Source organism: Semicossyphus pulcher, unplaced genomic scaffold (genome assembly GCF_022749685.1).
Source record: "Semicossyphus pulcher isolate SPU_LCO1_2020_fin unplaced genomic scaffold, fSemPul1.0.p SCAF_2, whole genome shotgun sequence".
Lineage (NCBI taxonomy): Eukaryota > Metazoa > Chordata > Actinopteri > Labriformes > Labridae > Semicossyphus > Semicossyphus pulcher.
In genome coordinates this window covers 17,215,527-17,284,953 of record NW_027211693.1, presented here as the reverse complement: position 1 = coordinate 17,284,953, position 69,427 = coordinate 17,215,527, and the positions used below count along the sequence as shown (strand labels likewise).

Below are 69,427 nucleotides of genomic sequence, written 5' to 3'. Positions count from 1 at the left end.
GAGCGAAGCGCATGTCTCTTAACCACGACTGTCCGGCTGTTGTATTTGCTACTTGGTTGTTTACTAAGCATGCATGTTGTCACTTGTTAAATGTTTAAAAAAAAAAGGGCCAGAAATCAAATAATCATTAGCTTAATAAATTAAACAAGTAATACAACAAAAGAATAATTATTTTTCCAGATATATTTCAACATATTAGGCTGTTTTTAAACGGACTGCATTTTACTTGCACATATTTGATATTTCAATTTTTAAATTCTTCCTTCAATTTAATCTTTTTGTAGAGATACTGCGTTCTTATATTATATGATTTCCTTTGTCTGTGGCGGCCAGCATGCATAAACAAAACGAACACACCAGCGGAGAGCATGATGGGAATATGTGTTTGTGTTGTATTTGCATAAACCTACAAAACCCTGGTAATGATACGAACTAGTAGAAAGATTTAATGTTGCTGCATTAGTGTTGCTGTAGCCTATAATTGCGTAAGCACGAAGATTATAAATAAATCCGTTGGTTAGACCACATATTTTAACAGCTATACCTTTTTTGTTTGTTTGTTTTTATTGTATCACATTGTACAATACACAATGAATATATCCTTTGTAATGCTATAATTTCAATTTCAAATACGTGCTATTAATTATTAGGCTACACCAATGGCGTGAGGAGAGATTAATAAGTAATGCAGTAAGTCCGCTGTTTTCACCGACATTCAGCAACCAGCCAGGCGCAAAGCGGTTTTCAGGATGGGAGGAAATTCTCCGCCATCTCTGCCCTCTCTCCCCATGTCTCTCCCCTCCCCTCCGTGCGGTTTTTGTTGGACTCACTTCCAAATATGGAAGCGAACGGTGAGCGGCGGCGGTCAGTGCGCGCGCCTCGCTCTCAGCACGAGGAGGGTCGGGCCGCGACGCTGATCACCATATAAGGAAACAAGGGACACCAAATTCGCTGTAGCAGATTTTTGTACACGGCATCTCGCGAAGCGGAGAGAGAGAGGCTCACACAGAGAGGGGTCAGTGTGAGGATGAGAGGCAGTGGGAGACGAGCAGAAGCGGAAGATGAGGGACAAGAATGACACATCATGCAGGGAGCTGAATCCACACAATTATCCGGAGAATAATATGATGCTGCCGGTATAATATAGGTCAATCATACGGAGGCAGTGCTGTTTTTTTTATTGTGGTGCGTGTGGGTGATGATACGTAACGGCGCTGTGGTTGTAAACACAAAGCCTGTAAACTGTGACCTACATTCATTATGTGGACGAACAAGAAAACCACACTAAGTTAGATCAGAAACACATGATCTCATACGTGTCATCAAATGTGGCTTTCAGTAGCCTCTACATTCAGAAAACGATTCTCAAACTTGACTGAAAGGGATTTTAAATGTTAGCATAGCTTATTTTCACAATGCTAGCTCTTTGTTTTTACTGCATATAACATACAGTAGTTTCACTCACCCTTTTGTAAATGCTCTTTATTGTTACTGCTCATACTGTTGTAGTGTATAATAGTTCATTGTTTACATTATACATATAGCTTATTTGCTACATTAATAATGTAGCATACAAATTGAGTCTGTATGTTTAAATCATAGGCTACATGTGACAGCTATATCCCATCATACTATACATATAGCATAATGGTTTATTATTCGATACTGTACAATTATTCATTTTTCATATATGCATTTTCCACTGCCTACACTATCTGTTAATTGTTAATCTGTATTTTGTTGTGCTGCTTTTTATTCTGTACAATTACTTTGAAGTATGAAGTAATCTGAGTCAAAGGAAATATTGCTGCTATAAAACATGAAAATTAAATCTTCAAATGTGTGAAACAGGAAGTAAAGTTATATTAATTTTGTCACAGACTTACCACAAAGCACGTGTTTGTAATGATGGTGGATCTGTGTTGCAAGAGACGTCAACAGTTAATACAACTTATTTTCAGTTTTGTGCAGTATATAGCAGATAATGTCCAGAGTCATTTTTCAAATTGTGTTTTCTCAAGATTAAAACAAATCTTTATCACCAGAAAACAAGCTTTGTTGCCTCCTGATAACGACTTAGTAAAGCCGTTAGCATAAGGACACAAAAAGTTGTTTCAGATTATAACTGAAACAACTGATATTTAGAAGAGAGCAGGTTTCCATGCCAGCATACACAGACCGAGTCTTAAAACAAGAAAATGATTTAAACTGAAATGTCACATAAAGGAATACCCATAATTGATCAGTCAGACTATACTTAAGTAAATGTTTAGTAATCCATCCTTCACAACAGTCCTGGCAAAGAACAGTTTTTACTTTTGTGGTTTTGCAAAGCCTTTCAATATAAAGAAATCAAACTGTAAGTACTTCTAAGACTAAAAGATTAAAACAATTGTAGGAACACGAACAAACAGTTTCAAGCTCTGTTTATTCTTTATAAAACAGCATTTCTCAAGTCAAGGCCCCCATAGCCCTGCAGGACATGAGTACATTAGCTGTTATTACAATATTGCATGCATTTATCCTCTTTAGGAACGAGCTTTGTGCAAAAAGCACCGAAGAGGAGGGGAAGTGCAATAGAAAATGCTTGTACAACATCTTGAAGTTTCCTCCTCTCGTGGAAACAGACAGACATGGAATGTGTAACACGACGGTCCAGAATCATGGAAATCAAGAAAGTCTCTCATCCTCCACATTTGTGGTTTGGCCCTGTTTTCTTATGACTAATACCTACAGTATGATGGAATCACTGAGATTAAAGCACTGTTAAGACGCTTTTTGTGTCTACACTCTGCATCAAAGCACAGAGAATATATATTTAGCTTTTCACAATCTAAAATTATTACAGACTTCAGGATCCTGCTTCAACTCTGGTCAGACAATCTTTTGGCATTTTAAAAGCCCGGTTTCACAAAACTATATGCGTGCTATTCCACTTCTCCTATCGAGCGTTTTTTAAAGAACCTGCATTTCATCATAATCAGAGATGTAGGGCATGGTTGAATGTAATCAGAGTCCTTTAATTCAATGCCTGATTCATTCTGAGTTAGCCCCAGAAGCCCTGCTTGGCCCCACAATGGAAAGTAAGACCTAATAAATCCACTGTGTAGTCCAGCTTTTTAATTCCCTATGTGACTGATTTGGGGAAAAAACGCTTGATTTGTTAAATTGCTGCAGGTAAACAAGGGTTTAGGAAACAGGTCAAGCCAAAATGTATTACTTTACCTTTCTGTAAATGGTTTTATTTAATGTCATGTAACCATTACGTGAAAGACATTTAAAGCACAGCTCTGACCCAAACACGCAACTGTTTCAAGCTGGCCTGAAGCCCTGTATAGAGACTATTTCACCAAAAGGAAAAAGTTTGTTGTATGCAAAAATTATTTTTTTTAGACTATTACCTTGGAGTCTGAGTTAAACATTTGGGGAGATGATTACATGTGAAAAAGGCAACATATGATTGCACAGGCTTTGAATGGTCAGTAACAGCATAACATCAGGGAATAACTTTGGAGGTACAAACATTAACAAATTTCAAGTTTAGTTTCATTAACAAGTTTCTTCTGCATATTACTTGTTTTCTATCTATCCTGCTTGTTACTTGTGCATTGTATGCATCTATCTAAGCTATATCTTTTAGCTTAAATGTACTGAGGTTTGAAGTGATAAGAGAACTAGGTCAAACTATAATTCAGATATTTAAAGCTAACCCTTTGGCTGACTTGGCGCTAGTATTATTTTGGTGGTCATTCAACACCTTTGAGTTTTCTCATCACGTCTCATCTTTGGAGTTTTGCAAAACTTTGCGCAACACAAGGTTTTAGCTTTGATTTCTCTAGAAGAGTCTAATATTTAGTATTATAAAAAGTGTAACACATTTCCATCAAGAATAAACAGCAAAGTACTTGAAATAAATGAGATTCAACTGAACTCTCATTAAATGCAGCTACCAAAACCTACTATGCTAAGTAGAAAGTGCGTTTCCTCGCCTCCTTAAAAAGTAGTGACAGGTCACTCTTTTAGAAATGCTAGTTTATATCAAATATAAAGCAAGTCAGCAAACTGAATGGAATGTTTTTAAGGCCACAAAGTAAAAAAATAGAGCCACAAAGAATAGAAATGTTCAAGCTTTAAAGCCAGCATTTTTTAAAAGGCAGTTGTGTAAAGATATACTGCAAAGCTTTGTTTGAAAAGCACCCTGACTTCCCCTGTCTCAACAATGTAAAGCTAAGTTAAGATGCATTCGGCTGGAATAGAAAATATTAATGTAAGTTTAAAGGTAAACATCGACTTGTCTTTAAAGACCAGTTGTAAACTTGTAAAGTAATGGCAGTGTCGATTGAAGACATGCAGTATGAGTCAGAGGGATGTGGATGGTTTGAATCCAGTCACCTTTATAAGAGCCTGGGCTTTACCAGGCACAGTAACGTGCATAATAAAGATGCTGGTGAATTGGCATCATATGTTTACCTTGTACGGATGTACTTTAGCTGCATGTGTGTTCCAATGGGAGGCATGGTAAGGCTTTAGTGCTGAATGTGTGCTTGTGTTGTGTGCTGGTTGCATTGCATCAAGATTATGAAGGTTCAGAGGTCCTCTAACTGGATTTCTTCTGGACACCGGTGCTCACACCTCTCGACTTGTTCATCGCAACAGTGGCCTGAAAGCAGAGGAGAAAAAGGAACACAAGTCATTTGACTGAAGGCTCGCCAACTTCCGTTTTTGATGTTGTGGTTTATTCAGTGAATTCTCTGAGCCATCCTTCATATACTTCACCCTGACAGGCAGAGTGGTTTCGATGTGACAAACCACTTCTGCTCAAGTAATAGAGTGAACTCTGAACGGCCTCTGAGGGCTGTTAGTGGGGCTTTCAGACTCTCGCATTTGTTATGTTTAATTTTCTATTGTGCTACGTTGATGTTGGATGCACTTCTATGTCTTCTTAGGCTCTACATAACAATTCTTACTATCAACACAGACTGTTAGAGTTGGGGAAGTTAAAGCGTCTTTGGCTTTAGCAATGTGACGCATTTCCAGGTTCAGGGATTTAAATCAAACACTGAACAGGTGATTGGACAGTTTAAACTGGGCATACAGCGAATTGATACATGTCCAAAGAGGGACAAGACACACCTCCCTCACCTGTGCAGGAAGGTTAAGAGAACAGACTAGAACTACGACTTTGCTCTGTGGGCTGCGCATTTTTTTTAATGATGGGTGGGGTTAGTTAGTAACACTAAATCCCTTCTGATAGGATACATTTACGTTACAGACCGTGAGTTGAATATGGGTCATTTGATACAAAAATACAAACATTAAATGTATAATGAGAGATATTTGGAACTTGAAAATCTCCCTATGTGTATCAATATCCAACTCTGCAGCCTTTTGTTGCCTTTATAAGCTCATTGCTTTGATTTTATTGCTCTCATATTCACTGTGAGTCAGTCTCACTGCTTTTATCAGCGTCAAATCAAGTAAGTATCAATTAAGTATTTTCCGGACTCGAACACTCATAAACCTGCTCTACGCAACCTATACAGCACCAAACACTGACAAACAAAGTAAGCAAATAGCTGGTGAACATTTTCAGGCATCTAGCAGGAGTAAACATCTAACTTTAATACAGATAACAAGCAAAATGTAAGAGACGGGGTGCTAGAAAAATCCACGTGTGCCACCAGTTTTTGTAACTTTAAAATAACAGATGATCTGATGTTTGCACCCCTTTCATGCCAGGTGAATGGTGGTAAAAATTCTTCTCTTTTTCATTCTTCACACAGCTACCTCCTTAGTTCAACATTATCAAAGTCTTCCAGGATGGACTGCGAGAGTGTGGGGTTATATCAATATTTACACTACATCTTCATTATCACATTACCTGGAATACTTTCCCCCTTGTGGCTGAAAATCGAGTAATGAATCTTTAAAGCATTTTTAAAATGCAATGAAGAAGAAGGAGCCTTGGAGGATTGTTTGAGCCCGAAGGCACCATGAAAGGAACACAGCTTGTGGACACAGCAGTTGGCCAGCAGCCACATGTCTGACCTGTGATATTAAGCAGCTACATGAGCACTGGCCTTCATCTCAAAGGCAGATAAGACCTGATCTTATTGAGGAAAGTGTCTCAATACCATAACAGCCTTTGCTTGTGTTTGAACACTCTCTCATACAGTTAGCAAATGAGATAACACAAAAACAAGGCGACAGGAAACCAGTCAGTTACTTTAATTGCCTAACATTTCATTAGCAAGAAAATCCAGTTGAGTGCTTAGTCTCGCCGTGTTTTTCTCGAGTTGTTTCAGGATTAAAAGCGATTTGTACAAAGCAGGTAGCATTTTAAATTCAAACTGTGTTTGGCTCATATGTAGTTTGTGGATGCCTCACAGCACATGATGCTATAAACAAGAACTGAAGCCAAAAAGTTACTGCTGCCTTCTCTCACTGTGGGATTGCTGGGTGCCATTAGTGTTCTTCCCAACATGAATTGCTCCCTCTAGTGACATTTATGGGTATTGCATAAAAAAAAAAGACAAAACGGTTGCTCCTAATACAAGAGACACCGGGCCATAATAATTGACCGCTGCCATCTGCCTCGTTACTCTCACCTGCTCCAACACGACACCTGCTGCCTGGTCGATGGCTCCTCCCACATGCTGGTACCGGCCAGAGTAGCGAATGAAGGCCCATGTCAGCATGGACATCATGACCACACCCAGCGTACAGTCGCACACCAAGGCGAAGGTGGAGAGGCCAATGAAGAGCAACACACCTGACAGCACGTAGAGGAGGCACACCAGGACAAACAGCACGGCAGGGGTCCGGAAGGCGCTGAAGAGATTTTTGGACTTTCACAGCAAAGAGAAAAACGGTGATTAAAACACTTTTTAAATCATACTAATGACAAATGTCATTGCATGCAACAGTAATATATCACAATCAGAATCATTTTAAGTGGTAACAGTGTGTTTTTGTATGATATTCAGCATCCTGCTGCACTGGCTACATCTAAGTTCTCTCTCAAGCTAGGGTACAAAGTCCACAATGGACCCTTTTCTTTGAAACAAGTTTAATACTAAAGTTGTGTCAATGTTTGGTTGCACCAATAACATGTAAAGTTCCTAATTTAAGTCGTAGTTTATGCCTGTGTTGGAACTATTTCAGCTGGTGAAACCCTAAAAATGTAGTAGTGTGTAAACTCCTACCTCAGATAGAATAACGTTTAAAATAGGCCACGTTTACTTACACACGCCGATGCAAAGCAATGCCGATGTTTATTTTAAGTCAAAACTATAAATCAGACATCAAGGTTACAGATCATGATCATGGGACAGTCTCATACCTCATTGTGCTTGCTTAATGACACCCACGTTTCCTCCAGCTCCTTCTCCAACTGTGCCTGGTAGCGGTCACAAAACTCTTGTCCACCCATCTTCTTGGTGGAGGAGAAGGCGTGAAGAGCCTCTTTGAAGTTAAAGTGATGCTTCTCCTCCAGAATCTCAGGAGACACGTAGGGCAGGTCTCCCCCACACACCTTAGAGAGGAAATCATGGTCATCAGGATTTCAAGAACATTACATATTTTTGCATTAAAATATAACAGAATTTTCCTCTGTTAATAAAGAATAACAAAAGAGTGAAAACAGTAGAAAATGAAACACCTTCTCCATGTTCTTGTTATACTGATCTTTGGCTGCTGCCACGGCTACCAGGTTGTTTGCCTCAGCTGTAGCCTGGTGAGACAAACACGTATGTGTTAATGTGTAACAAAAAAAGTGAAAATTATCCATGCCCCTACTTGTCAGGAGAAATTGTGCCTGGTTCCCAAATTCATGTCATGTAGAGTTTCAGATTTGCCTGCACAGTCAGGCTCCCCAGGCGCTCAGTGACATTTTGGTTGGACCATGAATTTTAGTCCCAGTAAGACTTTGAGCATTTAATGGGATCCTAACGTGGACCAAAAGTGTGTTCTGCTCAGGAGATGAACATGTTTTCATTTGTCCTTTATTATCTTCTTCATCTTTAAAGGTTGTATGAGCAATTTTGTTTGCCTTTAAAGCTTTACATCATTTGTGTTGGCTAATATTCACGTGTGGGACTATAAACAACTTTGTCAGGGCTTCTCCAGGATCCCATCCCATTAAACTTAAACTACAATATGATGAAATAATAATTACACATAAAAGCCATCACAATGTGGAAAACCATTTAACAATTTATGTATGACTTCTTGCATCTTGGTTTGTTGTATATGTAGTAACTTGTATTGTTCATTGTTCTGTTCTAAATGTACATATTTATTGTTACACACCGTCCATGCTACATAATTCTCAATAAACACAATTCAGTAAATCTTTTTAAATACCATGAGCATAGTCTTTGGCTCTGGCAAGTCCTCTCCCTGGTAAATCTTGATGTAAGCCTGGTAAGACATAAAAACAATATTAGATTTGAGAAACGTGTGCGTGTTCAGCAGAAACACACAGAGGGAAAAGATTTCACCTTGAAGAACTCGAGCAGGCCCCGACAGGTGACTTTGTTTCCGTTTATTTCCTTCTCAGCCAGATGATCCGGATGCAGCAGTTTGGGGATCAGACTCTGCAGCTGCTCTCTGAACTCCTGGGCCACATCTGACGAAATAAATATATCAAAACTCGCACACAAGGCACTCAGTGTATCAGTCTGCTACACGCAAACCTTAAACGAGGTTAAACAGCCTGGAAAACGGTGGATCTTACCACTAAGTTGTCCCTGAAAGGAAGGGTTGGTGGCAACGTTCAGCCCAGGGTGAGGCAGCAAGAAGCAGGAGATTTTGGTGAAGCACGAATGGATGTGCTCTCTCACTGTTTGCAGCTCCTCATGTTGGGCCTCCTTAACCTTTGAATCAACACAATAATAAGGCGAAACTCGGTATTTAAGAGCGTCATTTTCTGTCAAATCCACAAGATGGATGTTGTACCTGTAACCGCTTATCCAGGAACTCATTGCCTCCTCGAAAGCCGTAGACATATTCATAGGGAAAGCTCCAGTCCCTGATCAGGAACATCAAAGACTGTGGAGGGAAAAGAAAGAGGTTTTACACATCAAACAAAGCAAAAAAACATATACAGGATTGGCAGCAGTGTTTCAAATCTTGTGGTTTTCTCGTACCTGAAAGGGCTTCAAAAAGATCTCATCCATGGCAAGACGGCCGTACTCCGTGAACAGCTGTGAGGAGGAGTTACACTATTGTGATAAACACTTCAGGCACACACAGAAAACCCAATCTAACACTAATTTAGACTAAATAAAATTATCTTAACCAGTGTTCTCTTCAGTGTAACTAAACATACTTTGCAGACAGTTTAGATTAAGGTCGTCAGGTTGACTCGTGTCATACCACCACAAACAGACCTGTAGCTGCTGCAGATCGTCCTCCTGTACGTTCTGTGACAGATTGTAGATCTATAAAGAGAAACTACGTAAGTAAACATCAGAATGAAGACAATGAGCATTTCTTAAATCAGTGATAAGATGAGATCAGTCACCTGTATGGAGCTGGTCATGGTGCTGAGGGCAAAGATGGTGGCACAGTCCTTCACGGTGGACTGGTTATCAAAGGCTCCCTGAGTGTCCATCAACACTACTGCCACCTACAGGCGCACAGAGACAAACACAGCAACTAACATGAACACAGGGTGTGACCAGAGAGGATACTCTATGTTCTTTCCTAAAATTCTAGCCCTATTTTATTATAATTAAATATGTTCTTCACATTATCAACAAATTAAAGCAAAAGTAGTATGAAATTTTAATCACACTTCATTAAGGTATGTTCCCTTAATTACAGGACACATTATACACTCAACTAATAGATAATATATTGCATCAGGGTAAAATGTCAAAACACTTGAGTGCATTTTACTTTTAATTTTAAATGTATTTATTTCTAGCTTTGAGTGTAAAACTCAGATTCCCAGTACCCAAAGTGACATCTTCAGGTTCCTTGTTCTTTAACACAACAATTCAAGCTCATTCACTAAAATAATCACTTGCATAAAACAGAGAAAGGAGGCAAATAATCAACATAAAACACTTGACTAATTACTTTAACAATTAAGCATTTTATCACAAAAAATGCTGATGAATCTTCAGTTAATCTATTCTGCACAACATACAAATAAAATAATAAAAGTGAAGGTTGGACAGGTCAGTAGAAGAAGAATATGAGGGGAAAGAAATCAAATAATGGCCCAACTGTAATAAAGCCCTTCCATTGAAATGATTTAATATAATTATGTACTAAAAAGTTTTAAATACTATAGTTTACAGTCCATGGAAACTCAGCAGCAGCACACAGGCCTACATACGGTGCATTAATAAATACTCCGTAGTACCTCTGTCCCATCGCTCTTTGTGACGGGGAAAACTTCGCTCCATAGCTGGATGCCTGTCGTCTCTGGTTCTGATCCGCCTCTCCATGAAAACCCAGTCAGCGGCTCTTCATCATGACCCAACCAGTTCTCATCACCCTGCAGACAAACATTTTATGCTTTCAAGATAAATCAGGGGCAGGCCGGGGCTTAGATGAGAAACTCAGTGCCTCTAAACCCTTGAGCTTATTTAAAATTAGAAACATGCCTTGTCATGTTCTTCCAATTACACTGAAGAATATAGAAGCAGCAGCCGCAGACATTTGACGCTGAATTATTAATAGAAACTCCAGCTGATATGAATTATTTACAAGAGAGAAAAGTAATAAGTGGACTGTAGAACTCAGTCAGGACATAATAATCTCCTCTGCTAGCTTTTCTTTTGACTGCTGCATGGATGGATGACTAGGAGATTAGATGATAGTGAATGTTTGGTCCGATGGTGAAACTACAGCAAATGTCATGGAGAAACAAAGGTCAATGGGATTTATCAATGAAGACATCAGATGCTGTACCAAGAGTAAGGTTAGCTTCTCATTGACTCCACTCCTTAATATTGTAGTTAACGCGCAAATGGATCCTGTTCAGTGAACTAGTTAGTTCACATGTTACAGAAGGGAAGGGCATTAATGTGCTATGACTGTTTTATACAAGGCAACAGACTATTCAACACGCATGGCAGAATCACCTGCTGTGACCTCCCTGCTATAAAGCCCTCATTAGTTAATATGACATGATGTCAGCATCACATAAGTCCTCTTTAGTTAGGGGATGTTGGCCTCTGAGTACTATAGACTGATACGGAGAGGGAACTTGCACTGTGCCGGTCCACTTTATTCTGTAAATCCGCTTCTCACAGAACTATGGATAGATTTTTTTGTTGTCCTTTTCCAATGAAATCTGTTGCCACAGTCTGTGCAGAGCCTCACATGAAAACAAAAATACATTATACACCACAAATAACCACATGTCAGATATAAAACCTCCATATAAGAACACAAATACCTGAACACACAGTGCATACACACATTTCACATACCACAATGTGTCTTATATGGGGGTCCTCTAGGGGCACTTAAGGTGACTGCAGGGGATACTTCTGATGTAAAAATATTTATTTAAAAAATATCAGTCATGCATTTGTCTTATAATAATTTTCCTACAATAAGTTTAATATTAAATGATAATGTAAGTTAGATTTGCCCCATTTTGTATTTATTGACACAACAAATGTAATCACATTCAGTTTTATGTTTGTTTGTTACGTTGTTGTTTTGATACAGAATGAAAAAAATCAAGGAAGTGGATTGGTGATTAGTATGTGCAAACCATACAGCTGAAAATGCTGAGAAAGAATAAAACAAACAAAAACAGAGACAACAAAATAAAGTCAGTATTTGGATTAACACATCTTAATGCTTGTTTCAAACCCTCCCCAGGATTTCTACGTTTTGTGGGAGAAATTTGCCATTAGCAGCAAGAAGTCAGCAAACTTTATGAAGCGTTTTTCAGTTACAAGATCGCTGTTAAGTAAATTATAGAGCATTTTTCCTCTTTTTATAAGCTTTTTTTTCCATACGGAAAATATTTTTCCCTGCTGTGGGGGGTACTTGGCTGTAAACATTTTTGAAAGGGGGTCCAAGTTTGGAAAATACTATTATTGCAGGAGGACAATACTCTAGTTTGAGCCTGTTTCCAGTTCAATGATCTTTCTCTTCAACTTGTGGGAGCAGTGTGAAGAATGGGTGAAGGGGTGTAATGTGCTTTGGTGTTTGCTTTGCATGCAACGGCTTTGGTGTTAACTCAAGATGTTGGGGGTGGGGAGGCCAATGGTCTTGGAGGAGGTTCCTTTTTCTATTCAAAACTTTTGGACTATGTTCACGTCTTAGATTCTGTGTTGCACTATTTTCTTTTAGACATTTTCAATGAGAATTGCTGGAGGACTATATTGCCAACGACAGTGTGCTTCAGAGTGATTGTTGTGCATATAAAAAATATAGAACATGACTTGGCTTGATATAATGTCAAACACTAAAGTTACAGGTCGACTCACCTTCCTGTACATGTAACGGAGCATGAAGTCAAGCAGGAAGCTCTTGCCCTTTCTGAAGGCTCCAGCCACTGACAGCACCACCACATGTTTGTCTCGGACCTCCGGAGCCAACAGAACCTTAGCCAAAGCCTCTGTGTCCAAAGCAAAGGAGTGATCCTCCTTGCACACCTTGACGATCTGAACTGGTCCTGGTTGACTCCTCATCCTGAATGGTTCCTGTGAACATCACAGAGAAAACACAAGGTTGGTATTATTAGGGCTTTAAAATATTAGACTTAGCTCCCCATTGTCACAAAAAGTGAAACATGTCTGAAGTGACAACTGACAGCCCAAACTCCCAAGTATATATTATTTACAATGACATGAAGCAGCAAATTATCACATTTTTTCATCTTTGACATTTCTTAATGATAGATGATTTTAAAAATCAACCAATTACTTAAAAAATGTTACCTATAAAACTTATGCTTGTAATGAAAAAATACATTCATAAGATCATCCATCAATAAAACAATAATCTTTAGTTGTATGTGAAGGACAAATTCCTCCAATTTCACTTTTCTTAGCGACTGATTTTCATTCAAGCGTGTCTAACATCTGAGAATTGCATTAACATGCTCAGAGCTCTTTACTCAGAAAATAGGATGTTGCCTTTGAGTCTGAAAGATGAGACATTCACTGTTTCTTCCATCTGACAATATTTAGCTCTGTGTACGCCGGCTGTGGGATGCTTTATGGGTGTCATGCTGCTTTGCCTCTAGCTAGTGGATTCAGCATGCTCTCTCCAGTATACAATGTTCAGTTTAGCTGCTTCAAAGAAACCCTTTGTTGTTCTTTCTGAGAGGATCTCCTCTCCCATGATGAGTAAGACAGGGAGGAGCTTTCATAACAGCTCATCTGTGGTAATAATACCCAAAGCTCGCTGTCTTTCCTTTCACCAAAAACTGTACACCTCAAAAGGTGTGGCACGCAGCAGCAGCATGCCTGGCATTTCTATGTAGTGAATGTGCTGGACCGAGCTGATGCAGGAAAGCAAATAATCCTGCAGCTATGACAAAGAAAATGTTTGTAATTTGCCTGCGAGTTATTGCGAACAAAAACCACAGGAGAGCAACTAGAGTGTAAACACCCTCTCCATAATCAACGTTGCTTTATTTTAGCAACTGCCACTTAACGTTGATAGCGAGGCTAGTGACGCTGGCAGTGCTTGGAGCAGCATAGCTAAGCTAAAACGAGTACTATAACAGAGATGATTCAAGAAGCCCAATAGCCATATAAAGCCAATAACAACAAACAGACTACCTTAGTAATAGATGTTAACGTGCATGTATTCTTGTACTCAAACAAAAACTTGAAAAGCTAACGCCTAGCAGTTGTAAGTCGTTAAAAGAAGCCAATGTTATGAAACTAATGCAATCTTTTAAGATGTAGCGTAACTCCGGAGTTAGCTTAACTTAATTTAGCTTCTCTCTGCTGTAGCTCCCATTTTACAGTGTAAAGTTAATATTACCTTTGGTGTCTTTAAACGGCTTCAGCAGAGTCGACAAGCGCCAGAAACGTGACTTTTTTACACTGGCATGAAAACAACTTATGAGAACTTTTTTCCACACGGAAACTCACGCACTTCCGTCTTCAACTTGCGTCACGCCTCAAGGGAAATGTAGTTTCTGTGGGTTTTCCTGTGTTAACGTTAGTTCGTCTACGAACTACGTTACCCAATAAGTCAACTGCTCATCATATCTACGGAAATATATTTTTTTAACGCAAAGTTACGAATACGGAACTACCTGGGAAGTTATGTAAAATAGAACGTAGAAGCTTTACGCATATTCATATCATTTTAGCAAACGGTTTTGTTTGAGGATACACCATGGATCTAGCTGCCTCTCTGGTCCTGTGGGTTGCGGTTGTAACGCCCTCTAACGATGTAATTCGTGTTAACAATGTGCATCATGAGGAACATTTACAAACCTGTTAAACAACAATTGACTATAAAAAAAACTGCAATGCAGCCAAATCTGATAAGATGTCTTAACACAAAACAGTCAATTTGACTTCACACCATCAGCATGACAGATTTTATTTGTTAGATTACAAAACCTAAAGCATTTGAAAATACATACAATTTACAAACAAAAATTCCATGTACCCTGCAATGCAAAGTGTTTAAAATGGCAGTGAGCTGGTCTAACATTTTAACTGATAATTCCAATCAAACTATTCTTGATTGACAAAAAATTTGTTTACAGGACCCTTAGTTTAGTTTACCCAGGTATTCAGAATTTACAAATATTTTAAAGAGATTCAGGGATTCAACAGGACATTTTGTACATAAAATCAACTGGATCGGAAGAGCAACACTGGGCATAGAGACATTATTCAGATATAAAATTGTAAGTACTTACATTATTGTTATTAATTAGTGCTTTCCACTTTTCGTATACATAGTACTGTTGCAACTACATTATAAATTAAACATTTTAATATCGAGTTGTACTAAACTATTTGTAAAGGAAGCATTTCAGAATAGGGCTATAGTGACGTGTTAAGGTGGAAGATACTGTACGTTAGCTTTTCCCTCATAAAGTAACCTTTATGAAAACCTCGTAGTGAAGAGACAGTCAGCACCTTGAATTGGTTGGAAGGACATATTCATATTGACATAATGTGGATGTGAGTCATTGTGCTACTCAGTATATTTTTCAAAAGAGCCTTTTTCAGTTCTTGTTTTTGCAGGTTGAAATGTTTTATAAATATTCCTCAACTGGGGAAACTTTACTTGAATTGGAAGCAGCGCTTGAACCCCTGAGAGTAAATTTTATGTTTAGAAAATCACAGTGCAAATCCTAAAAACCTGTTGAAGACACTCTATTAATACTTTAAATTCTCAGAGCACAATTTTATCCATATTTTTGATCAGTCATGACTATATGTCAGTCTTCTTGTGCATTGGAAGTGCCTGAATACATGAGCATTAATGTGATCCAGAGTCTTGTTAGTCCATCAATAAGTTGATATATATTTTTAGCTAACTACTAAACAGAACACAGGCTTAAGGCAGTGTCAGCGTCTGAGGAAGAAGCAGTCGATTTGACAAACATCATCAATACATCCATTATCACTTCAGACTCTAGAACATAAATCCCAGTGTCTGTCGGTTGTCTTAGTGGACTGAAGCGTTGCATCAGTTGTGATTTGTTAAATGAGATATAACATTAATATCCGCCTCCTGCAAGGTCCAGCAGCGAGCCAGCAGCCTCCTGCGCCTCTGCGTCCAGCTGAAGGATCTCCACGGTCTCCAGGTCGAGCTCGGTGTCCCCGGGCAGCACTAGGTACTGGTACTGTTGTGACTGGTAGTAGTGTAACTCGATGTAGCCACTGTCTGACAGGGGGTCCTTCTCCATCTCCTCACAGACCTCCTCCTGCTGGTAGTCCATCGACTCCATGGTGACTAGCTCCTCGTGATCCGGGGTCAAAGGGCATGTTGGGTTCTCAGAGAAAGAGAGGTTGTCATTGGTCAGGGGTTGGGGTGAGAGCGAGGAGAGGAGGAGGGAGTGAGACAGAGGATCTGCACGAGAGAAAAAAACAATAGAAGTGGGAGATGAGGGATCAAAAAGTGAAATAAATATTAATAACTTTATACAACGGTCACATACTTCAGTAAGCACATGTAGCTCATAGGCTCTGAAATAAAACAGGGGGACATAAAGGAGCCAAGCTAGGCTATTGCTGTGTTGCCAAGGTAATAGAAGGTTGTTGCCATGACAACAGCACACAAACACAGGAACGATGCTGCATGCTGAGAAAGCTGCAGAGCAGGATAAAAGCTGCAGGTGATAAAACCGTCACACAGAGCTGCTACTCCATTTATAAAATATTGACGAATAAAAATCATTTATAAAAGGTCAAATATGTTTGTTCTTGTGGTAATTAAGAGACACAAACATGCTGGGGGTCTCATTACCATCACTAACCTGAGATATCAAGAGAGTCACACACTGCAGGCAGACCGATTTCAGCTCCTGCCAACCTGCACACAACACGGAGAGACAGTTAGACAACTTTATTAATGTTGTTTAGAATACACCTCGGTGAGAGAGTGTCAGTCAAATGCAGAATTATTCTGGAGAATTATATTTTCTACTACTCAATTCAGTAAAATGTCTGCATTACCTGAAAACAAAATACTGCGTCAGCACAAAAACTTACTTACTGAAGTATGTTAGGGCTGCATTTAATGATTGTTTTCTGCTTATTTTACCATTAGTTCATCAAGTAGTTTATCTGTAAACAGATCTCTTTATACCAATAGTCCAAAATCCAAAGATATTTTTGAAAATTGAAAAGAAGACAATTCTAAATTTTCGGAGAAAGCTGAGTTTGGCACTTTTGTTGTAGTTGTTAAAGTAAACTTGACAGATCAAATATTCTTTAGTGTCAACTTTTAGCTCCCACGTGTAAGGAGCTCTGACAGCTGCTCAAAAGGTATTTTTAACTTTGAATTTAGTGGAACATATTAAAACTGTGTGATCGTACTCACAGTACAGGCTTCATTATCAGATTACTGTTGGTGCTGTGATAACTGTGGGTCTTCCTCAGCAACTCGAGGAGCGCCGGCCGATACTCTGGACACACAGACCACAGAGATCCCTTCCCCACTGACTGAGACACAAACACACACACCATTAATGCAACTTAAGCAACTCTGACACATTAGTCCATACAACAGCTTTAAAATACGTGGCCTTAATTGTAATTGTGTGGGGTTGTATAACTGCTGACTTGTGAGCAACACATCTGGAATCAGTTAGTCAGGGACATTTCAGTGAATGGATACTTTCAGATGTGAACACTTGAACTTCTGCACAGTAAAATAAACACAATCTCACTATGTGAATCTGTTGCTTTTGTGATAAACGTGAGTCATGTCCTTACCTGGCTCTTGTCCCTCTGAATGCGGCGGAAGCTCTTGTTCAGGGACAGGTTGTGTCTGACAGAGTTCCTCCAGCCGCCGGAGGCCGTCCTGTAGAAAGGGAAATTGTTGACAATCCACTCGTAGATGTCTTTCACTGGAAGCCTCTTGTCAGGCGAATCTTCTATTGCCATGAAAATCAGACTACTGAAGGAGTATGGGGGCTTGGACGAGGCCGGAGGAAGAGGTTGGGTGGGCTGCGAGGGCTCTAGCTGAGGCAGTGGTGTCACTTTGGGGAGAGGCTGCAGTGGCAGTAGGTCGCCCCTCTGATGGAGCCAGTTAAGGCAGGTCAGGTCGTCCTGGTCAGATATGTTTGAAGGGCTGAGGCTCTGAATGTTTTGTCCCTCATGACACAGAGACGCTGTGCAGTGTGAAAGAGGGGAGGAAGAGTGACTGGACTCTGCTGTAGCTGGAGACAGTGAGGAAGGGGACGGGGGGAATGAAATGGGTGAGAGTGGGAGCGACACATGGCCATTTGAGCAGGTCGGCTGCAGCGAGGAGGAGAAAGGCAGCGATCCTTCAAAAGTGGTCAGACATGGTGACGGGGGAGGCAGTGTGTGACAGCTATTCTCCATCTCTCTCCAAGGAGGGAACTTCCAGGGTCTCTAATTGGTGTCACTGCTGAAAGATACAACAGAAATCAGGATTAAAAAACAACTGAAGTCAAGTCAGTTTAATTTATGTTGCCCAAAATCACAAATCACAAATGCAAATCAGAAATCCCTCTTCTAGGTCGGACAGCACAATGCAATGTAGGGCTACATCTTCATATAGAGTAGACAGACACAATATAGAAATAACACAGAAACAGAAAACAATATTTCTGTTTCAGATTACACTCAGAATACTATTATCGTCCAAGTATGTGTACGTATACAAGTCAGATTCCTGTTTCGTTGTTCTCAATAAACTTACATAGACACAGTAGAAACAGAAACACAGCTAAGTAACAAGTAAAATAAAGGTAAACAAAAGTATTTATGTACATAAAAGGAGGTGGTAAATACAATTTGTAAAATACATATTAAAAGTATAAAGCCATACAATATATAGGGTGTTACATATTTACATTTTTGAAAGAACTGTACCATATATTTAAAAACAGACAAAATAGTTTCACAGTCTAACTTAAACTTAATGTAATGATGGAAAATGAGAAAAGAAAACCTCAGAGCTTGATCCAGTTAAATGTTAGCTCTGTGTTCCCCTCTGCTGAGCATCCACTAACTCAAACGATCAGAGTCCAGACTTACTACAGGCTTCAGGATTAATATATAGAGCGAGGACAGTGGACAGGTGCAGCTCTCTCAGCGAGTCATGGCTCGTACCTAGACTCAGTAAAGGTGTGCTTACATCGATGAAAGGCTTCCAATAAACTAATAATAAACCCATTGCGTGTAAAATCTAATACATACACAACGCTGTGAATGTTCGTAGCGTACCTGTGTGAAGCCACATGGCTCTACAATGCAGTTCAGTAGGCAAATGGCGGAACAATATAAAGTTTCATTTAGTCAAGAAAGCCGCCTTTTCCTCTCACAGGTAACCCACTCGCTGGTGTAAGCTAGTGCTTCAAATGCATAATATAAACCAGGTACTCACCAAATGAACAAGGAAATATTTCTGGCAGAATTCAGGGCTCTTTAAATGTCCATAACACGTTGTTCAAAAGTTTATGATGAATTTCAGAGGTTCAAAACTAGTTTCGGAGTCGGACACCTCTACCTCCGTGGTCTGTTGCCGTCTGAGGTTTCCATGGATACCAAAAGGACGCTTTGCCGTGCACGCGCTCCCAGGCGCGCGCCTACAGGGTTCGTAAAATAATTACTACAACGGCAGAACCAGCAGTACAATAGTGCTACCAAACTGCCAGCTATGAAATGGCCCATTTATTACTTTGTAATATAAAAGTATAATGACTGCAGTGTGAAAATACTTCAGTATACCAGTACTGGCCCATGACAATAGAGATATGGTACAACATAACTCTAAGTGATAGCCAAAAGTAGGATTTGGGGACATTGGGTAGACACAATGCGTTGTGTTTTGTGTGTTTACTATTATGCCTAGCCTACAAAAACTTAGTCTGAACTTGTGACTTTATACTTGCATGTAACTGTGGAAGACACTTACTGTAAAAACAGAAATGATTTCTCTCTGAAATGTAGTTGGAGTCAACATAAATTCTCATAAAATAATAATTCTCTCGCAAAATGCCAGTACCTCAAAATTGTTCATAATCACAGTAAATCTAAATCTCACTTACTTTCCAGCTATGGGAACAACTGTATAACTTGCAACATAAATCTGTCTCAGTCACTGACTGTAGAGCAAATGCTGAGCTCTGGTACTTTCTTTAGAAATAGAATTATGACAAATAATATATTACTCTTTACATAGAACAAAATATCAGAAACGGTTGAAACTTAATGCACAAAGCTAAATATATTTTTTTTTTTTCTACAAAAAATCCAAACACGTTCATGCTTTGTCAAATGTAGATAAATAAAATTCAGGACTCACAAGAGGAACGGGAACAATGCAACATTACCATACCAGAAACGTGGCACTTGAATCACTGGTGTAATGTACATTTCTGTCTGTGTGGTGTGTAAATACTGGAAAACATGTCCATCGACATAATATAAAAAGGAAATTTGAACTGAATCTTAGTTTTGACTTAACACATCTCCCAATGACAGCCCTTGTTTACAAAGTTAGGTGGCCAAAAGTAAGCATTTGTTCATGTTACTGTACACTCATGGTGGAAAACAACAGTCTTCCAGTGAGACATTTTCTATGTCCCACTCTATAGTTAAATCAGTCAAACCTTTGAATTATGAACTTGTCCACCTGACAAGTTCAACACACGCTGCAGTTTAACACCGTCTACATATGTTTGAGTTTACTGACAAAAGAGCATAGAAAGGCAGGTGTACAAACACTCAGCAAACATTTTGAGGGTCCAATACAATTGGACTTCAGGTGATTAAATTCCTCTCGGTCACCTGACCAGGTGAGAGGTTAACCAGTATATGACGATGGGCTGAAAGACTGCAGTAGCCACGGTGATATAAAGGCGGAATTGAGGTTTGGCACTTGATGCAGTTCCCATGGAGTCCGAGGAGAGAGAAGGAAGGATCTTCATTTTCAGAGATCGAACCTGTGAAGATGAAAACATAAAGTTACAAAACTAAGTCCATTAAAGGAAAAGATGAGCAAGATTTCCTTGCAAGGACCTCTTACTTCTTGTAACTACAAAACTTCATACTAGCTGTCTCCAACTGTTTGCAGTCTTAGAGGCTACTCTAAGCTAACCAGCATCATATTTACTGTAGCAATGACCCATTCATTAAACTCTTATAAAGAAAGCGAATAATCATATTTCCAAAAATATTCAAACGATTCCCTCCTGAATCAATTTGATCAATTTTGAGTGAAGCACAATTACAAAAGGAAACATTTGGATGGAAAACATAATCAGTGCTACAAAACCAGGTAATACAGACAAGACCTTTAAACCTTAAACCTAGTTATAATGCAACACATGATACAGCTCAATGATGCTTAAAGCTGATGTATTTTTGTTGCTCTAGACATCACACAGTGTATTTATCACAACTTCAAGCATAAACCTGAGGTTTTACACACTTGGAATATAATTTTACACACAGATATGATTTCATTTTATCCAGATTTTCCCAAGCACAAACCTTACAGGCTTCTTAAAGAGTAACATAAAAGTTTCAGTTGAAAGTAGTTCAATATAAAAATTCTGATTCCGTCAGAGCAAATAAAGACTAGAGAGTGGATTGGTTTCACTGTTTCAAATACTTCAGATTTAAAAATATAATGTAAGATGTCAATAAGGACCCAAAATACTTACAATGAAGAACATGAGGGCACAAGAGGACCAGGCAAGGGCCACATAATAACCATCACTGCCAAACATTAAGCCACACAGCATGGTGAAGATCATCCTGAAAGAGAGGCATAAAATAATTATATATTTCAGACCACCTCAATATTAATTTATAATGTAGTTAAATAGGGTAGTTACATTTTAAAATGCCTTACACACAAAGGGACTTTTAACCACAAAGCTGGATCAGAATCAATGAATCTACATCTATGATTTAAAAGTTTATCCATTTAATAATGAATACACTAAAAACTGGAGCTTGGTCTAAAACTAACCATCACACAGATGTTCTTCTTCAGTAAAAGGGAATCATATATATTTATGATATAACATGACATTTACCCAACATATTTGTATCCACTGTAGGCAATAAGGTCGAAGGTTGAGAGATCGCTGTGTACTGTCAGCAGGTACAAACTCAACAGCATCACCAGGACCTCAATGATCATCCACACGAGGGCAGTGCTGGCACACAGTCCAAGAACCTCCGGACTGAACCTTCACAAAGACAATACACACCTGTTTTTTTAACTTTTTGATACAGACGTAGATATCGTGCGTCATACAGTAAATTAGATGAGGAGGCATTACTCACCTTTTTTGAATGCCCAGGGCCATTCCAGCAAGTAAAATGTAGGTAATGAAAGCCATCGCTACAAGACAAAAAGTATACTTAATGCATCACACAGGAATCCATAAAGGCTCTGCTATCAAAAACTTTATATTAAAAGAAAAAATTACTTGGTATGTAAAGATCAGGTGCATTCACATCCTGTCTAGGAGTTAGTGGAGTGTCCCGATGGTAACGAACTTCCCAATCCTACGACAACAGACAGGTACATTATGAATCATTCAGCACAGTCTCACAGTGTGACCTACAAATGATACGTGTAGCTACCGAAAGGCTTTACAAAAAACACACTTAAACAATAAAATAGTAAAAATCATCATGATATGAAATTTTACTTAAACTGCATCAGATTGAAGCTTATGTGATAAATTATGGGTAACAGCAGTAGTAGAGCAGTTGATGCATTATAAGTGATCCATTATAAATGGAGTAAATACAGAGTTATAAATCACACTTAAAGCACAATGACATCATTGTCTTCATCAGTATGTTTTAACAGCTTGTTTCTACCATTGAAAGATGAGCTCAGCAATATTCTATATTTGTATTATTCTGCACCCTGCCTGTGATACTGTGAAACCCATACACCCATAAGTTGTAACTGTTACTTGCGGCTCACGTAGAGTGACATAGAATTGTGCGTCTTAGTGTCAATGTTGTTTCAACTTTACGACTTAAAGCTCAGCAACAAATCCAAGTTGGAAGACATACTTCAAAACACAGAACCATCCAAGCAGGTGTATGCACTATTATATCTATTATACACAAGCCATACTTATTAGAATCAATTCAATGTTGGTATTGGTCTTTTCCTGGGGTTTGTGGATAATAATACAAGTATAGAATATCACTACACTTTATCCTTTATTCAACCCCCAGCCATTAGGTACTCTATGCACAATGAACATCACAATGACTAAATACTATGTTAAAGTACATAGTATTAAAGGTCAAGCAGTGAACACTACATGATCCTGTTGTTGTAAGGAGAGATTGTGTAGTTCATCCATTATCAGGGCACAGAATGTTTGGAGTGGTGACTTAATTTACAATCTGAGCGAGTTCAAGTGTGTGGGAATTAACTGACCTCATTGTGCTAATGTATACACTCCGGCAATCACAAGAAGTGGCTTGTTATCTTGTTTGCATGGTTTCAACATGATAAGCGGTTTAAAGTATGATGCCAGAGAAAGTTATCAAGTAGTCTTTAACTTTTAAATGTTTTTCGTTGTCTTGTACAGTGATACAGAATAAAGTCTGACGGGATGAAACACTGATTACCTGATGCGTATAGGGAAACATGAGGATCATTAGTTTCTTCATTACATATCTGGTGTCCACGGCAAAGAAGTATTTCAGTTTGTTCACAGACATGAATCTGCTGATCTGAAAGGCAAAGGAAGAAGAAACATTTACTTAACAGACAAGGTGTGCCAGTCTATCAAAGTTAATAAATACAGTTGAGTCATAGACATTTCTGAAGAAGGCTGTGCCCTCAGGATTATGCATCACTTTGGCTTGACACTAAATACTTTGAACCACCTGTAAAACAAAGTTGCCAATCCAGTAGAGCAACATCAGTTTTATCAATGTGCCAACCAGGGGCATTTATACAAATGTTCTTTCTTCTTTTATTTCTGGGTGAGAAAACTCATTGGCTTCAATATTATATCAGAACACAGATGAAAATGGCCTTTATGACTGAAAACCTGTCCACCAAAAATGAAACCGTTTGGCATAAAAGTTTCAATTGTTCAATAAATGTCGATGTCAGTGAAAATCCAACAAAGCAGTATTGTAGAGGAGTTGAAAGTTTAAAAAAGGAAGCTGCTCCAGGAGAGAGATCATCTCAAGGATAGCAAACATATGATTGTAAAGTGTTTTTTATTTTGAAAAGCCTCAAATTGTGTCATTGAAAAAACTTATTGTGTTTCTCACAGATGCAAAGCAAATAGCTTAATATAACATGACTCTATACTCCTACTTAGACTTGTCTGATAATATAATATGAGGGAGGCTGTGTGTATTATCCTTTTTTTCCTCACCTCTTTGTTTACCATATCCTTTCCTTGGTTGGCTAATGAGGAGCCGTACATCATTGCAGCGTTGGCCATTGGGTCAGCAAACAGGTTGTCCCCTCCTGCACCTCCTTGCATGTCATTTGAGGGTCCTCCCATATTGTACCCTGGAGTGTAGTATCCTTGATTGTTCATTGCTGGTGCTGCAGCGCTGGTGTCCTCAAACAGGACAGAATCTGCTGTGGGGGGGCCTGCACGACCTCTCTGTTTGCCTGCGAAAAAGATGGGACAGGACAGAAACCATAGAGGACATTTTAGTTTATACTGAAAATATATATATTCATAAAAACTTAAAAAGACTTATTTAGTAACTTATCAACAAATATAAACATGCACTGAAATCTACCCTGATTGGTTAACATGTTAATCCTATCACTCCTATCATCAAGTTTCTCCCGTAAGCAAGACACACACAATGCTTTTTGATGACCAAGATAAATGGGGAGCTCTGTAATTCATACTTTCTTGACGAATTTATGTAGGAACTTTATTTTATTTCACAACTCACCAAAAAGTCACAAACTTTCATTTTCATTGGTCTGGTGTATTTATGCACAGGTATGTTAGACTGCGTTAGATGTACCCAATAAACTTTAATATTGTGGTGAATATCGCCACTCATGTGACAACACTGTGAGAGCTGTGTGTGCCTTGTATTAGCATGGAAAAGGGAAGTGTACGTTACGGGTGGATTTGGGGCATTTTTATTGCAAAAATTATAACATGATGGTGACACGGTGATTCATGTGTCCACTTACTTGCTCGGTACCCATGATGTGGCAAGTCCATCGTGACTTTCGCTGACGTTAGCTTAAATAAACAACAATTACATGTTAGCTACCCATCAGCTAATTTTACATATACATATACAATACCTCATCTTGATTTGCTATCCAAATGAAGAACTGTAGTACTGTGCAACAGCAAACACTGACAGCAATACTACCTACTGGTACTAGATATCAAGAAGAGGCTAGCTTGAATACTTGTATGCTAACACTTGCTAGCTACCCAGCTAACGTAACGTATAAACTTATTTAACGGTAACGACTGTTGCTGCCAGTTGATGCTAGCTACCTAGCCAATCGAGCTAAGTTAATAACAACGTATTTTTAACTAATGCTTTGCTAAGCCGCACATGTTGTATGAATACATAAAACAGTAGAATTGAAAATACACACACAGTTTGTCTAAAGTATAATGTTATCGTTACGAAGTAAATGACGAGCTTGAAGCACTTACCTACACAGCTAACGATGTTAGCTAGCTACGTGGCTATCAGACTGTTCGGGATGATCCCACCCATTCACGGCGGTTGGTTGACTTCAGTGTGCCTGCGTGGCAGAAGCAGATGTAAGTACAAACCTTGAAAGTACACAATTGTATCCGCACACACAGCTAAAAGTCAATGCTTGTACTTCCAGGTTTGAAACTTACTTTCCTTCCTATTTCCTATTCATGTACAACAGCTGTTAGCAATGTAGGTTATATTTAAACTTTAGGTAGCCAGAACCTTATACATTCCTACGCAGACAAATAACAGAACACAAGTTCCCTTATTATATCAGATATACTAAAACAAAATGTGCATATTTATTATAAATATTAACGTACACTGAGAGAAACAGTGGTTAAGGGGTAAACAAATCCAGGTGGGGTTGCAAGTCAAGATTTTTCCTTTCTGTAAAATATGGGATGAATTAAAGGCTAGTGTATTGTTGACAATCTATAACTTCTTAATATTCATACTTTTGAAAGTCTCTACTGACGCACAATTTTAAGGTGCTTGCATTTTAGATGAGTACTTTAAGTATTAGCCACTTTGTTGCCTTATGCCCTTACATTTTATGGAAATATGTTGCTTTTTAGTCTGTTCCCTGCATCCCACGTGGTTACATTGTAAACAACATACTCAGCAGATTAAGATTTTTCTATAGAAAAACATCATCTGTTCATAAAACGTAACATAAAATGTTACTAATGTTACTAAAGGTACTAAATGTGTCAGTTGCTAATGCTTTTATAGTTAAATTTAGTTAGTCAATAAATGATCAAATTAAAAAAATGGACTACTGTCTTGACTTTTTCATACTTATTATTCACTTATTCATGAAGATATTTACTTGTATCAACTCCCCCCTAACAGACAGTGATTTTAGAAATTTACTTGTACTATTGTGAATACATAAAAACAAATAATATTTACAAAACTTTTGCAGTAAAAGTATTGTATTTGGATTATTGTAAAATTGAATACTTTTCATCTATTATTTAATTTTTTACATTTAAGTCATTAGTTGATATTATGACTAGGAGACATACAATATGTCAACATTATGTAACAAACAAACAAACCCTTATCTAATCACAATTTTTTTGGTTCAGGCACGTTCAAAGCTGCACTGTGCAACCATAAGAACATAGGTGTGCCCATTGACAATTACACCACCCACTAAACCAATTAACTTTAACAGTATTTGGCGTGAAGAAGCACTCATGCTCTGTGAAGCATGTGTGTGTGGGTGGGTTTGTGTGGGTGGGGTATTTGAATACATATGGAGATTTTTAGGGTGAGTAAATCATAATGGAATTTTAACTTTCCCGTCTCCCCCAGAAAATGTTAACTTTTGGAGGGAAAATGCAGAGTAAAATAGAAAACAACAACTTACTCACACTGTGACTGTGACACACACGTGATTGTACATGAAAAAAGAAAGTCTTTGTTTTATTTATCAAAGTGGGCATCAGTGTTGAGCAGACTGTTCCTGTTTAAATAAAAGATAATAAAAAAACAGCCAAGGGGGTGAATGAAATTTTTATCAGAGGGAAAAGGTGTCCAACATGTTGTGACATGTCACAATTAAGAGACATAGAAAGTGTGTCATCACTGCATTCCTGAAGCTGTAGTCATCTGACGCTCACCTTTACCCTACATTTCCTTTTTATGATACCAGCCCACATTGTAAAAACATCCTGCATGTGATTCGTTATTATTACAGGGTGTAATATTGTTGAAATCTGACACGCTACAGTCAAATAGGCTGATGAGTAACAGGTATACAGGCTTTGTTAAATATCATGCCCCAGGCAGTTTTTGTTCACTATCTCTTGTCTCATTCATAAGTTTTGAAGAATTTGAAACCTGCAATTCAATGTCTGAATTTCTCCAGAGATGAGAATCAGAGAGTGGACTCAAAACTGTCTGTCCAATTAACTTTGTGACTCTTTTCAGAATATGAGTGACAATCCTTATTCCCTAGGAGAAGTATTAGCAGTAATGTGAGACACTGGTGTAATAGTCAGCAGCTCGGAGAAATCAACCCTTTGCCGGGAACTGTGTCCTCAGGGACTGCAAGGTCAGCAGCTGTTCTGTCAGACTAAGCCCAACAAATCTACTGCATGCATTTTTTGAATCTGTACTAGGTGCTATATTGTGCTCGTAAGTAAAAAACAGTCGTTGAAACGGATGGTGAAATAATCGAGCTGCTTTGTGGCAACTGACTGACTCATCTCCACAGGCATGCGTGCACATTGATGTGGTTTGTGAAGTGAGAGTGACTGCCAAAAGCCTCAGCACAATTAAGCACATGCACCCAGCTTTGCCCACTCTTTACAATCTTTCTCATCACATATCCTGAAGTACTGTATCTGCACCCACTACATTCATTCAATTTATGTTCAAGATATGAGTATTATAGAAGTATTTTTAGCTCTTATAGACCTTACAGGTACATGATGAAAGAAATGTAGGAATCTACCCTTGTTTTATAAAATCATTTTTACATTTTTGGAGAACATTTAAAAACTCCATAACTTTTGTTCACACAAGCCGTTATAGTTAATAATTGTAGTGGAAAAAATACTAATGCTTTCATATTTTCAAGATATTTCTAACTTCTGAAATGAAACAAAATTTAAAACTGGAAACTTTGAATTTAGGTTACTAAAGAATGCAGAAATGCATACATTGAAATTAAATATATGAATCCATTAAATTAATGTTACTGTATGACATTTAACAGTGTGAATTTAAAATTAGTTCACCTTGACATAAGGTTTTACGAAGTAGCATACTTTTAGCTTTTGTAAAAATGCCTTTTATTACTAAATAGAAATATAGCTAACCCTTGGCTTCTGCTTGCAGCAACAAAGACAAAGTAATCCATCTTCATTTTGTAATTTAAGAGATCAATCTTTAACACATACTGTAAAAAATGTCTGTAACTAATTTTACATTTAAGTAACCATACTTTTAAAAAAAAAACTTACTAATTAGATATTTACTCAACTTGAACCCGATGTTAAGTAAAACATAATATGTGTGACACTGGAGTATGAAACTGAAGATAGTATTTAACCTGTGCATCAGAGAACAGAAACCTCTGGGCAGTCCATGAAGTGAAGAGTCTGATTCTGTCTGAGGGATCCCGGCTGAGACTCTCTGGAGGAAACTCTCACCAAATATGGTCAATGACGTCAGAGCACGTGGTAAGATTCGTGAGAGATTCCAGACAGCACTATTTCCCGTAAGTACGGAGGGGCGTGGTGTACCTATGGAGCCGCTTTAAGAGTTTTCACCCTCTCAATCACTCCCAGACTTTGGCTTGTGGATGTATTACTCAGGACGAGAGGACGCACTGAAAGTCGTTTTCGGAAGTTTTAAGGCGATTTGAAAAAAAGCGAGGCTACATTTCCTTCCTCGTTCCCCCTTGAAGACGAGCCTGTTTGGACTCTACCGATTTACCGCAATAAGGTGGGCTTGCCCCAAGTTTGAATTGACACACGAGACTCGAGCCGAAAGTACTTCAGTGGTACTTCAATACTTTATAACTACATCTGGGTTTCATTTTATTCACATTTTAAATTGAAAGGATGTATCGAAACTTTGGGAATCAAGGAAGAGGCAACCCGGCGTACACAGGCAACATCTCTGGTTCAAACTCCACGTCCCCGGGAAGCAACAGCACTTCCACCACACAACAGGAGCAGGTAGGTGTGCTCTCACTAAACGGGGTTACAGGTTATTCCTGACAGTAAGGGGTCAATCAGAATGTAAAGTAGGCTGTAAGTTTAATATGAAATTAAACAAAATTACTACTATATTCTAGCTACTAGTAGTAAGTCTGTACATGTCAAGTCACATGTAACGTTTGAGTCGTTATTTAGATTATTATACTGTATGTAACTGTAATAAAAAGTTAAATACAATCTTCTTTAACAGAATCATGATAAATAATCATTAGTGTTTTTCACTTTAATTCCTTTTTATTTAGACCTCAGATAACATAATAACTTTATTTATATGTGGTATTGCTCATGTTATAGTATAGGCTAGTACTTTTCCACTAAATTTCATCCTCAACATTTCTTCTCTTTTTTTGGGTAGAATGTTTGCCCTTAAACATGTTTAAATTTGCTCTATAAATACACTTGTTTTGACTACATGTATCCGTATTTTCTTTTTCCCAGAAATTCACAATGGCTGGCAGCAGTCAGTTCGTACCAAGCCTCAATGCCATCACAACCAACCAGGACCTCCAGTGGCTGGTCCAGCCCTCCCTCATGCATCCACCGGGCCCTTCACGTTCTCCAGCACCTCCTTACCCCACCCTCTCAGGGGTTCGCCCGCTTGGTCCACCACCTTCTCATCCACATCTTCTCAGACCAGGGGTCATAAGAGCAGCTGCTCACACTACAGCTTCCACAAGGCGCAGGAACGACGAGCATGTAAGACTGTAGTAGCTTAATAACTGAAACTTAATGGAGATATAGAGTGCCAAATAACATGTTTTTAAGATACGCTGATGATTGTGGAATTGTTTTGTTTCTACTGTTTGAAGACAAGAAGTGTATCTCTGTTAGGATTCATATTTTCCATAGAGGGTGTGCAGATAGTAAGGTGTGGACAGTAGCTCAATCATATCTGTGTAACTAGTGTGTAATATCCTGTAATATCGTCTGACACAACTGTGTAATTTCCTTTAGACTGACGTCACTTGAATCCATTAAGAAATAGGATGAATAAGATCACTTAGAGATGTTATCTAATGCTTTAGTTAAGTTAGCTTTCCATTCTAAGGACATTTTAAAAAGGGAAATTTGCTCTCACACAACAAGCACAAACTGTTTATGTTCTTTGATGGAGTTTACTTTGAGTCAATGTTGACTCAGTGAAATGATCACCTGTGACACACTGTTTGCAAAGATCTGCTTTTTGTTAGCAGAGCGATGTTACGTGTCAAACAAGATAGCAAAGATGTTAAAGTGAAGCAACTTTAACCTGAAGAACCTCATCATGTTCGTCAGCACTGCAGTCTGAATTCTCTGCTTTCATCAGGGCACACGCTGGCACGCATTCCCGTCACAGTTTTGTTCTTGGAGTTGTAATTTCACAGTACAGGAAGTGGACTGTCATGTGACTCACAGGGGCAAGTCATTGGCTGTGACTCATACCTGAGTCACCACTGGGGTCTAAGTGTGACTCATCACCAAGATAGGGCGGGAAATATTGGATCAACAGTAATTATTCAGAAGGGCGCTGGATGGAGTCAGAGTCAGGGTGTTACAAAAGCTCAGACATTTCAAAATCATTCTGCCGCCATGGCTGTGATGACTCAGAGCTCACACATGGTGGTAGTATTTCTCCGGTGCCATGTTGCCAGAGCTGGATTACCAACATGTCTCCATCTACATTTGATATTAAGAAATAAGAGTTACGCCCAAAGTGAGATGGGTTCAAACTCACACTTTATACACTCAGTGCGGTTTAGAGCTTGACTCTGTCATATCACTGTGTCTGATTAACCTATTTTATGTATTTTAACCTTTTTTCTTCCCCCTTTCTTCAAAGTTGTCCCGTGAAGAGATGGAGAGACGCAGAATCAGAAGGGAGAGGAATAAATTGGCAGCAGCAAAATGTCGCAATCGCCGTCGGGAGCTGACAGACACACTGCAAAATGTGAGTGAGCATTGCATAAATGTCGTAACATTAATGTTTGAAGTGCAAGGCATTGGTCTCAGTCAGGCATTAGAGGGGCTAAATGAGTGTGTGTGTGTGTGTTTCTCTGTTTTCCCCGGGTGTAGGAAACTGACCAGCTGGAGGATGAAAAGTCCCGTTTACAGAAGGAAATCGCTGAACTAGAAAAGGAGAAAGACAAGCTGGAGCTGGTGCTGGAGGCTCACCGTCCCATTTGTAAAATAGAGGACTCTGATTCGGATTCAGACCCACATCCGTCTGTTTCCTCTTATGGAGGCATCAAGATGGAGCCGGAAGACTCCAGGAGGCCTGGACCCTCAAGCAAACTGCTAGCTAAGATGGTGAAGCCCAAACCAAAGATTACCATCCCCAGCAAGCCTGTGGCATCGACTTCCTCTGCTGCTGTCACTGAATCAGAGTCACTGCACACCCCGGTCCTCACATCCACTCCCTCTCTCACAACCTTCACAGCCGGCATGGTTTTCACCTACCCCTCCGCCCCGCTGGACACCAGTGCCTCCATCTCTTCACATGCTGCATCACACCATGGAAACACCCCTCAATCTCAAGCCCCACAACCCTGTGGGATCGCTCATCGCCGCAGCAGCAGCAGCGGGGACCAATCAGATCACTCCCTGCACTCTCCCACCATCCTCACTCTGTGATTGACAGCCTCATTCACTCTTTAAAAACACTAATGTTCCTTTGGACGTAGTCAAAGTGTGAATGGACAGAAGGACCCGAGGGAAACATGGTGGAAATGATGATTGTGAAAACCATTTCAGAACGAGCTGCGTGCATCTGCTACATTTCATCTTCTTAAAAAGTTGATTGTGCACTTAGATGACATAAAATGTGTGGCATTATCGAGTTATGAATGTTACACTCTTTTTATATTTGATATAAAGTCTTTATATATTTCTTATTTTTAAAGCCACCAGGTACAATACGTGTGTCTGAGGTTTACTATGAAAGCATTGCATGCAGAAAATATATTCTATATAGGATAGAAAGAGCTTCATATGAAATATCTATAAAAAATTGATAATTGATGATAATGTTGCATTAAGAACCTTGTTACATTGTTACGTCATGATATGTAACACTATAAATGTTCTCACTAAGGGAAACTGACTTTAACAACTAAATGGTCCTTATTTTTGTATGACTCTTTTAAGAATCATAATAATGTCTATGAAAACGATTGACCACTAAGGCTGGGCCATAGGAGTTAATACAGATGGTATAATCATGTATTTATTTTTGAGAATTTAATATATTTTTGTTAATGTTTTCACTAACGAGTGAACTGTGTCAGTGGGCAGTGCCTTACTTTTACCTTTTGACAAAACTGTACTACTTCACAGAAAATAAAGAACAGTGGTTCGCAGTGCTGTGTGGTTATGCTGTTTGTGTCCATTGTGTTATAAAAGACTTACAAGCATCTAACCCTAACCCTAAACTACAGACTCATTAAACAAAGTACGATTTAAAGTGTCCAAAAAATATTTGTTAGCACAGAAACACCAGAATAACCCAAACTATGACTTAAAGAAACATTGAAATTAATTTATGTATTGTATATTTTTTAGGAACTTTTGGTTTGTGTTGATTTTGGCGCCCCCTGTGGACAAAGCCGTACCTCTTATCTCTCTGCTGATTTTGTCCTGTTCATGCTTAAGTGGTGGCGTTTAACAAAAAATCTCATCCTGCTAACAGCCATATGTATCACTCACTTTAAATTTGTGCCCTGGAAAATGTCAACATAGGCAAAATAACTACATAGAAATAATCAGTCTTGTCGCTGATGGTCTGGTTTGCTTTCGTAGCTCATATAGTGTAATCACAAAAAAAATGTCAGTCTGTTTCATAACCAGTGAAAAACTCCTCACAGGGGCTTTAAGCAAAAAATGTGCATTAATTTAACATTATTATCTGGCAGCAGCTTAAACAAAAAGATAATCTCTTATGTAAAAATGAAAAATTATTTTGACTGTTGGTCAGAAGCAAATAAAAAAGAAGCTATTTGAAGACACGACCTTTGACCCTGGATCTTTATAGATTCAATGATTAAATTAGAAAATCTTCATCAGAATAATCAATAATGTAAATGTTTGAAGATGTAGCCCTTCTACTGACACTTTGCTGTCTACAATACACACTGACAGACTCTAATGACCGCTCTCTGCTCCCCAACTCTGAACTTCTAATGTGACGACAAATTTAAGCCAATCTCTTGCTAATACACACATGGCTCCGAGTGTGTCGGACCGCTCGGCTAAAATGGGGCTGGAGAGAGAAATAGAGATGAAACGAGCGTCAGATTGAGAGCTGGAGAGCATGAAGGAGAAAAAACTTGTTGTACATGCTGCTGTCAGATGATGTCTGTGCCTCACTAAGTGGCTAAAAGCATTACTGCCCTCTTCAGCGCCCCAGACTGTGCAAAATAGGATCCAAAAATAAAACTGATGAACATCCATGGAGTCAGTCTGAATGACATGAAGGGAACATCAATCACGCACAGTCGATTTAGACATGAAGGTCAAAACAAGTGCAGAAATCAATCCTTCACTGTGTGCCATGTGTAATGTAAATGCTTGTTTCTGCAAAGTCAAACACGCAAAGAAAGGTCGGAAACAGCACAATGTGTCATCATACCCACTGTATTTAAAGCTCTTCAATGCACTACGAGCATAGCCCACCAATAAACAGCTAAAGACAAAATAAATCTTCACTAATGCATGTGCATCATCTATGATTCAAACTGAAATCTGTTAGTAATGCTAGTTAATACAGATAAATCAAGATAAAGAGGGGTCAAAGTCAAGAGTATCCCTAATATTACAGGGTAAGTACAAAGCATGAGCTACAGAAGACAAAGCTGACCAGCTTTAAATAAACTGTGATATGCTAATTCAACAACAACGTCATAAAAAATGTAATACAAGTGAATTTTAACAGCTCAGTTTGAATCGAATAGAAATCATTCAAACTTGTAGACCTTCCAGTTTGATAAAAAGAGTTTCCAGTTAGATTTTAAAAAAGTGACAGGACTTGTTCAGTTCAGCTCTGAGTGAGGTCCGAGGACATCTTTCATTCACGTCTGATCCGAAACCTTCTCGTGTGTGCTGGCTCTGCCCCGGCTGTAGCACATGTAGATTATGCACTGGCAGCCCCACCCACAGTGAACCTGAGGGGCCTCACATCAGACTGGCTAACAGGCCTGTACAAAGTGTGACAATCATCATGCACATATGGCACTCCAATCCTGTCCTGAGGAAGAGAGTGCATAAAATATTACACCTTATTGGGCATCTAGCAAAAGCAAAATATCAAATAGTTTTCTTTTTTTTTTAATCTATTTCAGTGCTATTGGATCTCAGTGGACTAAATATGGCTCAAAACTGGATTGAAATGAATCTTTAGATCGGTGATTTTAAAGATCCATGATAACGCGGTCCAGTGCAATAGAAAAAGGCGTCTACCAGTGTAGGCTAGTCCAGTGCATGAGATAAATTTATATATGTGACCCACTTTGTTGGTCCCATTTTTTTTTTTCAACAACAGACCAATGAAAAAAGGAGAATTTCCCAAAAAACAAAAGAATCATTAGAAAAAAGACTGTAAAATTTTGATACATTATCATCTTGCAAACATCTATGAAATGTCTTTGTAAAGTCCTGAACATGTCTGTAGTGGTGAAAACCAGGTGGCACACACATCTCTGCAGCATTCAGAAGGCCCTTATGCTTTTGCACCATTTGAATTATAGTCTGACAAAGCTTCTGAGTCTCGATCACATCATCATCTACTCTCCAGGGTTTTTATTCGAGTCAGAGAAGCCCTGACTGCGGGAAAAACCTGCCATCAGTCATCAGGTGAGCACACCAGGTGGAGCTGGTCCGGGCTTCCCACGCTGCCCGTGCTGGAGCTCCCGTCCCCCAGGTCCCGGGCCACCATGCAGGGCAGGTTGAGCTCGGTGGATCCCCCGGGGCTGGAGTCACTCCTGCTGACACACTCCTCCTCCAGGACCAGGCACAGCTCTTTCAGGTCGAGATTCTCCTTAACCAGACCGTCCTGCATGCGCTCCAGGTCGGCGAGTTTCTTCAAGTATCCGCCCAGGTCCTCCCGCATCACTTTGGCTGCGTGGTGCCCGAATAGCTGCCACTCCCGGGCAAGCTTCTTCACTTTGAGCCGGTCGTCGTCCAGGAAGCAGCACAGGTCCCGCAGCTCCACGTTTTCCTCCTGCAGGCGCTGATTGATGACTTTCAGTTCCCTGATTTCGAGGAGGTGTCCCTGAAGCTGTTTATTTACCTCTTTTATCAGGCGTCCTCGCTGGATCAGAGCTGATATTTTGTCTGACTCCTCTTTACGCAGCCGGCTCACCAGCTCCTCTTTGGAGCACGCGAGTAAATCCTCATCAGAAATCTTTGACAGTTCTCGATTTATGACCTCACCTTCGCTGCCCATCTTCTATTAAAAACCTACACCTGGGGGTTCCTGAGAATCTATTCAAACGCTGAGATGTAGCTGAGTGTTTCAATCAGCACCGAGTCTTCATCACATCATCTTCATCTGCATCCAGTGTGCTCCAGATGTCATGTGTGCAATCACGACAGCACCGGAGGCCAAATCATGGCAGAAACATGTGATATCTTAATTTAGATGGCTATCTTCACAGGGTGCGACTTCAGTCCTCTTTTGTGCTGAGCCCACTGATTGTTCTCCGTGGAAACGTCTAATGAGGTCGTGTATGAACCGCACCGCAAACCCCCGTTTATGTCAATCTGTCATACCCTCAGCAGCAGGCTGTGTTGTCCAAAGGCCTCAAACAACACAACTGTCCTTATTTTACCTCCTCTCGCTGTATTTTGAAGGTAACAGCCGCCCCGTGGGCTTCCCTGTGCCGTTTGGACGAAGGCCCGGTCGATCCACGGAGGTTTGATCCAGCAGCCTCGTATGCACACCCTGCAGATGTTGTGTTTTTCACGTCGCTGGCATCGCCTCATCAGGCTGTGCTTCCTCTGCTCGGCTGAATGAACTCTGTTCCGCGCTGGCTGAGGGATGACGAGTCCGCACGGTGCAGCAGCTTTTGCGGTTTATCTTACAAACAAAAAATTCTTTAGATTAAAAATAAAAAGCACAATCCATTTCACCCTCTATCCGCTCAATATGAGTGCATCATCTCGGTCTGGACTGTTACCACAACAATGTCTGCCTCCCACACTTTCACGGCTGTGATTCCGCTAAGCAGAGAGCTGTACGTCAAGCTAGTGTACTACCGGAAGTTACTCTTTCCTGCCTTCAAAATAAAAGCAAAGCATTGTGCAATACATTCCAAGAATTGAGGATGAATTGAATAATATTTGATGAGGATTTTATTTAACTTCAGACTGGATGTCTTACTTGTTGTATTTATTATTTTTTACAAATGGTGTGCGATTATTTACCATTAACTGATGTTTTGTCAGTCACATTTCAATTAAATTGTGTTCATTGGATTTATTTTGAGTGATTTTTCCGGAAGTTTTACTTTTTATAATTACTGCTGACTTAACACCTCGGTTAGATAGCAATCAGGAATATTTGTGGTTTCCTCTGTGGTTTCCAGTGGCTCTTCACATACCAAAGGCCTACTTATGGCTTGGTCGTATGGCAAAATTGAGCCGACCTGCTCAGTGATTGAGTTAAACTGACTCGGTCTGTCTGTCTCGGCTACGTTATGAAAAACAAGATGTGAGAAAAAAAGATCTGCTCCATGTGCCCCCATTTGGGTTCAAAAAGAACAAACAGATTTTTTACCTTTTAATGACATAAAACAAAAACAACATGGGTAAACACAAACTACCAAAGAAGTGGAGAGGAAAAGACCTGTGTGAAGTCACTTCCTTTGGGATGTTCTGTTCTTTCCAATGAACTCATTCTCAGAAACTAAGACATGTGAGATGAACACCAGTAGTCTCTACATGTCATTCACCACAGAGAGCGATGTACAGTAAAATGTAGCACGAGTGACTTCATGGTTGTACTCATTTCTTTTCAAAGACCTCTGGCGGAACGTGTGACTGCAGGCTTTTTTCCATGGGTTTATGCTGAGGCATTCAGCCACATCCTTCCGCCCTCTGTCCCACCTCCATTGTTTCACTGAGGCCAGAACAATATAGGGTGTTAACCATGCAAGGGGGAGCTGGGGACGGAATCAGAGTGTCATGTGAGGTTAGAAATGAGAGTGTTGATGTGCAGCGAAAGATCCCTACAAAAAGACACGTCGACTGAGTCGTTTTCTGTCATGTTGTCATTTTGAAGGACACATGCAGAAACACAGAAAGGGAGGGTGAGGAGAGGGATTTGCGGGGATTTATTCAGATTAATCGCCGCAGGAAAAGAGAGCAGATTGTGTACACGCAGCAAGCAAAGCACTACTTTGGGGAGGCCTATCTCTGATCTGACACGTTTTCAAACAACACAGCACAAATGAAAGAGCAGAGATCAACAGTGGTCTACTGCCTGGCTGCGAAATGAGCTGCTGGAATTTGAGACTTTAAAGGATGGTCTATTCTCGTTTAATCTGTGGCTTTCTTACTTATAACTGAATGAAAGACATGTTTGTGTTGAATGACAGGATTTGTGTTCACACTGTTAAGCGATAAAGGTCCAAGTTATGGTGTTGTATAGGATTATTATCTGTCCCTTGCATTGTGAAGTCACCGTATGTCTCTAGGGTACCACCTAACAAGATATAGCCCATCAGGCATCCGATTTAACCTAAATGCGGGCTTATTTTACAGGTAAACTGAGGCCACGAATTATTATACAGTATTGGGGGGGGGGGGTAGCCTATTATTCTCGGAATTATATGATATTATACCAAAGATGGTTTGGAGTCCTTGATCAATCACTGCTTCATTGTTTTGATGATAAAAGGCTGGAACGTCCAGTGTAACAACAAGACGACACGGAGAGCGGAGATAATAAGAACGTTGAAGCCATGTACAGATAATGAGACAATCCGATACAGCAGGTACTGCTCAGAATAAAATGCTACGGCAGAAATGACGCTACCGGTGATACTTTTCAAAATAAAAGCATAATCTCTACAGATAGATGACACAATTTCGAAGGAGACACATAATTACACAGACATATTTCGTTATGATCATAATGATCACAATGCCTTTAATGGGTATTGAACAAAATATAATGTTGTATGTTAGAACATCTCTGTGATCTACACCTAAATCGGATATGAATATTTGATTGAAGACATAGCGTGTTCTTTATTTTTGTCATAGTATTTATTATAAACGTCTATAAGAAATAACAAAAATTATTATTCTATAACGTTCGAGACAGACAGGGGGGCACTTATTATGAAAAAGTACAACTGAAAGTTAAGAAAAAATGTTAAAAGGTATGATACTTGTATAAAAAGATTATTACTGCAGCACATCGTGTGTCTTCACGGCTTGCTTATCCTGTGACGTAACAAAACCGGAAGCTCGTGTTGTACGACTGCTGTTGTTGACACTGCGCACCATAGCAATATATTGAAGCACTTTACAGTATATTTTCGTGTAGTAAGAGCGTGTGCTAAGTATATGACTGTCCGCCATGTTAAATTGGTCTTAATTCATCGTTTTGATTTCTGCTTGTCATTTTAGAGTCCGTTATCCCTGCTAACTTAGCGACGTAGCTAGCGTAAGAAGCTAGCCTTTAATGGAGGAAGTAAGGTAATTAGGACGCCATGGGAAGAAAATTTAAGTTCCGACAGTAGAGTTTTTCAGTAAATTTTGACCTTGAGCTTTTATTACAGATTGGTGCATTTAACTGGTAGTAACAACTCTCAATACAAGGTATGATGTGTGTAAGGTACCACTTTTGACAGCGTCTAGCTAATCTGATATCTGATGGCTTATACTTAAACCTAATAACATGTTAAACATCTCCTGACTCACTTGCTTTGACTCGTTTCCCTCCTCGCAGATGGCAGTGGAACTGGATGTGTTCGTGGGTAACACTACTATCATGGATGAAGCGGTTTACCAGCTCTGGTTGGATGGATACACAGGTATAAGTCACACCTGTAATATGTGGGTCTCTGGGTCCCATGAGCTTGATGAAAATGTTGACAGACTGATGAGTGTGGGATGCTTTTACAAATGCCTTGTTTATTGGAGTTGCTTAACAAATATACACACAATATGGGTTGTGTGCTGGCATTTGAAACATAACTAATGCAGTGGTTTCCAATCTGGGGGTCAAGTTAAACCTAAGGGGTAGCAAGGTGAATTTACGTAATGAAAATGAAGAAAAGAACATGTTGCTACATGTTCTTACAAAAATTATTTAGTCAGATTTTCCTCTACTGTCTGTTTCATTATTTGAAGCATACTGACGGAGCATTGAACATATTGACGTTTACCTTTCAAGATTATGGAAACTATTCGAAGACACACTTCCCACACACACTCTTCGGTGGAAGTCTGTGCTACCTATTTCAAGGAAGCCGAACTTATTCTGAACTGCTAACACCCATATGTGACGGCTTTGGAAAAGTCATGATGAAATACATCCTATGTTGCCCTACGACTGTGGCACGTAACCACATCCTGCACATTTGTAGTAGCTAATGTATGATGGAAGAAGCAGTTTCATGCAGCTGCATAAAACTGTTGCCTTGTTGGTAAAGAGAATTACACATAATTTTAGCCATAACTTAATCACCAACCCTGTGTCCCACATATATGTGTTTTTCCAACAGTGAATGATGCAGTGAAGGTACGAATGGAAGGAGGGGTGATGGAGGAGTGTGAGGCGAGTGCAGATGTTCTGCTCAGTGACACTATGGACCAGTACAGGACTTTCCAGATGTGTGAGCGTCTGCTGCACAGTCCGGCAAAACTAGCCAACCAGCTGCTGTTCCAGATCCCACCTCATCGACAAGCTGTCCTCATAGAGAGGTGCTGTGATGATGCTCTCATTAATTCTCCTGTGATTATCAGATGTGCTTTTCGGTGTCTGATCTGAAAGTGGTTCATACTAAAAGCATTGTTAACATTTAATTAAGCATCCACTCTAATCAGAGTTGTAATTCCCGGCAAATTAGACGATATTCTTTACAAGTTTCCACTTTTTCATCCCTCTTACTTTATTTAGATACTACGCTTTTGATGATGCATTTGTCCGAGAGGTCTTGGGGAAGAAACTTTCCAAAGGAACCAAGAAAGACTTGGACGATATCAGCGCTAAGACAAGTGTGACACTGAAGAGCTGCAGACGGCAGGTAAATGCATTCTGAACACCACACTGACTGTTCATCTGAAGTATTAGTTTTGAAATGGTCAGTGCTCACATTTATCTGAGGAGTCTGCAGCAGTTTTATAAGATAGCGCTCACTTTTATTACAAAGCCACCTTAAGTTTGTTCCTGGTTCTTATTATACGTTCAGTTTTAAACTGGCTGTTGTTACCTGGTGCCTTGATTAACTTTAAAGCCGTGTGTATTTTTTTTGGTTCAAGCTTAAAAAAATTACTTTGCAGTTTGTTACATGTTAGGCAAGCACTTGCAGGTTTCCCACTAGTCAAGTTGTTGTTATTATAGTAAAACCTTTATTGTTGTTCCATGTGTTTTATTTCAGTTTGACAACTTCAAACGTGTGTTCAAAGTAGTGGAAGAGCTGAAGGGACCCCTGGTGGAGAACATACGGCAGCATTTTCTTCTCTCGGACAAGCTTGCAAGGTAATCATGGGGAACAGAGTGCAAGCCTTCTGCCTCATGTTTACTCTCCAAAGGATTTGTATTGCTTCACATCTGTTTAAAGTGGTTTTTCTGTTGAATTACTACATTGTTTTCTGTTGTTAGCTTACTCTAACAGAACAGCACATACATACGGCCAGAATTCAGGATAATCAAACTAGTAAGAACAGCATGGTCCTGTCTGATTGTCTGATTGTCTGGTTTTGTATATTGTTTTTAGTTAACTCCTATAATGCCTTCTCATCTTGTTCCAGGGATTATGCCGCCATTGTTTTCTTTGCCAACAATCGCTTTGAGACGGGGAAAAGAAAGCTGCAATATCTCACATTCCAGGACTTTGCTTTCTGTGCTGGGCAGCTTATCAACAACTGGACCGTGGGGGCTGTCGGTGAGCTGTTTTTAATGTTTATTTTGGCCGTTTTCTACCATTTATAAGGGTCATGTGTAACATTTTAAATCAATTATGTAACAGATATGTTATTCAGCAGGAATAATCTTAATTTATCTTTGTTGGAGGCCAGTAGAGCGATAAAACGTTGATAGGAAATCCAAGAATAACAAAAACAGAAAATAACTAATGAGACAGCGCCGAAATCTAAAAAGCCTTCTAAGAAATGTCTTACATAAGAATAAGAGCTCTGCTGTCTATGTTGTTTTTATGAAGTGTCAGGAACATTTAGACCAGCGCCCTCTTCAGTGAAGCTTGCTGACCACCAGAGGTCCTTCAGGCTTTGCCGGTCCTCATTAGAATGAAAATGAATTTGTATGTTACTTTTAAGCAAAGTGAAAATGTATGAAAAGATAGAGTGATGAAAAAATATGTGAATTATTGTAGGAGAAAGAATTAGCTCTGATTAAAGTAATAAGAGAGACACATCCTTTAAACTGATTTGTTACTTGTGTCTTCTCTGTAGATCACATGGTGGAGGACATGGACGTGGATCTTGATAAGGAGTTTTTACAGGAGCTGAAAGAACTGAAGATTTTAATCACCGACAAGGATCTGCTGGATCAACACAAAAGGTAACACCAACACACAGAAAACCAGTCACATTTTTGCGATGACTGAGAAGCATATTTCTAATTTTCCATTCTCCCTTCTGGGTTCAGTCTGGTCTGTACGGCTCTCAGAGGAAAGACTAAAGCTTTTAATGAGATGGAGGCTAATTTCAAGGTGAGAAACATCCACACTATATCCTGCTTATAATTGTTTAGCAACTTCTGCTAAAAAAGTACAACATCTTGTAATTTTTTCCCCTCTTGTAGAATCTTTCCAGAGGCCTTGTCAACATCGCAGCAAAGTTAACCAACACAAAAGACGTCCGAGATTTCTTCATTGATCTTGTGGAGAAGGTGTGTACTGTTTCTTTTTATGTAATTTTCTTTAACCAAAAACAGATCATTCATCCCTTTTTTCAGAGGCCAGGTCCAGCTTTAAAGTCTGCCTTTGTGACGGTGTGATGTAACAGCCTCCCCCTCCTTCCTTTTTCTCCCCCAGTTTATTGAGCCGTGTCGTTCAGACCGATGGACAGCTGCGGACATGAGACTCTACCTCACTCACTACACCAACTCTGCACACATACTCGACACATTCAAGTGAGTTCATGTGGTTTTATTCTGTAAAGCTGAACAGGCAGTTTGTGGCACCAACCCTGCCAGGGTTATTAACGCTAAGGGGGGCGACCTGTGCTAAATATAGTCATGATTTAATTTAAGAGGGTTTGGGGAAAACTGGGCACTCACTGAATAATGACACACGTTGGCAGGCGTTAAACAGATCTCAGGCATAACGTTGTGTGTTTAAATCTAATATTGACGTCCCTGTTCTACCAGTGGGTGTCTCCCTATCTCGGCCCCGATTTCTTAAACTGTAGTTACCTTGTTTCTCATGCAAACACTCTGGAATGTCGTTAAGGGTTTACACAGCCCTGCACCACGACATGCTTAACAAAGAGATATTCATAAAAAGAAGCATAGACCCCCCCTCATTACTCCGAGTGGACAAAGATTGCCTCATTTAGTCTTTTTACCCAGATTTCACAATTACAGTTTGTCATGAGACTTGCAGCTCCGTTTATTTACAGTTTGCTCTCTTTCTGTCTGTTTTTCTGCCCCTCAGACACCAGGTTGTGTGGGACAGATACATGGGCGTCATCAAAAGCTGTATCTTCAAAATGTATCACGACTGAAGCCTTTTTTCTTCGTGCCGCGCGCCTCTCGTCTCCCGGCTCTTCCCTCCGTTTATTTCCTGTCTCTTTCCCCCCACAGAAGTCGTTATCTTAGCTCTTCAGATTACGCTTCCCCCGTTTTGTTTCGTCAGCGGTGATGAATTCTGCTTCTGAAGCTCCATTATCACTTCCAGCCTCCCTGCTTCGACCCCCATCACGTACCCAAAGTGTCTGTATATTTGGTTTGTAAATAAAATGAACATATTTACATCAAAATGTCATTCTGTTTTATGTTCTAGTGTAAAATGTGGTCCTGTTTAAAGTAACCAATTTATCTGTTGGTTCATGTTGATGTCATGAATTGAGTGTCTGTGTGTGGTCATGAGAATAAGGGACTAACCAGGGGGGCACAGTTGGTCCAGCCTGGGGGTCGTCTGTGATTTTTAACAACACCCCCCGTATTGACAGCTGCCATCTCTGCCACCACCCAGACAGACGGGACAAATAAACAACCTGAGACTGAAGCACAAACACTCGAGATCTACCCGACAACAGGAGACGAATACAGTTATTCCTCCCATTGTTTTAAAAATAGCATAATTGCACATTAAAAATGACTTTAATCTAATATATTTGACTGTAAACTTTAATGCAGGCATCACTTTTTAATGGATGTTAAATTGTGGAACGATGGCTTCAATTACAGTTTTGTTGCTGCTGCTCATTAAATTTGGAAGAAGCTTTTATTTAGTGGGATGGAGAAGGATGACCTAAAAGTTTGACTTTTAGCTGAGTCAGACTTAAACTAATAAAGGATAGCGTGAGTTAAGCAACATCCTAGTTTGCAACATAACAGACTGCAGGTTTTGCAAGAGAAAGTACTACGGGAAATGATTCCACCTGAAGTAATGGCTTATTCATATATAAACAAGGAGCAGCAAAGATTGTACGTGGGTCGAGAATAATGATCGTAGTTTATTTTCTGCATTTCATCCCAGAAAGTGCCACTATTTTATTCTGTGAAATGAGTTGCCAAATTTTCCAAATACGTCTCCACTCTCTCTCTCTCGCTCTCTCTCGCTCTGTCTTCCACTCTCTAATTTTTGTCCACATTCCATTAACTTCTCTCCCCGGCTATAAATATCCTGCATGTCAGATCGGACCAGAGCGAGGGCTTTAGTCGCTTTATGGAACTTCATGGGGGAAAAAAGGGGCAAAGATGGGGGAGGTAAGTATAGATAGATGGGTGCTATAAATGTCCTGTGTGTCAGATTGAAGGAGCGAAGGCTTTGGTTGCTTTATGGAAAAAAAAAAAGGGAAAGAGGGGGGAGGAAAGTATAGATACATGGGGGGTAAATGGGAAAAGGGAGGGAGGAAAGGGTGGGTGAGCTTGGGGCTTTTGCGGGGGTTTAGTTTAAATGAAACCAGGTGTGTTGTGGGACCAGTAAGAGGGGGCATTTTGTAAGAAGATGGGGGGGCAAGTGTGTGAATCTGTGAGTTGTTGTTGCGCCTGCGATTTGGACGGATTTGGAATTTCGGTATTTGGCCCGCAGACCAGGAATTTGCATCCTGGGGGGTCAGGGAGAGGGGGTTTGGAGAGTAGAGGATGGCAGTGCAGGGGGCCAGAGGGGAGAAGAGGGGGGGTAAGAATGGGCTGTCCCTCTCTCCTCCCTCTCTTCGTCTCCTGCTCTCTCTCTCTCTCTCCCTCCCTTCTTCTTTGCATGTGTTCAGCTGCTCCAGCTGTCGGTCTCCCCACTCACTCTCTCAGGGTCACACAGGCAGGAGTTTAAGGGACCACTTCTGTACGGGACGGCCGCCGCCAGCAGCACGACACACCGGTCAACGGGAGACGGAGACACGGACGAGCCATCCGGAAAGATTCATCCGTGAGTTTTCCTGTAATTCTTAACTGTCTGACATCCATGTTGGAAGAGGTTTGTGTGTCAAACAGAGAGCTGGTGGATGACTTCTCCGCTTTGAGACACGTTTAGAGAGAAGTAACAGAGGTGAGATGTTCCACTTTTCTGGGACAGGCCATACACGTCACAGTTTGCACCGCTGCTCTGCTCGCTCAGCTACACTTGGCTCCTCACAAGAGCCAAGATAATGTGGCCCACAGTCTGTGCAGTTTGCTTCTTGGCTCTGTGTTTCAGAGACTGTAATAGGGGGGTAGACAGGAAGAGAGGCAGTGAGTCACAGGACATGTATTATTGTACAGTATGTTGCTAAATTCTTCCACCTCATCCCTCTTGAACAACTTTTAAAGTCAATGTCACAATCTGGGTTAGGTCACTCGTAGAGCTAAGTAGAGTTGGATCATTTTGGATAAATTGTTAGTCTTAGTAAGAGAAACAGGTGCCAGCTACAAGCTCACATTGAAAACACCCTTAAAACCAGTATAACCAGGGTTTGGTCATTTCTCTAAAGGTGACAGGTTCCAACAGAAACGTGGTAAACTGCCTGATCTACATCTTCTCAAAGAGACAAACTTCCTCTTCATCCTTTGTTTGGAGAACATCCGCTCTTACTCTCCAGACCCAGAATTAGACACCAAAGACCAGGTCGAACAGGTTGAACATATTGCTTTATCCGTCAGGCCACCAAACTGTTAAATTCTCATGATGACTCATGACTTCTGGTGAATTCAGCGACGGTTAAACTACTCCAGTTTTCATGTTGTAACTTGATGTATTCGTGTATTTGACCATGTTTTTTCAGCCTTGTTTCCTTGAGCAAAGACAAATTTTTCCTCTGGGACAACACTAACACTTCAGAGACAGTGTAGGATGCTGCCTTACCACCATTTGACAGTGTGTTTTATCACTGTTTATACAGCATGCTCGTAATAGCTAACATGTGACAGCCTCAGCGTCACTGTAATGAGTCAGGTGGGATCATAAAGGCAACAGGAAGGAGCTCAGTTCCCCTGAGAGCAGCGCATCATCTCGTGCCACATTGTGTGCATACACTAATACATCACAGCCCTTACACAGTGTCTACACAGGGAGGCAGGGCAGAATCAGCACTGGGAGAACAGAGCGGCTCAGGAGAGGCTCGTTACAGTGTGTGCATTTCTCCTGCAGGCCACTATCCATCTCTGAGAGTGTTATAAGGAGTTTCTCAGAACAGGGGTGAGGCTGTGTGAGAGGCGTTGACCCCCTGGTTGTGGACTTGCAGGTTCACTGCCTCAACGGTAACAAAGCGCAGCTGGAGCGCGCCGGCCCACCGTGTTCTCAGGCTGCTCTACGCATAACGGAGCAGAACAACACAAAGCTTGCTAAGAATATACTGCAACACATGACCATAGACACACACACACACACACTATCTGTGTGTCTGTGTGTGTGTGTGGTCCAACTGTGTGTTTTTCCTGGTCCCCATGTGGTCACTTTTATAAGCCGCCTGACATTGTGCTTGTTAAATTGTGCTGACTGTGTGAATTTAAAAATGGGTCAGCCTGCTGTGACTGACAACAAAACAAGGCCTAAATGGTAATCATATTAAATTATAATTATTTTAATCAATATGAAACACAACAGGTGTTATAGTAGCAGCAATATATTCAACTTGAGCTACAATTAAAGATGATCGTCATCTCTGATTAATCTGCTGACTCTTTTCTCTCGTAATCATTAAGTCTTGCGAAGGTAGAAATAGTGAAAAAAGCCTGTCACAAGTTTCTGAAGTTCTGTACTAATGTCGTACAGATGTTTTCCAGGTTTGCAAATATTTAAAATGTAGGGAATCTGCATATCATTATCATTTAACACTTTTTATTTGATCAGGAACTGAACAGACAATGGACAGAGAAAACCTAGAGGAACGCTAAAGTACTTATTTGATAACCTGTAAGCTACTGTCAGTAAAATGCTAATGCTAGCATTACAGTATTTCTGAGCTAATTTAACCATTAGCTGTAAAGTAATGCTTTTTCTTATGTATTGTGTTACTAATTTAAGGGCAAGGTTAGCTAGCTAATCTAAAGTTAACTAGCCAATACAAGAGTTTGCTTTAAAGTTAAACCTTCCAATTGTAACATGTAACTCATGAAACAGCATGTGTAGCTAGGAGGTGGTTGGATGCTAACATTAGCTGTTGTCTGATGGTAGCTTACTGGTTATCAAATATGTTGGTTTTCCTTGAAATATGAGTTAACTTTACATTTTTATTGTTCATTGTATTTTCAGTTGCTGCTGAATCAGGAAGCAATGTAACTATAATTACTTGTCTTATTCTGTACGTTTATACAACATACCGCCTGGAACACAGCAGTAAGACATTGTAAGACCATTCAAGCGTTCAATTGAATCAGAATTTTGATTTGAATTTTGATTGAAATATGAAATCATTGATAAAAACCAGTTTCCCATTATCCAGAGTTATGTGGTATCACAATAACACCGTTAGTCATTGTCTAAACTCAGACGATGAATTCCTCCTTTTGCACACATTCTCGGACATCCTCCTACACAATGAGGAGGGATGAGGGGTTAGGGGAGCAGTGGCTGGATGTTTGGCACCAGCCATCCTCTTACGTGATCCATGGGGGGTTTCCCAGAACCTGATACTCTGGGAACCACTGGTGTGGCAGGGCATCCCAGCTGGGAACCGGCGCCCACATCCTCGCCACGGGCATTCCAGAGGTCCACCGCCTCTTGATCTCCTGCATCGCCAGGCCAACACCCATGCATCCCTGCTGCCCACACTCAGTAGCCAGTGAGTGACTGGACCCCGGACTGATGGTCAGTTTGTTTTCGGGTGGTTTGGTCACATTCCTGCTGGTTGCGAGTGACCGATGGGCCAATTCAGAGAGGTCACGTACTGTGGCTGTCTGACTGCCCTGTGGTATGTGTGACTGTCTAAAGGGTGAGGGCATGTTTTGCTGCTTTTCACCACACAAGGGTCATGAGTGGCCTGTGATGTAATCCATCCAGTATTTGAGGGTGCCCACGTCACCATGCGGCCTTATGTTTGTCTCCATAAGAAATACAACAATAAGCAATGCCTGTAAATGTGGCCCGGGGCGTTTTAAACCGAGCGTGTGTCTTTGCACGTAGACAGGCCGTGATTATAACTTTCCTCTTCACTGGAGCTCACTGCCTTTGCAAACAGAACTTGCTTGATGTTTTTTCTATTCCTTCAAATTGCCTGTTTTTTCAACACTTTTGGTCAGCGGGAGCTGGAATAGGTGATTTTCTATATTTAGAGTCAGCTTAAACACTTCTAGCCTCTCTCCAGGAACTTGAACTGAAGGACGGTTGTGTCTCTGCTGGGAAAAAAGCCCAGTCAATCAGAGTCCTCAGCCAACATAATATACTATAAACCTACCTCAGAAATACACGACACTGTACAGAGCATTGTGGAAAAGACCAGCGGTGGATAAACACTCAGATACCTTACTTTAGTCAGTAAAATTCTTGTATGGTATCTAAAGTAAAAGTATGGATACTCACTTAGCCCAAAAGCCTTTCAGAGTGTTAAATTGTGGTAAATATGGATCCCTCAATGTCCTGAAAGATTATACATATTATAATATTTTGTCTTAATTTTGTAAGTGAGTGAGTCAGACAGTATGCTGGTTAGCTTAGCACGGAGTTAGCCAAACAGATGGTAGGAAGCTTAGCAGGCTAGTTACTTTAACAGTTGTCGCCTTCGTTAGAATCCTATTCACTCTAACACGTCGTTAGCATGCTAATTAGCCTAAACTGATAGATGGTAGATAGGAGTGTGCGCGTTGTTGCTGAGTGATATTTGGCCGTTTCTTGGTGAGTTGAGCAGCTGCTGTTAGCAACATGCTGAATAGCTTGATGTGGTGTTAGCTGGCTGTAGGAGGGTTTTGTTGAGTGCCCTGGTGCAGGTTAAGAGACTGCAATCTTACACATCAAATCATGTTGCTATTATGTTCCTTAATTTTGTCAGACAGGTCAAAGGTGATCGTACAGTAGGAGCAGTGAAACCAGTTATACATTGAAGGCGGTTGGACGGATAAACAGGCCGAGTTTCTGATCAATGAAGACATAAGTCTAGCTGTGTCTGCTCTTTGCTTATGTCAGGATTAGGCTATCCTTTAAAGGTGCATCTTGTCAGATGATTATGTTAAAAGTTTTGTGATATAACAGGTAATTATTTGTAAGACAAGTGGAGTTAGATAAGTAGGGGTGATGGCAGGACTACTACACATTTGATGGCATTAAGATGTGACTGTATATCAAGCTAGTGGGGCCAGCCAAAGCAGATAAAATGTAGATATAAGGCCTGATACCGAGGGGGCCCAGTGATAGGTCGAAACATCATTAAAGATGAATTCTGTGCTCTCATAAACGTCTTCATCCAGATTTTTGGCACATGTTACTGTACGTATCTCTCTGAAATGTAGCAGAGCAGAAGTATAAAGTGCCATAAAAGTGAAATATATCGTACTTTAAACTGCACAGTGCCTCCCTGAATGTCTTTAGCTTCTTTCCACCGTTAAAACAGACAAAAGCCCTCTAACACTACAGAGACACATCACAGCATCAGCACAGAAAGAGTCGCTTTGTCAGGCAGACAAATTAACTGAATGTTTATCTCAGAAACTGAAGCACAGATCAGGAGATGCTGTTGTACAAAATCAAAGTAACAGCCAGGATCTATTTGCTCCCTCTGCCGCGGCTCTGGAGGCAGCACTCAGCGAGACGATCATTCCTGTGAGTTGTAGTCTGCCAGTCTGCAGACACAGAGGGCTTTCTGTGAGCAGCTAATATGAAAGTATTTCTGTGATGTTGACTCTGTTATTTTCAGCAGGAGGATGGAGAACGTCACAGTGTTTATGTTTTTACCTGGCAGAGGAGTTCATTCCATTTATTGCCGCTGTGAGGGGAAATGTTTGGTTGACAAACAGTGAATCAGGTCCAAGAAGCTAAATGTTTGTTCTGACTGACTACTTAAAAATTGGCTCTGTCACTTTGAGTTGATTTATCCGCCTCAGCTGTGGGAACATCTCAACGCTCCACTGTGTTTTCGAACCTTTTCGTGAGTTTTCTAATGTCACTTTTGTCTCCCTCTCTCTGAAATACAGATCCCACTGCTCGGCTGCTCTGCTCATCACAACGTCAGCTGTCGCTCTCATCTTTAAAGCAGCTGCTACCTGTCTGATCGCTGCGCGTGCGTGTGCGGGAGTGTGTGTGTGCATGTTGTGTTCCTGTCCCTTCTCCCGCAAATTAGTGCATTAGTATGCAGGGTGCTTGTGTGTCAGTCTTGTGCGTGTGCATATGTGTGTCTGTGCTCCTCCACAGTGCTATTTCACAGCCGCCCACAGAAAGTGACACCTACACGGTAAGGATGGACAAATCTCTCCTCCTCCTCCTTTTTCTTTGCATCTTTTCCTTCTTCAATATTTTATATCACACCTCAGGTTTGGATTAAAGCGCTGCCCTTAAATCCCCTCTCCTCTCTCATCTTCTTCTTGTTTAATATTCCACCGTGGTTTTCCTTTTCCAACATTTTAACGTAGTTAGTTGGGGGTAATTTCAGTTTTAATTCACTGTTTTTCTTGGCCTCACTCTCTCTTTCCATGCAGCTCACAGCAATATATTTTTTCCCAGAATGATAATGACCCTTTTTCCAAACACTGGCCTTAAATTCTTTGTTTTTGAAGTGACATTTGGCTTAAGGAGAGCCGTTTTAAATGTCACAAATCCTTTAACAGCCGCAGACTTCTTGTCTTTTTGGCCCGGGCACTTGTACATGAACAGAGAGGAAACCAGTTTTTTCATGTCCCACTACTGAGGATTTATTATGTATTATGAATACATTATGCAACCGCTTGGCTCAGAGGGGTTGTTCACATCTTTCTTTCCATCATTTTCACACACTCTCTCTCTCTCCGCTGCTCTTTGCAGGAATGCACAGATGGGTATCATTGGCACCCTCAAACAGAGCACTGCAAAGGTAAAGCACTCTTTTACATGCATTTATTCATCTCACCACCTAATAATTATGTACAGGAACAGCTTTCAGTTTCAGTACAGTTAGAGCCTAAAGGTTTGTCTCTGCGTCTCCCATCAGACATAAACGAGTGTGAGACCATCCCAGACGCCTGCAAAGGGGAAATGAAGTGCTTCAACCACTATGGAGGCTACCTGTGCCTTCCCCGCTCTGCATCAGTCATCCCAGCACCAGAGCCCTCCAGCGCACCCATCGTGACCAACCCCTGCCCTCTGGGCTACGAGCCGCAGGGAGACAGCTGCGTGGGTGAGTGTCTGGTTTGTAGGTCTCAGGGTTGGAGGTGGACAGGTGGCCACAGGAAGAGTGACCATTAAGCAAGTGTGTGTGTGTGTGTGTGATTGTGTGCATTTATTGTTGGCGGCCGCAGATTGTGAGGGACATGTGGTCGTAGCAGGTGTTGGGACTGGAGGCAGCATGTTGGTGCAATCTGTGTGGGTGTGAGTGAGCATGAGTCCGCGGGGGGGAGGCAGACAGTGGAGGAATTCGGAGGATCTCACACGAGAACAGCTGCTGTGTTTTAGGAGTCTTTCTTGCAGTGAGAAACCTCCTCGTGCTGGAGGACGCGAGGCGCTCATGTGGCCTGCATGAGACAGCAATCATGAGTCAACAGGATGAAATATTTTCAGCTGTCCGGGGCAAATGGGGAGAACAGTCGCCACGGTCTGCCCTCCAACAGTCACACTGTGTCTCTCTGCCAGGCTGAATGATGATTTTTACATGTGTGTCCTCATTTCACCCACAAACACAGACATCGATGAGTGTGAGCGAGACGAACATGACTGTCAGCCCAGCCAGCAGTGCATCAACTCACTGGGAGCCTTCACCTGCCAGTGTCCCGACGGTTACCGCAAGGTCGGCACAGAGTGCATCGGTGAGATGATCTGAACTTAACCCTTTAACTAGTTCGGCTAAGGTGGCGGAAATACGGCAACTTGGAAAAATGTTTGTTACATGATCTGAGGTTATTGCTGCAAGAGTGACCTCAATAACCTGTATGATGACATATTTTCTCTCTCTCTCAGACATCGATGAGTGCAGGTACAGGTACTGCCAACATCGCTGCGTCAATGTCCCCGGCTCCTTCTCCTGTCAGTGTGAACCTGGTTTCCAGCTGGCAGGAAACAACCGATCTTGTATTGGTGAGTGACGCCCTGCTGCAACTGATCACATGACTCTGCTGGTACAGACACTGACCGATTTTTGTTCTGATGGAGATCTTTCTCAGGCTTTGTCAAATACAAAATTAAAGCCTTTGAAAACGTGGTTTAAATGCTGAAAGGGGAACTCAACCACTTATACACATCAAAGTCTTTTTACAAGGTAAGAGAGAACTAGTGCACAGAACAAGAAGTAGTTAAAAGCCTTTTGTGACTCTAGAGGGAGCCAGCTCCTCATCTCTGCTTCTATGGCGCAGGGAAAAGGACACAATTAAGACTATTGAGGGAGGTTATATCCTTGTCAAAACCAGCTACAGGTCTGGCCAATGATAAGCCAGCGCTGGTAAATGAGAAGCCGCCGATTCGTTTGACCAAGGCGGCAAGTCATGAGCTAGTCGCCAGCCTTGGAAGCTTATGACCAGCCTAGCCAGTAGCCGATCCAATGGGATGCTATGTTAGACGCATGAAAGTGAAAGCGCTGCCTTATCATTGGCCAGATCAGTAGCTGGCTTCGGCAAGGATATAACCTTCCTCGGCCTCTCAATCGTCTTAATTTTGTCCTTTCCCCTGCATATGCTTCAGGCTCAAGGCTCCAGGCTACATTAGCAGCTACCAGCATAACACACCCAATTCAAACTCTCAGAAGATGAGTTGCATTATGGGTAATATAGGCATCAGGTTTTGGAATGTAAGACAAAACTCTGGAATACTAAAGACTATTACCAGTTATTAATTTTCTTCTACGAAATGTTTTTTGGGGGTTTAACAGTTGCTGTTGGGCTGACAGCGTCCTGGCAACATAAACAACAATCATATCATCGGCCATTTGTTCAATGCTGTGATATTATATTTGGTGCAAGAAGATACAGCACATGTCATGTTTTTACAACAGACCAGACTCATTTAGAAACCAAAACATCATCTAAGTTCAGTTTCTGTTTAAACAGCTGTAAAGGTTTTTATGGCTGTTTGTGCTCTTTGACCCAGAAACTTACAATACAATTTCTACCTTCCCCTCTGTTTAGATGTGAATGAATGTGACATGGGTGCCCCCTGCTCTCAGAGGTGTTACAACACGTACGGCACCTTCCTCTGTCGCTGTGACCAGGGCTACGAGCTGGGGCCTGATGGCTTTGCTTGTAACGGTGAGAGACCCTCTCTGTCTGTAAAGAAGGATTAAGACTAATCTTTTTTTTATGCTAATCTGCTCTGTGTTCTGCTCTTGTTCTACCTTCACAGATATCGATGAGTGCAGCTACTCCAGCTACCTGTGCCAGTACCAGTGTGTCAATGAGCCCGGGAAGTTCTCCTGCGTGTGCCCAGACGGATACCAGCTGCTTGGCACCAGACTCTGCCAGGGTTAGCACGCCCGCCTCCATTTCCGCCCAAATCCCACACCTACCTCTCTGTGCTCTAAGAGTCACAAACGCTGCTCTGAGTCAATACCTGTTCATTCTTTAGAGCAGCTCTATTCTGGTCTGATCCAACATCATGAGCTGTTTTTGTCCTGCAGATATAAACGAATGTGAAACAGGCGAACATCAGTGCACCGACGCGCAGACCTGTGTGAATATCCACGGACGATACCAGTGTGTGGACGCCAACCGCTGCCAAGACCCCTACGTACAAGTGTCTGAGAAGTGAGTGACAGCTTGTGAAACGCACACTTTCACACACCTTTCCCCAATAACATGAACATGGCCTCAGCTCCAGAGTATAATCACCCCCTGTGTTGACTGTGGCTCAAACTGCAAGATTACCTCAATTACTTTTTCCACACACGAGTCCAACTTTTCTTTTAAGCACGCTCCAGTGCAATAAGAAAACTATTACAGTGTGAACAAGTGTTGGATTGGGAACAGGTGTGGGTGATTAGTAACAAATCCCACATGATTGGCTGATATAAAATGTGTCTTAGAAAAACATGAGGGAAAAAAAAGGCTACTGTTCAGTGTTTGTTTAGACTTTAGGAGAACTTTCCTCGCGGTCATATTACTCCCTCTGCTGGCTGATTGATGAACTACTATTAATGTTTCCTGCACCAAATATTCTCTTAATGTACTTAAAGTGGATTCTTACCCCGTTTCCTCCTCTGTCCAGCCGCTGTGTGTGTCCCGTCAACAAGCCCGCCTGTCGAGAGCTGCCCTTCTCCATCGTCCACCGCTACATGAGCATCACCTCGGAGCGCTCCGTCCCCTCAGACATCTTCCAGATTCAGGCCACCAGCGTCTCTCCGGGGGCTTACAACACCTTCCGCATCCGCTCTGGTGATGAAAACGGAGACTTCTACATCAGAGTAAGACCTGTTGTTTACTTAAATCCTGTAATCACAACCAGGAAGTATGTTTTATTTTTAGTTTAAAGTGCACTGACTGGGTTAGATCTGACAAACACTGACTTCCTGGTGAACACAAGCCTTTTTGTCGGGTGTCTCTATCCTGGCTAAACTTACTTTTCATATCATTGCATCCTAACAAATGAATACCTGATATAATGGCCAAATACACTGATATACTTTTATTTCACCAAAGAATAAATGTGTCTGGTCAGGCTTCCAAAAAAGAGCTGATTCAAGCAGAGCTTTGGTCTCACAAGAAGCTGTAGGTGTTGCTGTTCAGGCTGCTTATTAAGAGAACTTTAAAGTGTTCTGAAAACCTGTTGATTCCCGTCTTTTACTAACATTCATAGCTCTGCCCAACGTACCACTACTTTGTCTCTTATCAGGTCTTGTCAACAATCAAATTGAGCCATTTTATTAAAGTAATAATCTCAAAGATTTTCATTTAAATAAATGTCTGTTAAGTCACTATCTATCGCCGAATGAGGTAGCACAATGCTGAACCTATGGCCCATTGATGAAAGCCTTTGCATTTGCAGTATATCGTATTATTACAGACTGGTAGTCTGGTGCGACTTTCACAGAAAAAATCACAAGCGGCGCCCAGTTAGTGACGCGTTTTCCATCAGCCAGCAGTGGTTGGTCTGCCAGAGAGGGTAGGCGGAGCTAAGAGGCTTCTTCTCCGGTCTCTGCAAGTGTTGCGAGTAAACAGTAATCTACTATGGCTGAATGAACAAAGAAAAGATCGATGACTAGAGAATGAAGAGAACGAAACTGAGATCTTCGAGATTACCACTTTAAATAAAATGCGTTTTCTTTTTTTTCTAAATAGGGAGCTCAGAGGATAAAGTCAACTTTCTATCTTACTTTCTTAATACGTTATACTAAAATAGGGTCATAAATTATGGCACACATTTTTTAACATCTCCTTTTTCACTTTCTCCCCTTACATGTAAGTTTTAATTCACCTCCAGGTCTGAACAAAGCTCTGCTCCCTGCTTTATATTGAAAATACTAAAAAGGGTAAGGCCCTGATAAATGAGTCGGTGGTGTTCGACAGCAATGTGTAATGTTCAGGTCTGATTTAAAACAGTAGATGGCGTGCTGAGCCGTGTTCAAATTATGAAATGTGGAATATTCTAAATTTGGTCAGAAATGTCAACATTAACAACAGCACTGTTGTGTTTTATGACACTACGGACAAATCATTTAGTTTACATCTGAGAAAACACAGCACAGTCTGCAGTACCTGTTAACTTTAACATCTGTGAGGTATTTTTTAAAAATGTATCAAGATTTAAAAGTTAAAGCCCTCTTGACTACGTTATTAGCCATCTTCTCATGTCTGTGCAGGCATGTGCAGGCTGTGTCTCGTTTCCTCTTCTGTTCTCTTTATTTCACTGCACATTTTAGGTAGGGACAACTATCCTTTTAACTCTCTTGTTGACAAGAGTCTTGTTAAAACAATAGTTGAACAAAAGAAAATATTTTTTGCTTTTACCTGAGAATTAGATACGAGTAATATGTCTTTATGCTACGCTAAGATAGAGCCATCTCATCACAGCATACAGTGTTGAAGAGTACGAGTAAAATACATGGTGATATGTTTGTCTAAGAGTGGTAGAGGTGCTGCTAGGTCAGTTTTTGTTAGCTTTAAGCAGAGCCAGGCTAGCTGTTCCCCCCTTTCAAGCCTTTAAGGTAAGCTAACCACTGGCTGTAGCCTAATATTTAATGTACACACATCAGAGTGGCATTAATCCTCTTATCTAACTCTGGACTAGAAAGTTGTGTGCAGGGCCATTAAGCTACCTCCTGTAACTGCTGTAGAAACGTGCTCAGTCATGTTTGTTTTGTCTGTTTCCAGCAAATCAATAATATCAGCGCCATGCTGGTGCTGGCCCGCGCTGTGTCCGGGCCCAGAGAGTACACGTTGGACCTGGAGATGGTGTCAGTCAACCCTCTGCTCAGCTACCAGGGCAGCTACCAGAGCAGCTCCGCCCTCAGACTCTCCATCTATGTCGGGCCGTACACCTTTTAAAGAAGAAGAAGAAGAAGAAGAGAGGAGGGACACAGAGAAAGATGCAAAAAAAGGAAAGAATGAAGCTGTAAAACAAAATGCAAGTTCAACCAGTCACTGTGATGTTACACGTTTAGCTTTTTGTACTTCCAAGAAAAGCCACACATTTCTATCAGCCCACCTTTTTATATTTGAAGTTTAATATGCACACAGTACATGCACAGACATTGTAGCACAGATAAATAACAGCCTTAGAACAATGAGCTCATTAAAGTGTTCCCTTTGTGTTTAACATGTCAGGTTTTGTTAGCGTGTTTTCTCCTCTGTTAGCATCACTCTGTGGTCAGTCTGCTTCTCTTCTCCGCCTCTGTTCTGGGTGATATCAGATCTGTGCGACATGTTTCCAGGTGCAGTGATTCATGCCCGGCATCAGCACATTAATCTGTTTTCACCGGTTTACATCCTTATCTTCGGTTCCGCTCTGTTTGTCACTTTATTCTCGTCGGCTCGGTTTCCTGTTGACAGACGTGATTCAGTAACCACTCAGATCAGACCTCAGCTTCCCGCTCCTCCTCCTCCACCGTTCACTCCTTTTGTCTGAGCTCTCCATCTCTGCCTTTTGTAGGTTTGTCACATTGCTGATTGTGTTGTTTTTTTTAAGATTTAAGATTTAAACCCGAATAAACAATATACCTTTTAGTCTGTGCACAGTGTCATTCTTATGGGTCCTCTCATTGTGCTCTATCCATACATCTGGGAGCTATTATGTTCTTAAGAGCTCGGACAATCAGTTGTTTTATCATACTTTACCTATAACTCGGGCTGCGCGGTGGTGCAGTGTCGCCTCACAGCTAAAAGGTTCCTGGTTTGAATCCTGGTTCAGACGTAGTGGGCCTTTCTGTGTGGAGTTTGCATGTTCCCCCCGTGCGTGTGTGGGTTCCCTCCGGGTACTCCGGCTTCCTCCCACAGTCCTAAGACATGCTCGTTAGGTTCATTGGTGATTCTAAATTGCCGGTAGGTGTGAGTGTGAAAGGTTGTCTGTCTCTATGTGTCAGCCCTGTGATTGACAGGCGATCAGTTCAGGGTGTACCCCGCCTCTCGTCCAATCACAGCTGGGATAGGCTCCAGCCCCCCCAGCGGCCCTGAACAGGATTAGCAGTATAGATAATGGGATGGATGATTTGCAACTATTCTGATATCAATCAATCGTTTATCTAAAAGTGAAATACATGAGTAGACTCCAGTAGTTGGCTGCTTTTCTCTCTTGCTGTAATTAAGGAGGTCTTAGACCTTAAAAAAGCTTCCAGACTAAATAAGTTTGAGCTTTGGCAGATTGAAATTATATTTTATGAGTTGTTTTTTTAAATGCTTTCGACAGAATTAGGACATAAAATAGATATAAACACAACCTGTACGTGCAGTAAGCCTAAATACTGTGTGTATGGAGTGCTTAGCTCTCCAGCCATCACTGCTCATCGGTATAATATCCCTCGCTCTTTGTTATGTAAGAAAAGAAGTGGTTTGAATATGAAGTCGTGTCAGAGGAAGTCTACAGGGGGAATTGGTGATTCGTTGGGTTCCAGCGTCCCAGAACCGCCCCCCTCTCTCAGCACCCACACACGAGGCACAGCCCTGCTTACAAAATATATCTGCTTCTTTCTGTATCATCATCCGCTCAAAAGCAGCAGCTGCAACTTCGTGATTTCTGCCCTGCATTGCTCTCCATCACAGCCTGGAGTCTCTCCGCTGAACAGCAACGTACAAAACAGAACAATCATCACCATGTTTAGATTTCTCGTCTTCACTGATAATCTGAAAGAGTTTTATTTCTGCATCACGACGAGGACGATTGAACCTCGTTCATAACCTAAATCAGAGAGGGAAATCAGCATGACTGCAGCACTGCAGCCTTCTGTCTCTTCTTACTGTCACAGCTCCTCACTTTGTGCTCACTGATCCTCCTGACCCACAAAAAGAAGCAAAGGAGAAAAGAGAGAGAGTGGGAGAAAAAGAGAGAGGGGAAAGCCCTTATTTCACAGTCCACTGCTGCTTGCTCCGCCCAGTCCTACACACAAACACACAAACACAGCACACACACCTCCCATCTGTCCTCACTAGGGGGTGATGACTCACACACACAGGCCTGTTTTATGTAATCGGAGCAGACAGCGCGCAGCCAGCAGGGGGCAGCACATCACACAGATCTCCCCTCTCAGCAGCAGGCCAGGAATAGCAACAACCTGAGGAGAGAGTGTTGGTTTTATAACCTAATTGACTAGTGAGCCTACATTTTCTCCTGTTTTCCATGAACTCATACACCTGTGGGAGGAAAAAGTGAGGGCAACTTTACTTTTCACAAATAATGAACAATGCAGCGACTGAAGCACACGGAGACTTTCCAAGCTCCGAAATGTGTCGTGGCACAGACTCTGCCTTGCATAACTTGGCTTCTTGTGATAATGGAGAACAAAGATGACAGAGGCTGGTGATGGAGGGAAAGAGTGCACTAGGGTAGGAGATGTGTGTTAGAGGAGAGTAGTGATCCCCTGGCATTTCCTGTTGGCATTCAGACACAAAAAAGACCGACCTGACTGAAGCAGAACAGGACATTGGTTGGATTTCTGACATGGTACAGAGAAGGGGGCTTCATCCGCGAAAAATGGAGACTCAAAACTGGTGTTTCAAAACTGACTTTAAAGAGATGTAACCACCAAGAGACGCATCATTACTGCAATGAGATACTAAAAAGAAGACTCAAAAGCAACAAAGAGACACAAAACAACTACTGAGCAAAGTAACACTAACACAAGGAAATGCAAAATGACCTGACTGACACACAAACTGAAAGAAAGCGCAAAATGACCGCAGAGAGACACAAAATGACGACAAAAAGGGACGCAGTGACTAAAAATAGACACAAAACTACTAAAATAGATGCAAAACAACCTGAATGAGACACAAAAAGTCCAAATATAGACGCAAAACGTCATCAAATAAACGTAAACCCGACAAATATAGATGTAAGAAAACCAGAAAGAGTCGCTAAACGTTTGTAGTCAGTTTGTGTGTGTTCAGTCCAGGTGTCCTGCTGGTGTATAAAAGAAGGTGGGGGACCTTAAATGTCACTGTATCAGTGTGCCCACTGTCTCATGATCTGTCCATGGACACTGTATCAGCACAGGGGACACAGAGGAGTGTGTGGAGTAATGAAAATGCTGGATTAAAATAACACTTTATAAACTGTAAGTTTGTGTTTGCATCTAGTGTGTGCGTGTGTGTGCGTGCAGGGTGTGGGTGTTTACACAGGAGAGCATGTGTTTGAAAGTGGCGTTGCCCACACAGACGAGTGGGAGGAGTGTTTGGGGTGGCAGAGGGGAGTGTTGGAGCGCCTGGGCCTGTTTTTTTTCTTATTTGGCACCTTTGCTCGGGTATGATCTCATCTCTGGGCAGGCCGTGCCCTGCAGGCCGCAGTGGGGGACGGCGTGGTACCGGAAGCGGAGAAACGAAGGTCCAATGTAGGGCAGAGTGCATCATCACTTCTTCTGTACGAGAGATCAAACATGGAGGACAGAAAAGACACCTTTACACGTCGTATTTGCTGTTCTGTCCCTCAGTTTGAGACATGGAGCAGCCATCTGTTCTTAAGGTGTAACGCTTTGATCTGCTCCCCCTGCATTACGCAAAGCCCTCATGCCCCTCTCCCCCTTCCACTCCACCACAATGCAGGTATTATATTTATGAATGAAGAGCGAGCTGGAGTGTCATTTCCATCCACCCACAGCCCCCGAGCTCTGAGATTAGTCCATTAATGAAGAGCGGGCAGTGGAATCTGTAGGACATCAAAAACAGGCTGCACAATACAAAGAGGGAGGGTGATTAGTGAGTGTAAATTAGTGAGGGCATGAGGCAGGAAATAGCTCACTCTCCTGGATATAGATGTATGGAGAGAGGTGAGGGACAATTACACAATACTACATAAATAATCACATCAAGGACACATAGAAAAAACAAGAACCCCTGATTCTGTATCCAATGCTTACTGGCTTTATCAGACCTGTTATAACAAGATTTGTGTTGGAAATATTCATAATAAAAATAATAAATCATTATAAAAAATAATAATAGGATTATAGAATCAAACTTCACGCCTTGTATAACATGTAATATTGGATGTAGACAACGTTTTTACTGGGGGTATGTGAGACTAAAATCCTCTTGGACAGTGACTCCTAAGTTTATCTGTACCAGAAGAGTTACGTCTGCAGTTGTCATTGGCTAATTGGAAGGATAGCGATAGATCAGTTACGTAGATAATTTAGGTGTCAAAGGCCACATGATAGCTATACATTAGACAAACAAAGAGGGCTAGACACCTCTGTCATAAAACCAACAGGGGAATGTTATAGTTTGTACTTCTAGTAATGGTAGATACCCACAGCCTAAAGCTAATACAGTATAATAACCTGCACTTAATAAAAAAAACGTTTGTGCTTTTAGCTAAATGCTAACAACAACACACTAACTCGTGCCTAATGACAATGGGAGCATATTAATGGGTTGTCTTCAGAAATGTATGATATACGTCAAATTCCCTGCATAAGATTCTTTTTCATGACTTCACACATTGATGCAGTGATTGAGAAGATGTTTTTTTCTCACCAATTGAACTCTGAGAACATGTGGATGTCGCCCTGCTAATGCTAACATGTTGATGCTCCACAGATTACTTCAGCCTTGCTAACATTTACTAATTAGCACAAACAAAGTAGGCCTACAGCAGAGGCTGATGGGAAGTGTTGCAGGAATGAAGAAAGTGTTTGACAAGTTCAAACTTTGACCTGATAGAAGCACAATGTCGTTGCTAAGGCTGTTGCTGTTTAAATAGAAAAACATCACTAATGCACCGCTGGTTAAACTTCAATACTGATTTGTTTGTACATTGTGTCAATCAATCTCGGCGTGCGGCTGTTGCTTATCTAGCACTGCTTATCATACTGACAGGACCTGCTGCGTAACGTCAGGTAGGCTAGCTGTCATGCCATTTTTATGTTTAAATTATATTGGTCTCAAGATACTTCTGGGCCTATCTTGTTTTTGTTAAAACGACTTCCAGTCAATATTTCTTTTTCTGCGTGCTGCATTGTTTACAAAAAAGAAAGCGTTTTTCCTGGCATTTACTTTAATCAACGGGTCTTACCTTTGTCGAAATAACAACATCATTATGCAGATTTGTAAAAAAAAAAAAAAAAATGAAGCTTTATCAGGTCTGTCCTCAAGAGGAGAAGGAAACTACTTTTAAAATGCTCGTTTCTTGAACGGAGGTCGCAGCGATCATTTCTGATGCGTTCGAGGAGGTCGGGAAATCTGAACGCTAAACGGCTTCGTGACACAGCGTCAAGGGAATTTATCTCCTGTTGAATTTTTGATCTAGAGCAGATTGTTACCTGAACCTACATGCAGGTGTCTGTTTATAGAGATTAGTAAGAAGGTAAATCGTTGTCAGATGACGCTGATTGGATCCGTCTGCTTTTGCTCTCCACACAGACTGTTTTTCCTGCATATCCAGCAGCCTGCTGATACGTGATGGGTCAATATTACTACTAGCGCAGTACAAAACCACAGAACATGCCGTCCCTAAAATCCACTGTGTTCTATTACACCAATGCAATCCTTGTGTTTTGTGCTCGGTACCCAATAGGTATGAGATTTGGTATTGGCATGGAAAAGGGTGTATTATAAGATCTCTAGATGGCGCTACATTAACGTAATACATTCTTGAGGGGGCATTTTATGTTAGTCTGTCCAATAGTTGCTGAGATATTTTAATCAAAATCACAAAGGTCAATCTGCCAGTAGAACAACAGGAAATGTCAAGAATCCAAAGTCGTTCTTGTTCTTCGTATTTCAGCGAGGAGGAAAACAGGATGCGTTTGAGTTAAATGAACAAGGACTCAAATGTTTGACTGTCAATCAGGATGAATGTTTCCAAACCTAAAATGTTTTGATTTGATTTTCTGTTATAAATAAATCCTGCAGGAGTTTCTTCTTCTAACTTCATTATCAACATTTGTCAGACCACAAGTGACACAGGAAGCAGCTTACGTGTGACACGCTCCATAAGTCGCCCTCCTGTAATACAGCAGGAATCATCTCTTGTTACTCTGGAAGTAATTCGTTTATCAGTCTGGTCCTGTTACAGGTTCAACTGCTGGGCATGTTCATTACCTCGGGTCACTGTAATCTGCCATAAACAGCTGGGGAATTTAACCAGGTATAACAGAGAGCAGGATGTGAGGTCACATGACTGCAATTAACAACAGTAATTAAACATATGACTGAGCAGGACTCCTTATGTTGAGATTTAGGTGCAAACAAAGCCTGAAGAAGCTGTTGAATAACATCTTTATCTGTGTGTTACATACTGATTTATGTAAGCCTCTAAACCAGACCTTACCCAGCCCTACTCTACCTTCACTTTCTTTACTCGTTGCGTAAATGTGGTTACCAAGAAACGACAACGTGTTGCTATGGCTGTGTGGGTGTTCGGCGGCAAAAGGGACCGATGCTGAAAAGACATTCAGCTGTGAGGAAAATAACAGGAATGAAGGACTGAAAGGTGTGTGAGCGACAGGGAGCAGGAGCTGCAGAGCTATTTTGTGAATCACAAAACACAAGCTGATAGTTAAAGAGACATTTGGGCTCAAATGTGAGCGGCTGAGGATTTTCTGTCCAATAGGATGAAGGAAAATCTCACTATGGATTCACCGGAGCAGACTGCAGAGTACCTTCATCCTGGGAAATGTCCTCAGATTGTTTACTTAAGTACTAATACTTATTGTCTTTATCCACGTATAATACATTTAAGGCTATTATAGTCCTCATAAGATGCTTATTAACATTTTTACAGTATCAGTGAATATGTTTTAATTTTATAAGCACTTATAAGAAATGCTCATGAACCTTAATTAAGCTTTGTGACTTTGTAATCATTTTTTATAATACGATTACAATCTCGTTTATTGAGTCTTTCTCACTTACATGTTCAGCTTCTGTCAAACCTTTTTTAAGCCTTTAACGTTTTATTGATCATAAAAACAACCTTACTATTTATAGGTCTGTGAAGGTTCTCAGTCATCCAGGTCATGGTTATTCGAAGCTTAATCCAAAAGGCAACTGGACATGGTTGTCTCGAACGAGATCCTAGCAGCTAGAAGAAAAAAAGGTTATCAATTTCCTCCAACTAGAAACAAAATAACAAAAGGACAATATAAACGTCAGAACACACTCAACCAAGTTCAGCTGCCTTTTGGATGAAGCTTCGAAATGACCATTACTATATTAGCATTGATTATCATCTGGAAAACATACATGTAGTCAAGGTTAAAGTAATGTCAACAAACTTGCACATTGATACGTAATGTAACAAAAACATGGCCTCAAATAGACTTAAGTCCGTTTTTAAGTATTGCATTCACTTTAATTGTTATGATGTGATTAGTGACATGTTATCACATTTGTTAAGAGCAGGCTATCTTTGAAAATATACAATTTACATCGATTTTCAAAGAAACTGCCCTACACACAGGTCTGTATGTGACTGTCACAGCCGTAGAGAGAGAGAGTTGCAACATTGCAATGGCGGATCATGGAGCATATTGGACCTCCACTGACGCGACTCTCTGTCTATACATCTCTGGATACTTTGTTCAGGGAGAAGGCGGGGCTGCTCCTCCGCTGCTCCTCCGCTGTCCTCATCTACGTCCGCAGCGCGCACCTGCTTTCCAACACGTCGTCATCGGCCTCATAAGGACCGTCCTTGTAACACATGGAGCAACAAAAGCTCACATTGACCTGATGGGGTCAGCCACATGCGAGGTTTTGACCTAGTTTTGTTTAACTTAAAAAGGCCGTCTTAATGCTGCCATATACATGAAAATGTTGAAAAGCTGAAAATGTGCAAATCTCAAATATTGTTTTCTTATGTGTTTGTAAAATCAGATTTTATCACCTTTGACAGCCTGTAGCTTTTATAGTAGACAGAGGAGCTACAAACCACATAGTCAACTGTTACATGCTTAGAGTTAGTTTAACTATCTTAGATTTATTTAGCTTTTTTTCTTTTGCTTTATCAGCATTATACAGACTTTTTTTAAACCAAGCTTTTTACAAAAGAGACCCATTTTATTTGAAAAACTCGTTATTAGTTAACTCAGTGTAGTTGATGCATCTAAAGTGAGAATTATAAGGCTAACTTTTATGTTGTAAATGGAGCTGCTGTGATGCTAACGACATTTCAGTTTTGGTCTGATAATAATGTATGACCTCTCAATGTATGAATTATTATACACAGCAAAGGTCACAGGTTAAAACCAGTGATGTTGTAGTAATGTGGAACACCTCAACTATCCAAGGTGCTCTGATACACTTGATAACAGCGACCTGCTTTTTGTCGCTCCACACTCTGGAACACATGGGGTCATGGTTGATAAGTGGCAATATATCCAAACATACTTATTATACAAACTCCTGATTTATTGTTTTGTTAAATGAACCATTATAATGATTCTAATAATATATAATAAAAGGCTGCTTCCCTGGAAACTAGGCTGCTCTCTAACCTGTTACCTGTCCTCCACCCTGTTGACGCCATGCGCGTCCTGTTTGTGTTTAAATGTATTTTCGGAGCTCTAAAGATAGAAAGCTGACCTGAATGCAGCCACAACGGACAAGTAATTGACCCGGTCCATTCATGAATCAGGCCGCAGTGAATGAAGCAGTAAATTGCTCGGGACAGCAGACGACAGAAGAGGAGAACAAAATGATGTGAACTATAATTGTCGTTATGTGAAGGGAGACATGTGACCGCTGTCAAAACGTCCGGTCAATAGAGGTTTATTTTGAGCGAGGACAGGGACGGAAAGGAGGACGATCGGATCGAGCGTAAGAAAAGAACCAGGTACACATGTGATGTGAAGCCATTCAGCACATCTGTTCCTCCTTCACTGTCATCAGCCCACTCTCTGCTGCCGTTACACAACACCTCCTATACCTGCTCCTCTTATAACATATGTGTGGATTAAACACCTCAAACTGAGCACTAAAGCTAAATGTAACACACGTCCACGTACCAGGTCTTAAACAGTCTCAATCTTTTCATCCGTTATCGACCTTTTGTGTTCAAACGGCGCTTAATGGACACACAGAGATAAAGCGGGAGAGAGGAGGTAGAGAGGAGGGAGTCTCAATGAAAGATCTGCTGCTAGGAGGTCTCTCGTGATGTAACACATCTACATCACGTCGTCATGGCAACCCCGCATCAGCACCAACTTAACTGTGGGGAGAAAGAGTCAGAGTCTGTGCCGGTATGTAACAGTTACAGTACTATAGGAGGGGAAAGGTGTGTCCACAACCAGAAAAAAGGGTACAAATTTCATATACAAAGACTTTATTATAAAATGAATAAATTCCCCCTCAGAAAAAACAGGTATTTCTTGTATTCAAATCCAAGAGAGAAGCTTATTTACCCTGATACAACACATTTTTAACCTCTTACAGTATAATAAAGCCTCTTTGGTGGCCCCCGTCCTTATAAGGAACAACTTGGCTGTTCAGCCTCTTATTGTCCCGTGTTCTCCTCTCAGTCTAAGTATAATCCAGAGACCTTGGAACTAAACTAAAGAGCTCGAGTGAAAAACTTCTGCCCCTGTTCAGTGGCCTGGCTGCTAAAAATAACCAGGATATTGAAAAGCGAAGAGAAAAGGCACAAGGCTACTGGCTAACAAAGCCAAACAGAGAGAAGGAGGCAGGGAGGGATGGATGAAGGCGGGAGGAGAGGAGCGGGAGTGTGGGTGGAGCTGCGCGTGGGTGTGTGTGTGTGGTTCATATTCACAGGTTGAGTCGACAGAGCAGACAGAGTGTAATGTGGTCAGGAGAAGAAGATACTGAAAGATTAAAGATGAACTGATATCACATTTGCTCCGACTCTTTAACTCTGGATGTAAAGTTACCTAAACTGTGTTTATTAGGTTTCCATCCAGCCTCAGTTCACAGCTAGTACTAGTTAAATCCTGTTTTCTGAGTCTTTGTCACGAGACAGATGTTATATATTCACACGACTGAGGAGGAGCAGAGGTCCACCTGTTGAATACGTTTTAAAAGTTCTCAATCCTCTTCTTTCTTTCCCCCTCTTTTTCTATCCATCACTGTAGTGTGCACTTTTAGAAATAACCCCCCTTCACTCCCCGAACACAAAACCAGAGAAGCAAACTAATGTTGATCCTTTCCTCAAAGTGACCCTGTCTGAAATATCATCATAAAACCGTCTCTGCATTCATCTCTTCATCCTCACCTGTATTGGACTTCACTTTGTTGTAGAAATAATATTTAATCTAAGTTTTCTCTCGATGTCCGGATGTCATAATGTAAACATGCTGAGAGCAAACGATGCTTTGAGTGTCCTGGTGAGCTAGCTGTTAAAACACTTCCTACATGACAGCTTCCTGCTTCAGATCCAGAAACACTGTTGGTGTCACACCTCCATCTTTCCCCCCGTTTACTGTCTGTATCTTCTTTGTTCCACTAGATTAAAATCTAAATCGATCGTGGTCGATTGAGAGAATTTTTTTCTGGTTTCACATGTTATTTCTTGTCTATGTATTTTAATTGTGGCATTCATATTTAAATCACCATAGATCCACATCTCAGCATTTAATCTATAATGCACATATTGACATTTTTCTTACTTCTTTTATAATGCCATATATTTCTCAATGCTTTCTCTGTGTCAGAGCAACTGTATCCCCCCGGGGATTAATAAAGTATTTCTGATTGTTGGTCAGAAACTTTGTTAAATGTTCTGCTGCCTGTCTCGACCAGGCGATGGCTGAAAAAGAGATTTTTAATCTCAAGAGATTTCTTTTCCGGGTTAAAATATAACAAATGAAATTAAAAAAAGGGAAATGCCATAAAAATAACCTTTAATCTGATTTACTAACAGTATCGTTCTATAAAAAGCACAGTATGACGGCAAGAATTAAATCTGTTCCATTTTTACTAAAACACATCCTAACTTTGATTTTGAAGGACAATTGCTTGATATGTTTCGTTCGTATGTTTTGTTTGTATTGAGATTTACTTTATTTTTAAAGTGTGTTTAATGAACATTGTTAGCCAGAGTGAAACAAAGCAACAGATGTTTCTGCAGCATGTTGAACGCCTAGCTGAAACTCTCAGCCTCGTTTTCATGGTCTGCTTTTAAATGCAGGTAAAACTGCTCACTCTGTCTTTTATTACGCCATAATTCAGAGTAACACTAATGTCCATCTTTCAGCTCCACAGTCCCCCTCTGCCTCTCTGTCCCTAAAATTTCTCTCCTAAATCTCTCCTCTCCTCTTTACTCCTCACCCTCTCTCTCTCTCTCGCCCGCTTCCATGCAGGAGTGGGAGGTGTTGCTAGGCGACAGATTAGCTCCTTCCTTTCAAGAAGCAGATCGAGACCTCGACTCTGAGTGTAAAAATAAACAGAAGAAAAGAAAAGAGCGTCTTAGAGGGAAAAAGGACAAGTATCTCTCACCTCTGGAATAAGACCCCCCTCTCCTTCTGCACGCTGCACCCTGAAGGGCTCCAAAGATAACGCTCTTATTTACATGTGAGATGATGAACACACGGTCTAAAGTCATCATGGGCAAAAGTGTTGACATTTAATCTGTGAGAAGCCTGAATAAGTCACTCTGATGACTGTCCGCTCTGTTCTGTGATGAGGTGAGTCAGGAGGGGCACGCTGCTCGTCCGGCATCCACACCTTCAGTCTGCCAACGACCCGAGCTGCCAAAGTCACACCTGTTGGAGACTCTGTGTGTGTGTGTGTGTGTGTGTGTGTGTGTGTGTGTGTGTGTGTGTGTGTGTGTGTGTGTGTGTGTGCAAAGAGAGACCCAGAATAGTCCTGTGTTTTGTACATCTGAGCATGTGTGTATGTCAGTGACAGAGTGTAAGTGTCTGTGAATGAGTGTGTAACCCTGTGAATTACTGATAAAGATAGGGTGTGAGTGACAGAGTGAATCTGAGAGGTTGATCAAGGTAGTGTGTGGGTGAATGAGTGTGAATAAATGGACAGAGAGAAAGTGAATGATTGTGTGAGTGAATGAGAGAAATGTGCAGAAGTGATTAAATTAAGAGATGTATAAAAAGGCGGATGAGAGAGCTAGCGACAGATGTAACGCCGCTCTTACACACAGCTCAGTGTTGGCTCTACTCGACTCCACTAGCTTCACCCTTGTACCTGAACTTTCTAAACTTTGTTGAAGCAGGAAGCAGCTGCAAGAACTGAACACAGGGTTCTTGACTGAGCGTTACATCAGGCTCTGGGTGGGAAGCTAAATGCAGTCTTTTAGCTGTGTCCCAATTCAGGGGCTGCATCCTTTCGAAGGACGTATTTGAAGGCCAATTGCGTCACAGCGGCGCATCAAAGGCTGTCCCATTTCAAAGGCTCCTTCAGATGCGTCCGACAAATGCGTCCTCCTTTTCCCGGGGCCACTAAGGATCCATAGGGTGCGTCTTTCGCTGCCCAACGTATCTCAAGATTCATTGCGCGCCAATTCAAAGGAAAGGAGGAGGAGATGATGGACTCTTAGACGGCTGAGGAATAAACTTTTAAATGTAAAAATGTTTGGTTTCAACTTAATTGAATAGCAAGAGATTAGGTTAAGTAACGGGACGTTAGTTATGATAGCTGGTTAGCCATCTAGCTACCTGTTACTAGACGGCAGGAGCGGCGTTTGGTGACGCAAGGCAAAGGGCGGGCACAGCTGGTGACGCAAACAGGAAATCCTCCAGAGCCCAGACTGTCTCATTTCAGTTCTGCCTTATAGCTACGAATAACTCATCCTTCGCAGACCGTGTCCTTCAAAGGATGCGGCCCCTGAATTGAGACACAAGTATTAAACTTTAACGCTAGCATTCAGCTAG

At 40.9% G+C, this 69,427-nt stretch overlaps 7 protein-coding genes across 8 annotated transcripts; 3 read left to right on the top strand and 4 right to left on the bottom strand.

The window, feature by feature from the left end:
• Positions 1–2,385: 2,385 nt before the first annotated feature.
• Positions 2,386–14,066, bottom strand: atl3 (atlastin 3). Its single transcript, XM_069669919.1, has 14 exons — positions 13,975–14,066; positions 12,465–12,680; positions 10,376–10,510; positions 9,527–9,631; positions 9,393–9,443; positions 9,150–9,206; positions 8,959–9,051; positions 8,738–8,876; positions 8,502–8,629; positions 8,365–8,421; positions 7,661–7,732; positions 7,343–7,534; positions 6,609–6,848; positions 2,386–4,660 (listed from the first exon to the last, which is right to left on the bottom strand). The coding sequence occupies exons 2-14, from the start codon at positions 12,666–12,668 to the stop codon at positions 4,598–4,600; spliced, it is 1,536 nt and encodes a 511-aa protein (XP_069526020.1). The 5' UTR covers positions 12,669–12,680; positions 13,975–14,066; the 3' UTR covers positions 2,386–4,597.
• Positions 14,067–15,679: 1,613 nt separating this feature from the next.
• On the bottom strand, positions 15,680–18,894 carry LOC138598538 (forkhead box protein N3). Its single transcript, XM_069670333.1, has 5 exons — positions 18,879–18,894; positions 17,400–17,845; positions 17,005–17,126; positions 16,439–16,494; positions 15,680–16,032 (listed from the first exon to the last, which is right to left on the bottom strand). The coding sequence occupies exons 1-5, from the start codon at positions 18,892–18,894 to the stop codon at positions 15,680–15,682; spliced, it is 993 nt and encodes a 330-aa protein (XP_069526434.1).
• Positions 18,895–19,903: 1,009 nt separating this feature from the next.
• On the bottom strand, positions 19,904–25,382 carry yif1a (Yip1 interacting factor homolog A (S. cerevisiae)). Its single transcript, XM_069669931.1, has 9 exons — positions 25,310–25,382; positions 24,826–24,877; positions 24,035–24,279; positions 23,271–23,375; positions 22,100–22,178; positions 21,954–22,011; positions 21,701–21,856; positions 21,323–21,416; positions 19,904–20,599 (listed from the first exon to the last, which is right to left on the bottom strand). Exons 2-9 carry the CDS (start codon positions 24,854–24,856, stop codon positions 20,441–20,443), a joined length of 927 nt encoding a protein of 308 aa, XP_069526032.1. The 5' UTR covers positions 24,857–24,877; positions 25,310–25,382; the 3' UTR covers positions 19,904–20,440.
• Positions 25,383–28,666: 3,284 nt separating this feature from the next.
• fosl1a (FOS like 1, AP-1 transcription factor subunit a) lies at positions 28,667–32,433 on the top strand. The gene is made up of 4 exons (XM_069670630.1): positions 28,667–29,056; positions 29,537–29,794; positions 30,918–31,025; positions 31,151–32,433. The coding sequence occupies exons 1-4, from the start codon at positions 28,940–28,942 to the stop codon at positions 31,706–31,708; spliced, it is 1,041 nt and encodes a 346-aa protein (XP_069526731.1). The 5' UTR covers positions 28,667–28,939; the 3' UTR covers positions 31,709–32,433.
• A 1,257-nt stretch (positions 32,434–33,690) lies between these two features.
• Positions 33,691–36,260, bottom strand: ccdc85b (coiled-coil domain containing 85B). Its single transcript, XM_069669999.1, has one exon. It carries the CDS (start codon positions 35,511–35,513, stop codon positions 34,911–34,913), a length of 603 nt encoding a protein of 200 aa, XP_069526100.1. The 5' UTR covers positions 35,514–36,260; the 3' UTR covers positions 33,691–34,910.
• Positions 36,261–38,546: 2,286 nt separating this feature from the next.
• On the top strand, positions 38,547–43,343 carry fibpa (fibroblast growth factor (acidic) intracellular binding protein a). Its single transcript, XM_069669978.1, has 12 exons — positions 38,547–38,773; positions 38,857–38,896; positions 39,027–39,111; positions 39,805–40,003; positions 40,200–40,326; positions 40,681–40,781; positions 41,054–41,187; positions 41,714–41,822; positions 41,910–41,973; positions 42,066–42,152; positions 42,298–42,395; positions 42,919–43,343. Exons 1-12 carry the CDS (start codon positions 38,760–38,762, stop codon positions 42,986–42,988), a joined length of 1,128 nt encoding a protein of 375 aa, XP_069526079.1. The 5' UTR covers positions 38,547–38,759; the 3' UTR covers positions 42,989–43,343.
• Positions 43,344–44,695: 1,352 nt separating this feature from the next.
• efemp2a (EGF containing fibulin extracellular matrix protein 2a) lies at positions 44,696–57,150 on the top strand. Of its 2 annotated transcripts, XM_069669706.1 has the most exons (11): positions 44,696–44,853; positions 50,025–50,281; positions 50,848–50,896; positions 51,014–51,199; positions 51,702–51,824; positions 51,976–52,092; positions 53,136–53,255; positions 53,350–53,469; positions 53,624–53,750; positions 54,211–54,406; positions 56,313–57,150. In XM_069669706.1, exons 2-11 carry the CDS (start codon positions 50,180–50,182, stop codon positions 56,484–56,486), a joined length of 1,314 nt encoding a protein of 437 aa, XP_069525807.1. In that variant the 5' UTR covers positions 44,696–44,853; positions 50,025–50,179; the 3' UTR covers positions 56,487–57,150. The 2 variants fall into 2 exon arrangements, with proteins under 2 accessions (XP_069525807.1, XP_069525808.1); XM_069669707.1 differs by lacking the exons at positions 44,696–44,853; positions 50,025–50,281 and adding an exon at positions 44,932–44,973.
• Positions 57,151–69,427: the final 12,277 nt, after the last annotated feature.

Excerpts from the sequence above, each read along its gene's own strand:
- atl3 (XM_069669919.1), bottom strand. The coding sequence starts at position 12,668 with ATGAGGAGTCAACCAGGACCAGTTCAGATCGTCAAGGTGTGCAAGGAG. Across the intron at positions 8,877-8,958 it reads TCCTGGATAAGCGGTTACAG|GTTAAGGAGGCCCAACATGA; the intron begins GTACAACATCCA and ends GTTGATTCAAAG. Across the intron at positions 8,630-8,737 it reads CTTTCAGGGACAACTTAGTG|ATGTGGCCCAGGAGTTCAGA; the intron begins GTAAGATCCACC and ends TTATTTCGTCAG.
- LOC138598538 (XM_069670333.1), bottom strand. Across the intron at positions 16,495-17,004 it reads CTGATAATGAAGCCTGTACT|GTTGGCAGGAGCTGAAATCG; the intron begins GTGAGTACGATC and ends TGTTGTGTGCAG. Across the intron at positions 16,033-16,438 it reads TGACTCTCTTGATATCTCAG|ATCCTCTGTCTCACTCCCTC; the intron begins GTTAGTGATGGT and ends TCTCTCGTGCAG.
- yif1a (XM_069669931.1), bottom strand. The coding sequence starts at position 24,856 with ATGGACTTGCCACATCATGGGTACCGAGCAA. Across the intron at positions 23,376-24,034 it reads AGGATATGGTAAACAAAGAG|ATCAGCAGATTCATGTCTGT; the intron begins GTGAGGAAAAAA and ends TTTGCCTTTCAG. Across the intron at positions 21,857-21,953 it reads GCCCTGGGCATTCAAAAAAG|GTTCAGTCCGGAGGTTCTTG; the intron begins GTGAGTAATGCC and ends GTCTTTGTGAAG.
- fosl1a (XM_069670630.1), top strand. The coding sequence starts at position 28,940 with ATGTATCGAAACTTTGGGAATCAAGGAAGAGGCAACCCGGCGTACACA. Across the intron at positions 29,057-29,536 it reads CCACCACACAACAGGAGCAG|AAATTCACAATGGCTGGCAG; the intron begins GTAGGTGTGCTC and ends TCTTTTTCCCAG. Across the intron at positions 29,795-30,917 it reads GGCGCAGGAACGACGAGCAT|TTGTCCCGTGAAGAGATGGA; the intron begins GTAAGACTGTAG and ends CTTTCTTCAAAG.
- ccdc85b (XM_069669999.1), bottom strand. The coding sequence starts at position 35,513 with ATGGGCAGCGAAGGTGAGGTCATAAATCGAGAACTGTCAAAGATTTCT.
- fibpa (XM_069669978.1), top strand. Across the intron at positions 40,327-40,680 it reads TGAAGAGCTGCAGACGGCAG|TTTGACAACTTCAAACGTGT; the intron begins GTAAATGCATTC and ends GTTTTATTTCAG. Across the intron at positions 41,188-41,713 it reads CTGGACCGTGGGGGCTGTCG|ATCACATGGTGGAGGACATG; the intron begins GTGAGCTGTTTT and ends TCTTCTCTGTAG.
- efemp2a (XM_069669706.1), top strand. The coding sequence starts at position 50,180 with ATGCAGGGTGCTTGTGTGTCAGTCTTGTGCGTGTGCATATGTGTGTCT. Across the intron at positions 51,200-51,701 it reads GCAGGGAGACAGCTGCGTGG|ACATCGATGAGTGTGAGCGA; the intron begins GTGAGTGTCTGG and ends CCACAAACACAG. Across the intron at positions 53,256-53,349 it reads TGATGGCTTTGCTTGTAACG|ATATCGATGAGTGCAGCTAC; the intron begins GTGAGAGACCCT and ends CTACCTTCACAG.